This window comes from Zalophus californianus, chromosome 9 (assembly GCF_009762305.2).
Source record: "Zalophus californianus isolate mZalCal1 chromosome 9, mZalCal1.pri.v2, whole genome shotgun sequence".
NCBI lineage: Eukaryota > Metazoa > Chordata > Mammalia > Carnivora > Otariidae > Zalophus > Zalophus californianus.
The window spans coordinates 61,131,609-61,200,808 of record NC_045603.1 but is presented as its reverse complement, the minus strand read 5'-3'; the positions used below and the strand labels follow the sequence as shown (position 1 = coordinate 61,200,808).

Here is a 69,200-nt window from a genome sequence, read left to right as displayed (position 1 = left end):
TAACACCCAGTGCTCCATGCAGTACGTGCCCTCCTTAATACCCATCACCCAGCTAACCGATCCCCCTTCCCCCCTCCCCTCTAAAACCCTGTTTGTTTCTCAGAGTCCATAGTCTCTCATGGTTCATCTCTCCCTCCGATTCCCCCCCTTCATTTTTCCCTTCCTTCTCCTGATGTCCTCCATGCCATTCCTCATGTTCCACAAATAAGTGAAACCATGTGATAATTGACTTTCTCTGCTTGACTTATTTCACTTAGCATAGCTCCTCCAGTCCCATCCATGTTGATGTAAAAGTTGGGTATTCAACCTTTCTGATAGCTGAGTAATATTCCATTGTATATATGGACCACATCTTCTTTATCCATTCATCTGTTAAAGGGCATCTCAGCTCTTTCCTCAGTTTGGCTATTGAGGACCACATGAGTATCATTTCTAATGGTCATAAAAACGCCACAAGGTCAGAATTTTCACTCACATTTCATAGATAAGGACACAAGCTTCGTGAGGTTAATTAACTTGCCCCAAATCAATTAGATGACTGACCTAGGGTTTGTTTGTGTTTTTTTAAGATTTTATTTATTTATTTGTCAGAGAGAGAGAGCACAAGCAGGGGGAGCGGCAGGCAGAGGGAGAAGCAGACTCCCCGCTAAGCAAGGAGCCTGACGCGGGACTCAATCCCAGAATCATAACCTGAGCCGAAGGCAGACGCTTAACCAACGGAGCTACCCACATGTCCCTGACCTAGGATTTTAATTAGGCTATCCAAAGCCTGTCACGAATTCATGTGGGCTTCAGCAAGTCAAATCACACCACCCAGAGTGAAAAGTCCACTTGGACATTTAAAGAACCCATCCACAGAAAGTGATGGACAGACGTGCCTGGAAGCATCCACTTGTATGAATGAAAATAGATTTAAACCTTGTGAATTCCTCTTTGGCATCAAAAAGAAACACCCATCATTATCAAGGTTATTTCCTCCGGTTGATCTCTGGCTTCTCTACTGGAGATCGGAACTCTCTAGAGTTGAAAGTGGACCTGCCCCCCTCAGTGGGCCTCGGAATCCTGAAAATAAACCCCTCCTGCTCACATAAGAACTTCAGGTTTGGTTTGGAACCAAACCAGGTTTGGAGCTTCTGGCTCCTCAAGACTCCGGAGAGTTGTTAACCACAGTACAAGGAGCTAGTACAAGAGAGGGCATCCCGGAGGGGGCAAAGTCAGGCTGACTCCGCTCGGCCGCAGAGCCCAGTGGTTGCAAGTGTAGGCTTTGGACTGGAGGCCCAGGTCTGCCACTTCGTTGCTGATGCCAGGCGTGTTCCTCTGCCTCTCTCAGCCCCAGGTTCCTCATCTAGAAAATGAGGATAATTACCACCTGCCTCCTATGGTGAGGATTAAATGAAATGACACGTGCATACATACGACTTCCACCAGTAAGTACTGAACAACAATGAGCTGTTTAATCGTGTTGTTTTTGTGAAATATGTCAGGACAGCATTGCATTGAAAAGCCTACCCTATCCTTTTCCAGCACAGCATTAGCTCGGTAAAATTCAGTGTCCCATAAGAGACACTGTGAACACTGGGAGGCACAAAGACAAAGAAGGCGCATCCATCACTTCAAGTTCTTTCCATGCTAGTGTGAAGAACAGATATGAAATAAGTCCTTTTAATATAAAAGGGCAAGTGAGGTAAGGGTGTTAACAGGTCCAGTGGGAGCGCAGGCAGACCTCAGAGCCATGTGGCAGTCCAGGAAAGCCTGCATGAGGCAGCGCCTGAGTGATCGTCAATGATAAGCAAAAGCCAGTCAAGTAACTGAAAATGGAATGAGTATTCCTGGCAAAGGTAACAGATTGTCCAAGGCACAGAGGCGTAGAACAGCCAGGTTTATTCCAGAACTGCAAGATTTCACAGTTCATTGGCACAGGTCTTGCAAATACCCACATATGGCCACACTGCTTGCCTGGCTTCTCTCCTGTGCCTTTGTCCAGAGTAGAAGGGCATTTCTGTTTTAAAACCAACTCCTAAAAATATCTACTTCCCTCAAAGGCAATGGTCTCTATTCAGCTCAGCTATAACCAAGATCAGTGTAACCAAGGATCCTTTCCTAAGGAGAGAGGTGAATGAGACGACTCCTTGCTTGGGTGCAGAGTTTCTCAACAGCAGCCCTGTTGACACTTTCAGCTGGATAATTCTTTGTCAGGGGTCTGTCCCGTGCATTGTAGGATGTTAAGTAGCAACCAGTCCTCTACCCTCTAGGTGCCCGTGGCACTCCTCCTGTTGCAACAACCAAAAACGTCACCTGATATTGCCATATGTTCTCTGGCGGGAGAGGGAAGATTGCCCCCAATGAAAATCTCTGCTTTACTGTCATCTAGAGCCATCTTTCCTGCCCCCATCTTCTCCAGAAGTTGATGTCACCATGGATTCTAAGGATAGCAGATTGCTCCCACAATAACCCCATCAGTGTTTTCCTCGGAACCAACTAGGCTTCAGCCTGGGTTGGAAGTATTGGGGTGATTAGCTTGATTTTAGGCACAACAGAGATGTGCCTTGTACAGTTTGCATCCCAGAAGGACCTGTGAGAGATATATATAAAATATGTGAAGAAGTGTTTTCAGAACTCAGTGTTCCAAAGATTGTTGCAGGGTGTCTACATTTCCGGCCTCGGAAGTAGAGGGAGAACGCACAGAGGTCAAGCTGCTCAGAAGACAGAGAAGAGGCAGCCCAAATCCCAAGAGATGAGATTTCTGATGGTTGCCTAACAAGCCCCACCCCGCTCCTGACAAAACAGGGAAGAGTCACACGGAGAGCTTCCTGCAAATTACCCAGAACTTTCTATGCAAATCCTGACCATCAGCAGTCTGGATTATCGAGAGGCAGATTCTTATGGGGGAAACAATCCCCTGGTTCCCTTAACTGAGCTTTGTGTGACTGTGTCACCATCACTGTTCATACATTGCTCTGGCCCATAGCCCACATCCGGGAAGGAAAAAGCACGAAATAACCTGAAATCTAAAAATTCATCTTGGTTTCCTTGACATCCAGGAATGTGTGAACCAGTGAGTCAACAAGCTTTTAGAATAGGAAGGAACGGTTTGGAGCATTCTTCCCCGGTGGGGTGTAGTGGGGAGGGAGTAGGCAGAGAGGAATGGATGGGGATGGGAGCGGGGTGAGGGATAACAGTTGGGTCCCCGTGTCATCACAGGAGGATGTACCACTCCACACCCAAGGAGTAAACAAAACGGAGTGAAACAAAGCAGAGAGAGCAAAAGAAATATTTGACAATTGACCTATGGCCCCAAATCCCAGTTTAGGGCAAACAAGTCACCATTATTCGATCTTGGAGTGTTCCCCTGTGGGCAAACAAACATGCCTCAGAGGATAGAAAAAGAACAGACAACACAGCACCAATTGGCTCCTTACTTAAAAAATAAAAAATAAATAAAAAGTCTAGTCAAGTGCTAGAAAGCAAACCCAAGCCCAGAGACTTAAGAGCACCTGAAAAATCACCATACCAGCTAACAGGTAGTCTTTGCTACAAAGCTACAAAGCTACAAAGCTGAAGCAAAGAAAGAAGAGGAGGAGTGCTCAGAATCAGGCCAAGTTCCCTGGAAGTGTTTTCAGCCTGGATCAGAAATGATCAAGGCTGGGTAGAGAATATCCAGCCAAGCATGGAGTTAATTCCTTCAGTCTCAGGTCTTAGCACCAAGTTCACCTGCCTGGTCATTCCTCTGGGACAGTGACACCTCCAAGAAATAGCCCTCTCCATGGTGCCATTCCTCCTGAGCCAGCCTACCCCTGGCTACTCTCCCCTTTAAGAAGCTTCATGGATTCCCCCCTGCCACCTGCAGGCGATTAGGTAGTGGGGATCTCCTGTAAACCCCCACAGGGACCAGTGGGCATAGACTAGAGTCCAGGGAGAACAGCAAAGGAAAGAGGCCATTGGCTGAATGTGAACTTTGAAACCAGGGGACAGTGTCCAAAAAAGGTTAGCCCTGTTCTGGGCTTCCCTTGGAGCCCATTTAGAAACCCCTCAACTTCTCAGGGGTAGGCATTCTGGAAAACCTGGCCCAGGCGCTACTGCCTGGCTGACTGTTCTCTTCTCCTTGGCTCTGGTTGCTGGAACTCAGCCTGGGCCCTCTTCTCTTCCCTCCACCTGGGAGAGCTCATCGGTTGCCATGGCTCTAGAAACTACCCTAACCATCCTTATGCAGATGATATTCAAATGTGAGTCTCCAGTGCTGACAGGTGTCCCTTCTGAAACCACATTCCAGCTCCAACCGTAGGACAGATGTCTATCTCGTGAGCAGCTTACCGATGTATCTCCAACATTTAGCCCAGTGCCCGAGAGTTAACTTGATGAATATTGGTTGAAGGAAGGCCTTCATTAACAATGACTTCATCTAGGGGGAACAGCTGTCCCGTCACTGGCCTGGCACCTTCCCATGCAGCCAGCCCTCTGAGCTGGGGCAGGCACTGAGTCTCACCCGCCTAGCCCCATCCACAAAGGGATGCCAGCCAGGAAGGGCACCTTCCCGCCCAAAGATGAAGCAATAGCTACCAAATCCCACATCCTGCAAAGAGTCTTCCTGGGACATCAGATAGAACTGGCCCTGGATTGCTCTGCTAAGTGAGAACCTGGGATGTCCATATGAATCTCAAGCCCCAGTTTCTGGTTTTCTTTGTTTAATTGTCGTTTCCCTTCTCTGAAAGAAATTCAGCTTTGGCCTAAGATGGAAATAATGTTTCTACTCCATTGCCTACGTGTTCTCTGGGTACGCAGGCAGCTGGCCATGCCAGGAGGACAACAACCATAGCCTCAGAGACAGTGTGGAGCAGGGGCAGGAGCTCCAGACTCAGGATGTTTGGGCGCACTCCCAGCTCAGACCCTCAGATGCTCTAGGACCCTAAGCAAACCTCCCCACCTCTCTAAGCCTCGGTCTCCTTCTTTGCAAATAAAGCTCTTGGACTCCTTGAGCCTGAGTTTCTTCCAGCCATGACCTTCCGGACAGCACTGCCATGGCCAACTAATACTTTATCAGGGCTTCCTGTTCTGGAACCTTCCATGGTTGGCCCACAACCTGAAGACCCAGAGTTGTGGGCCTTCCCACAGAGTGCACGCAGACAGGTATAGGACATTTTCCGAGGGATGTCAATAGTTGTTTACCCAAAAGGGAGGCCTCTGTAGGAAATGCTGGGTTAAAGACAGCTAACAGGTAGTCTTTGCTACAAAACTTCTCGGAACCTCTAATATGTGCTCCAAGGAGGAATGATTTAAAGGACACAAAACGCTTTCTGCAGAGCTCCCCCAACAGACTGGGGTTTGTGGGTCAGCCTTTGAGATAGGTAGCTCTCAGGAAATCCCTGCAGCCCTGGGGTTCTAGCAGCTCACACTTGCCCAGGTGCACCTTGATGTGGGGAAAACTTTCAGGATGTCAGCTGGAGTAGAGACCCACCGGCGCCAAGGAAAGAAATCCTCCATCCCCAAGCCCTTCAACAACTGAAGGCCCTCTTATTTTCCCCCAAATGAGAGAAGGCAAGGGGGAGATGGACGTCCGCAAGGTCCCACCTTCTCCTCTAAGAACTGTGAGGTAACGCGACCTCCTGGATTGTGCCCCCGCCAGCCCCTCCCCCCCCCCCCCACCCCGTGCTCAAACAATACATGAACCACCAGATCTTGCCCATTTCGATCCCATACAATGGACAGTAGCCAGTGACTGCTTTAGAGGCAGAGGATCAGCACTCCTGCTGTTCTGGGAACAGACAGCACAGCCCACTGGGAGAGGGTGACAGGAGTCAGTCCAGTGGGGAGAAAGGTGACCAGGGAGGACCCAGAGGCCTGATGTGAAATACAATGCACTTTATTGGCGACAGAACGGTTGGCAGAGGGGTCCGTGTGGTATATACATCAGAACTGGTGACCATTTCCCCCAGGGAGGGGACCCCAAGGGGGCAGGAGAAGGTGGTGGCTGAGGCCACACCTGGACCATCAGGCACAGACGGGAGCCCGAGAGAGCGCCTGAAGTTCTCGAGACTGCGCTCGGCCAGGGGTCCGGATGCAGGAGCCAGAGGCCCGGGTGTTCTAGCCCCAAAGAGCGGCCCGGGAGGGGGCGGTGCGGGGTGGGCGTGGGGGGGCCGGGGGGGGGGGCGCTGACGGAGGAGGGGAGGCGCGGCCGGGGGCGCGAGGCGCGGGGGCGGCTGCGGGGCCCCGGCGCCGCGTTTATCTGGAGCAGCGCTGCGAGGACTGGGAGAACTTGATGCTGCCGCCCCGGCGGCTGCCCGAGCTGAAGCCTCCGCCACTGACCCCGCAGCGAGCCCCGGAGCCGAAGCCGCTGCCGCTGCCGCCGCCGAAGCCGCCGCCGAAGCCGCTGCCGCCTGCCCGGCCGAAGCCGCTGCCTGCACCCCCTCCCGCGCCGAAGCCGCCGCCGTAGCCGCCGCCGAATCCACCTGCAGAGGCCGACGTCGCGCCGCCGCTGCTGACCACCGCTGCAGGGGAGAGGGCAGAACAGCGATTAGCGTCCGGCGTCCACCTCCCTGTATCATAACTAATGACCCACTGGGCCCGGGAAGATGGGCAGGAGACCGAGGCAGCTTTGCTCCTGGTGATCATTGTGATCCATTCTAATGGCGTAAGGTGCTCGCCCCATAGTGCTAAGTCATTATGAATTTTCCAGTGGTTCCTTCTACCTATGGCCAATTCTTGATGACTCCATTGGAGATGATCCAGAATTTCTCCTCCCCTTAACAGGCTCCCAACTGGGTATTCCCCATCCCATATAGATCTATTAATAGTGCCCTGAACCCAAGACAATGACAAAAGCAGATCTGCTGCTCTTTCTACCCACAGAAAACCTCTCCAACTTCCATAGAAATATTTTTTAAATAAGGTGCTATTGCCCTGTGTTAGTGTAGATATTTCAGAATCAGTTCTTACTGTCATGGTTATTTTGGCTACTTACAGATGCTGACAGCACTCTGGCACTCTCCAGACATCCTGTAGGAGAAAGCAAGAGAAAGATAGCTCTGTTACAAAGCAAATTTCCAGCAATCTTTCATGGATGAAGGTGTTGAACAGCAACCAGAACTGAATTCAGAAGCCAGGCAGATCAGTACCCTTTCTGCACCTTTCTATGGGCCATAACAGAGCCCCCAGGCGCACTGGTTGTGCGTGCACTTGAACTACCTATGGAAGAGAATGGGCTGGTGAAAGCAAGTGCTTCCCTGCAAGGCCTATGGAAGGTGGGGGCCTCTCTACACAGCTGGCCTCCGTTCTCATTTACTTGGTCACTTATCGGGCCTTCGGTCAGGGAAAGTGGGGAGAAGGAATTAGAGGCCCACCTGCACTCCTCCCCCTCCAGCAGCTTCCTGTAGGTGGCGATCTCCACGTCCAGGGCCAGCTTCACGTTCATGAGCTCCTGGTACTCCTTCAGCAGCCGGGCCAGGTCATCCTTGGCCTGCTGTAAGGCAGCCTGCAGCTCTTGGAGCTTGGCATTGGCGTCCTTGAGGGCCAGCTCCCCGCGCTGCTCAGCCTCAGCGACGGCTGCCTGCAGGTTGGCATTCTAGGGCAGGGAGAGGCAGGGGCAGAGATGAGCCTAGAAGGAGGGTCCCAGACTCTGAGTCTTACAATAGCTTATCCCATAGCAAACATCTTCAAGCCAGGCAACATCACTCCCCAACACCTCTATCTTGTCTTCATCTACCAAGATATTTTCCCTATGGATTACCAGCCCTCTAGACTGGCTTGGTCTTTGAACTCCCTGGAGGCCAGTACTGCCTGAGATGACCCCAGAAATCCCTTCCAGACTAGGAGTTCTGCGATCCTAGCCCCCAGCCTGCACCAGTTCATCTAGGCACCAGGATCCATTGCCATCCCACCTGCTTCTTAAGATTCTCGATCTCGGCCCGCAGCCTCTGGATCATCCTGTTGAGCTCCATGATCTCACTTTTGGTGCTCTTCAGGTCTTCCCCATGTCTGCCAGCCATAGTCTGCAGCTCTCCCAACTGAAGAACAGAAGGGAAGATGGGGTATTGATGCAGCTTTGCCTGACTTGTTTCTCCATCCCTAACATCACCCACCCAACCTTAAGGTGCTTAGTAAACATTTGTTCAAATGACATTGATTATGTTTCAGCAGGGACACTTCAGAGGCTGCAGGGAAGAGAACATCTGATTTGCCATGATAGCAGTTCTCCCACCCTACGGTCCCTGAGCAAACTAGAATCCGTCACACGTGGCCTGGCAGGGGACAGTGGAACAACCTTCCACAAGGGGCAGCACTTTCTGCAACCGAACAACTATTAAAAGACATCTCCAGAGAGTAGAACCAAGAGGAGTCCACCCAGTGACAACGAGGGACTCACCACCAGCACTCCCACGGGCCACAGCCTCCCTGACACCTCCCAGAGGTGCCTAGCTCCCACCTTGGTCTGGTACAGTGCCTCAGCCTCCGCCTTGCTCTTCTGGGCAATGTCCTCATACTGAGCCTTGACCTCAGCGATGATGCTGTCCAGGTCCAGGCTGCGGTTGTTGTCCATGGACAGCACCACGGACGTGTCACTGACATGGCTCTGCATCTGGGACAGCTCCTGCCAACACAGAGGGGCCTGTTAATTCTCGGGGCCTCTGCAACAAGCACACAGAGGCCCGGAAACAACAGACCCATTCTCTGACTCAGCTCTGAGCGTACACTTGCCCCACCCTGCCCGCCAGCCCCTCGGAGAACCCCATGTCTGCAGGCCATCCTGTGGAACCCCAACAAGGGGCCCCATCTCTTCCTGGGCTCTAGATACCAAAGTGTCCCAGCCTCTGAGAATATCTCACCTTCCCTTGCTCCCCTCTTAGGAGGTAACATCCTCACCATATCATAGAGGGTCGTCAGGAAGTTGATTTCATCCATTAAGGCATCCACCTTGGCCTGAAGCTCCACCTTGTTCATGTAGGCAGCGTCCACGTCCTGAGAAAGACAGAAGCATAAGGCCTCGTTCCCCCCAAGGGACAAACAACAAACTGCACCTGCAGCAGGAAAGAGTCAGGACAGGCTGGTGATTGAATGGTCCTTCTCCAAGGCTGGTGTGCACATGAAGGAATGACTCACGTCCCATTGGGATGGTTCAAAATGAAAAACAAACGAACTGACTCTTTTAGGGATCTTTCCAGACTACGATGCACCCGGCTTCTGCTTTTTGCTCTAACCGCCTGAACTTGGCAGCTCCATGGCGGTGGAGCAAGAAAATACCCCAGCTCCGCTGGAAACCTGTGCCCACGAGCCCCAGGAACCTCACACACAGCCCTTACCTTCTTCAGGGTCACAAATTCATTCTCAGTAGCTGTACGTTTATTGATTTCATCCTCATACCTGTAAGGATTAAAAAGAAATAGCTAAGTTCGGGTTTTAAGGTAGCCAAACACCAGCTTTGTCTGAAACTGAAAGTTCATCTCTCCATCCCTGTCCCTTGGCCGCCCCTCTCAGCTGAACACATCCTCCTGACCATCCCCCTATTGGTTAGGGGGACCGGCCATTCCAGTTTGTCCCAGCACACTGGCCTGGTTCTAACACTGGAAGTCCCAAGTCCTGGGAAGCCCCTCAGTCCCAGGGAACCTGGGATGGTTTGTCACCACACCATGAGTTGTCCCAGCATCCTTCAGATCCTAGAACCAGAATCTTCACCAACGTGGACCATGAGGAAGTGCTTCCTCAACCCTAAACTCATCCCACTTGCCATAACTTCACTTGTCCTTGGGGAAGGAGGGCGAGGGGGAGCCCAATGAACCAAGCTCCCTCCATGAAGGTAAGGAGAGGAAGACAGGCTAGGTGACAGCACCGCCGGCGGCAGGAGGAGTGCAGAAAGAGCTGGAACTCCTAGACTGGGTTGCTGGTGGCAACTTCCTGCTCATGCGTCTGTCACTCACTTCTTCTTGAAGTCCTCCACCAGGTCCTGCATGTTCCTCAGCTCCAAGTCCAGGCGGCTCCTCTCCCCTAGGATGCTGTCCAGGTAATTCCGCTGGTTGCTGATGTAGGTCTCAAAAAGGGGCTCCAGGTTGTTGGTGCCTCTCATGGAATTCATGCCCTGCTGCTGGAGCAGGTTCCACTTGGTCTCCAGGACCTTGTTCTGCTGCTCCAGGAACCGCACCTGCCGTGCATCAGGGGAAGCCGCATCAGGCAACGCTAGTAACAGGGGCACAGCGCGGGCCTTGGCTCAGGTAGGACTGAGCATCTGAGTCTCCCCAGCCCCCAGCACAAAGGCCTAGAAAGGATGTGAAGGTAGGTCCCTACTGTAGCTGGAGAGGCTACGGGCAGGTGACCGCTTCAGTCGGGCAGCTAAAGATGCAGCACGGTTTGGAAAGTTCCAGGAGGAGGAGAGACAGGTGGAGCAACTGGAAGTAGCCCCTGTCTGGAAGCAGAGTTGTAAAGATGACCGCTCGGTGTCCCCCGGGGACTTCGGGACTCTAGCCCAACCTCCAAAAATACAGTACGCTCTGCAGAAATGTACTTGAACCTCAGCAGTATAGCTTCAGACCTAAAGCCCTGCTGACAGTCAGCCCTTCGGAGGTTGTGAATCCCTGAGAACTGAGACTGATTGAAATGCCATAATCAGCATGACAGGAGGGAGCCCGTCGGTGTAAGCTACTCTGGTCTGGAGGGCACCCGGCACCCTTCTCTTCCTGACCAGGTTGATTTAGGGGTGCAGACTCGTTGCCAACTTCTTCTCCGCAGACCTGTTGGGACTAAGGTTCCAAGGGGGCCTCTTTAATCCCTTCTCTAGGGCATCCACCTCCTTTGCCTGGCACAGGGGCAAGGAAGGAGCCGGCCTCCCAGAAAGCCTCAAAGGGCAGCTTATGTCTGAAAAACACCCAGTCCTGGGTCAGACCCATTCCTGCCAGTAGTCATGGCTCTTGCTGTGTGTTGCCAGGCCAGGGCTGCTAGCCTAGGCCTAGACAAGGCAACAGTCAGGAGACTTGAGCAGGAAGCCAGACAAGCAGGACTTGTGGATGTCCACGTCCAAAGGGGGCCCATTGTCTTCCCTAAGCAAGTGACCGTGTAGGCAAATTCATCAGCCCTGAACATCTTCCCAGACCCTAGAGCTCTGCCTAACCATCCCGGTCCAGCCTGGCTCATCCAAGATTGATCTTAAACACTGTGTCTAAATGTCAAACTCAAAGTCCCAGGCTAGAAATGGGGGCCCAGTCAAAGCTTCATCACCTTGTCAATGAAGGAGGCGAACTTGTTGTTGAGGGTCTTGATCTGCTCCCGCTCCTGGGTCTTTACTTGCCCAATCTGGGGGTCGATCTCCACATTGAGGGGCTGCAGGAGGCTCTGGTTGACAGTCACTTCCTGGATTCCCCCGGGGAAGCCACCAGGCCCAAAGCCACCAGGCCCACCAAAGCCACCAGCTCCACCAAAGCCACCAGCCCCTCCAAAGCCACCAGCTCCTCCAAAGCCACCAGCCCCTCCAAAGCCACCTCCCATTCCTCTGCCACCACCAAAGCCACCTCCATAGCCACCCCCAAAGCCACTGCCACAGCTGCCACGCCATCCCCCAAAGCCACCAGCCCGGGAGCCACCAGCCACGCTGATGGAGATGCTCTTGTTGCCACCCAGGCTGTAGAGGCTGCGACTGCCAAAGCCGCCTGCTCCACCCCGGAACCCACAGGCCCCTCCGCCGGCTCCCCCGGAGCGGGCCACACAGCTCATCCTGCTGCTGCCGGAGACCACGGCGGAGCGGCCCGAGAAGCCCTGGCTGCCGCCACCAGCTGTCTTGCAGACTTGTCTGTTCATGGTGAGAGAGCTTGATGAAGGAGAAGCACAAGAGTTAAGCAGGACACTGAGAGTCAGAGGAAGAGGGAAGGGAACTGAAGACCTATGCAGAATAAATCCCTTTATATACCTCAAGGAGGTGGCTGGGCTCAAACGAAGGAGAGATAATTAGTCCCAAATAGTCATGGGTGGGGTTTGCCTCCAAGGCAATAAGTTTGTTCCAGGCTACTAAACACACCTTGAAAATAATCTGAAATGGTAAAACTGCTAAGGTGGCAGGCTTACCTGGCAGGGGGTGGCGCCTGCCATGCCCCATGCTTGGGCATGGCCACCTCCTAGCTTTGTCTGACAGGACCCAGGAGGCACACTCATCCCCGCCATGTGCTCAGTGGCCATCTATCTGCCCTCAGCTGTGGAAAGAACAGACTGGAAGGTGGGTTGGGGAGGTTTTGGTTGTCTGAGTAGTGGAAACAGTGAAGCCCACCCAAAGACTCGGCACAAGGATCTCAACAGAAGGGGTGATTCAGTTCACTCCACAGTCAACACGTGGTCATTGAGTGCTCACTGTGTGCCAGCTCTGGGCTAGGCTTGGGAATGAAATGATAACCTCTCTTCCTCCCTTCCTGGAAAGAGCTCAGAGCCTTGACAAATCTGCCTCCCGGGCTCCCACCATCCCAAGCTGCAATTCAGGAGGCAATGGCATTGGGGTTCATGACAGTCCTCTGAGAAGAAGGGCAGTTAGCACTATGCGCTTTGATGAAACATTAGCAAAACTCAACGTGAGAAATGTTTGTTTGCTTGCTTGCTTGCTTGCTTGCTTGTTTTGAAAACTTCCTAGAGACACTGTACATTATTCCACATCTTGATGCATCTCTAAAGCTTCCTTTCTTGCTCCCCACATTTTTGCCACTTCTCTGGTTTCAGCACAAGTCCCAGAGGACTGGAAATTCAAACAACAATTCTACCACCTACTCACCAAATATTTACCTATTGTCTAACTCGTGCCAGGCACTGTGCAACGTACAGAGACTCCGTGGTGAACAGGACACACGGGGACCATTCTCAGGTTGAGGGGCTGTGCTCCCAGGAATCTGTGGCCTCAGTATCCAGACCCCACCCCCAGACTCAGGAAGCCAGACCTGGCAAAGCCACAGCACTGCTCTACATGCCTGACTCTGAAAGCCTGAGAACCTGCCAGCCTGGTGTTTTTCAGAGGCTTAGGGACTGGGCTTGGCTCGTCCAAGAAGAAAGACTTCCTGCCAAATTAACCGCTTATCTCTCCAGGACAGGTCTTTTTTCGTTTTCTCCACTGCACTTTAGGCCCTGCTAAGGGTAGGGCCTGTGCGGGGTCGGCAGGAGCCAGCTCAGTGGGAAGAAAGGAGGAAAGGACAGGGGCTTGTTCAGTGCTGGGTGGGGCCGGGAATGGCCCCAAGTGCAGAGGAAATGAAATTTTCTTCTGTGACCTGGTTCTCCCTTTCTGTCTTCTCTGCCATTTGTTACCCCAGGCTACCCATCATCTTGGCCCCTTCCCCAGAATAAAGCCATAAGCTTTCCAGGAGTTTACAGTCTTGTTAATGTACTGGATCCCTTGGTTCTTAGCACAGTGCTTTGCCAATAACAGATGCTCATAAAAGTTGTTTGGTTGAATGGATCAATCAATTAATCAACTGATGAATTCATGAATAAATTAAGCCTTTACTGGATTACAACCAAATAAAACCAGTCAAAAGCGGGTTCACATCCCATGACATGAGATAGCCTAAGCTAACTGAGATCATCTTAGCATGAGGAATCCAGACCTCTCAAATTTGGTGTGCAGTTTATCAAAATATACATGCAAAATGAGTGTCTCCTCCTTTCCAGTGGAAAAAATGTTGTAGAATCACAGTTCAAGAACCAACCAATCAAGAATCACTCTATCAGAGGGGTGGGGGGATGGGCAAAATAGATGAGGGGATTAAGAGGTACAAACTTCCAGTTATAAAATAAATAAGTCTCAGGATGTAAAGTACAGCATAGGGAATATAGTCAGTAATATTGTAGTAACTTTGTATGGTGACAGACGGTAATTCCACTTATCCTGGTGAGCATTTTGTAATGTATGTAATTTTGGAATCACTATTTGCACTCCTGAAACTAATGTAATATTGTTGTACGTCGATTATATTTTAATTTAAAAAGAATCAATCAAGGGCACCTGGGTGGCTCAGTCGGTTAAGTGTCTGCCTTCCGCTCAGGTCATGATCCCAGGGTCCTGGGATCGAGTCCCGCATTGGGATCCCTGCTAGGCGGGGACCCTGCTTCTCCCTCTCCCTCTGCCCGCCCCCACTCGTGCTCTCTCTCTCTCTCTCTCTCTAGCTCACTTGCTTGTTCTCTCTCAAATAAATAAATAAAATCTTTAAAAATAAATAAATAAATAAAAAGAATCAATCAATCCCAGAATCAGCTTGGAGTTGACTGGGCATTTGAGGTCCTACAATCTGCCCTTTGCCCAGTACTGGGATCTCCTCCCTAGCAGGTCTAAACTAGATCCCTGACCTTCCCCATGTGAAATTAGCCCAAGGCCCAGAGGGTGGCCACACATAGACACCCTCCTCACTTTGCTCCCTCAGAAGAACCAGACTTTAAAGAATGAACCAAACCCAGAGCTGGGCTAGCCCCACCCCATGACTAAACATGACCAAAGCTGTTTAGATCCTCTGGGTTTCAACATCATTAACCATTGAAGATGGTCAATCACCTCTGCCTTTCTGGATCTCACAGGAGCTGAATGAATGGGATCTGTCAAGTGTTTCAAAAAATGTATTGCTGGGGCACATATGTGGCTCAGTCGGTTAAGCGTCCAATTCTTGATTTCAGCTCAGGTCATGATCTCAGGTCATGACCTCAGGGTCGTGAGATGGAGCCCCATGTTGGGGTCGGCACAGCGTCGAGTCTGCCTGAGATTCTCTTGTCTCCCTCTCCCTTTGGCCCTCCCCCCAGTCACACGCTCTCTCTCTCTCTCTCTCTTTCTCTAAAATAAATAAATAAATAAATCTTTTAAAAATGTATTGCAAAAATTAGGCAAAATTATTTTTCTTAATATTAAAAAGTATGCACTTTGAAGCCAAACAGACCCAGTTTTTAAATATTTTTTGATGGAGGTCTAACTGACATAACAACATAGTGTTAGTTCAGGTGTACACAGACCCAGTTTTTAAATCTCTGCATTGTCACCGCATGTCCCTGAGCATCCTCTCTGGGCCTCAGTTTCCTTGTCTATAAGATTCAGTTATTAATGATACCTCTCTCATAAGGTCATTGTCATGCCTGGAAAGTACCTAGCACACCTCACCATGTTCACCATCATTGTGAACTATTTTTGTCTGCACCCCACACAGAGAATTTCAGCTTTCATGCCTATCAAAAGAATCAATCCCATAAAATGATGATTCCACTTGCACTTATCCACGGAGGCCCCACAGGGAATGGGAGCACAGCTGGGGGGGGGGGCGGTGGCTGGATAGATAGAAATCATATCCAACTCCATGACTTGGGATGAGGGGAAGCGGGGCCTCAGCTGCCAGCCTAACACAGAGAAGCCAGTGAACAGATAGGAGGAGTGTTTACTGAGCCTTGATTCTCTCAGTCGCCATGTGATAGAATAGTTTTCAAAGAGCTCACAGTCTAGACAAGCCAAACCAAGCAAGACTATAAAACTGTGTGCTCTATAGTGGGGGGTGCTGTGAGGGCATGGAGAGTCAGAAAACAGGGAGTCACACAGTAAGGCTTCATGAAGAGACGTGGGCCAAAACTTTCGAGGAAGGCAGGATTAGACAGAAGGGAAGGCATTTCAACCCAGGAAGTCATGAGCCAAGTCTCAGTGTTGAAAACAAGCATTGTTGGATTCAGAAAGTGGTGACCATGGCAGACTTTTGTCATTTGGGGCTACACAACATCTGTGAACACCATTCCTACATCTTGGTCATTTCCCACATTGTAATCCCTACCTTCCTCGGGCACAATCCAGAAAACACATTCCCAGACTCCTTTGCGGCTGGAGGCCAGGACTGTGGCCTAGAGTCTTCCAGTGAGGTAGACCCTCGTGAGACTCAGATTCTGATGTAAGCGATGTAAGGAGATAGCCGTGGACGGACAGAGCAATGGAGCTTCCCGGCGAGCGCAATGACAGACACATCTGGGCCTCCATGGGCAGAGGCGGGAGGCTGTCATTTTGCCCCAAGCATCACAGGCACGGCAGCAATGGCCACGTGGTTGTCACCCGAGCAGTCCCCAGGTGTGACTGAGCATGGCTCCAGGCCACCCAGCTCCCAGAGAGGCCGTGAGTAACAATGTCCTTTAATACACTATTTTCTATTTACATTTGACAGAATGGATGTTCATATTTGCAGGTATGAGTCCTCATTTACAGTGATGAGTTAGGCCTGGCTAGAGCAGAAAGGGATTGGAGGGTGGAACGGGATGGAGGGCCTGCCTGACAGAATGAGGTTGCTGTGTGGCCAGCTGTGGGCCCTGAAGTCCGGGGAATGGATCCCTAGAATTCTTAAACCCACAGTGAGTCAAGGCACCCAACTGCCCCCCAACCAGGGCAGATTCCAGCCATGGCCAGAGCCCACTGATTCTGAGCCATACTTGCCATTCCTCTAGAGGGAATTAGCTTGGAGAAGAATCTTTGAGAAGCACAGTCACAACCCACCATTGTCATCACCTAGTTCTAGAGCTGGGACCTCCCCAGTCAGTGGCAAAAGGAGTAGGAGGAAGGGCTTAATCTACTCTTGTTCTGCAGCCGGGATTTCAGACCAGACATTGCCCGTGAGGGAACAGGAAGGTGATGACCCAAACACCCGTTTTCTTCATCAATCCTTTTGTTTAAAGATTTTATTTGTTTATTTATTTGAGTGAGGGAAAGAGCATGAGTGGGGGGAGGGGCAGGGGGAGAGAGAATCCTCAAGAAGACTCCCTACTGAGCACGGAGCTCCACTTGGGACTTGATCCCAGGACCCTGAGATCCTGGACTGAGCCACCCAGGCCCCGCTCTTCATCATATTCTTGACTTAATGTCCTTCTTCTTCCATAGATGCAAAATATCAGCCCTGCTCAGCCTTCCCAGGCTCTCTGTATTCATGAAATGAAGATTTATTGAGCACTTACTATTTACCAAGTACTGTTCTAGGCACCAGGAATGCAATAGTGGATAAAACAGATGACATCCCTACTCTTCTAGAGTCCACATGCCAGTAGGAGACAGACAATAAAGAAATAAATACATGTTTGTCAGGCTGTGAAAGGCACTACCAAATAAATGCAGCAGGAGAGGGGAGTAGACATGACCAGGGACGCTGTCTCAGAGGGTGGTCTAAGGGGACCTGAGCTGAGAATCTGAATGGGGTGAAGGAACAGAGCATGCAAACATGTGAGTAAGGGGCATCCTGGGCAGAGGGAACCACAAGTGTGAAGTCCCTGAGGCAGGAGTGTGAGGAGCGTGTGAGGATGGCATGGGGCCAGCACAGCTGAAGCAGAGTGAGGGAAGAAGAGCAACCTCAGAGGTGAGGTCTGAGGCAGCTGGAAGACAGATCAACGAGGCTTTGAGATACCGTGTAAGGCCAGCTTTTACTCTGAGAGGAGTAGCCACTGAAGCGTTTCAGCAAAGGCAAGACGTGAGCTGACTCTTAGAAGGATGAGTCTGGCTGCTGTGTAGAGAGTCGATTATGGGATCAAGGGAGAAGATGTTGAAGATGCTTCCTCTTCCTTACCTTCCAGGACAGAAACTTGCCTCCCAATTTTAAACAACTCACTTCCACATCCTGCTGTGAGAATGAACTGAAGGAATGGTGCACTTAACAGAGACTAGGACAAGAAAACTGAGAGGGAGGCTCGCCCTCAATAACCTTTTATCTATAATCTTCCTCCGGGCAATAGGAGCTCTCCACCGAGTGGGTGCTGAGTCGTGGTTGTCTGGTGTGCTCCTCAAACTGCAGGCTGTCAGTAGCAGAAATCCCATCTTGTCCTCACCAGGAGATTCCAAAAACCACTTGGGAAGTTATGAAATAAATTGCTTGGAACAAAAGCGAAAAGGGGAGGAGGGAAGAAATGTCAAGTGATCATTTAACCTGGGGAAGAGAAAATTAACAGGAAACTTAGATTCCACGCAACGATTTGAAAAGCAGGGCTCTCGCTGTCTCCACTGCAGACTTCCAAGGAATCAGGTGGACATAAAGCAGAGGGTGTGATCACAGTGGAAAATAAGGTGACCATGGGATACTACGTAAGTTTAGATGCAGCGATTGACAGCCCCCAGCATATGGATGGTACACAGCATACATTGAAGGAATGGATAGCATTAGGGGGAAGACACTTTCGTTGGGAGACAACAGAGTGATGACAAACCTCTTGGGCCCTGGAATGCTTCCTCATAGTAAACAAAAGCGGGGAAGGAGGCAGAGCAGTGGCAAGGCTTAGCATTACAGTTGCGTGAAGTTCCCGACATGACTCCAAAGCACATCCTGGGCCTAAAAGGCCACACCCTGAAAGCAGGTGGCCCAGAGTTCCCGCTTCATCTCATCCAGAGCTTGTTCTCTCGGACATGCCTCAGTCTGAGCTTGTCTAGTCTTAGAGCACAAAGCCCAAGCCCCAAACAAACTGGACAGTGGGTCAAGCCATGGTCCTCCACGGCCTGGCCTCGACCTACCTCCCCAGCTTCCACTCCCACCACTCTTGCCCTTAAGAGTGGAATGCTAAGGATGCTAAGCTGTTGAAGGATGCTAAGCTGTTTGGGGCTTACACCCCTACTTAGCTGTGCCACACTTCCCTTCTTTTGCTCTGATATTCTAGCTACCTAGAGCACCCTTCTCCCCTGTGCCCCTCACCCCAGCTCCAGAACCATACCTTTTCACCTGGCTGACTCCTACTGTTGCTCTTAACAGTCTCCTGAAAGTATGGAAAATCTGTATCTAATATGTCTGCCTCCCCGACAGTCCCCATACGCACGTGCATGCACGCACACACACATATGCACACACTCATAATAAACTATGTCCTCCTTAAGAGTGATGGCCCCCCTATAATGCTCGTCAAGCTGAAGATCTTAGACAGTGGATTTGCAGGCAGACAAGTGCCCAGTCTGATGAGGGCAGTGCTGCAGCCCCTTGGGACACCACACAGGGAAGGGAGTGTGATCAGAATGAGGCCTGAGGAAGCCTAAGGGAGCCAGAGGAACAGGGTGAGCCAACAGGGGGGAGCCGCTTGGGCGACTTCCTGGAAAAAAGGATTTCCTCTTAGAGGAGATTAGAATCCTGCCCTCTATCAGATCCATTCTCCCCACCCCCATCTCTAACACCCAGGCCTACCTGTCCTTCCAGACCCAACTTAAATGCCACCTCCTCCATGAAGCCTCCTGTGATTGCCAACCCCCTCACCCAAGACTGAAAGTAATTTCACCCTTTTCTGGACCCCCATAGCCCTTGTTTGCAATTCCCAAGTGCATGTCTATTTGGTTACCAGGTTATATATGTTCATGTTTTTATCTAGTCATTATTATCCCAATTGAAAACTCCTTGAAAGAATAGTCTAATTCTTATTAAAACACTGCCTAGGACATTTGTTCATTCATTAAACCAACATTTGTTAAACATCTACTACATGACAAACACACTGGCCTTGAAATATCAAAATGAATAAATCATGGTCCCTGCCTTACGGAATTCAAAGGCTAATGAATGGGTGGATGGACAGGCGGATAGACGGATGGATGGATGGATGGATGGATAGATGGGTGGATGCTAGATTGATGGACAGTGGATGACGGATAGGTGAATGGCAAATGGCAATCCAAACCATTTCTGCCAGAAACCTCTTCCTAGCTCATCTAGCTTCTCCTTTAAATTTTTGAGGACCAAATCCACAACGCTTCAAGTAAAAAACCTACAGATGCAGAACAATTTTACATTGACCCCAAGTCATCCAGGAAACCATGGGCAAAAACGACCCTGAGTCTTGGGGCTCCCACCGAGACCCTGCATGGACACAGCCCTACACTCCCGGGCTTCTCCTCATGGGATGCAAAGATAACTATTCAGTCTCTACCTTCAACATAGCAAAAAGATGGAGCAGATGCTAAAATGGCTTCTTCTCTCAGCTTGCTCCTTCCCTTTGTCTTGGGATGTCCACTCTTCCCTTGCCCTAGGGGGTAATAAAGGGGGACACAACTCCTTTAGTTATTTCCCTGGATAGCTGTCTCACTAAACCTTGACCATCACCCAAAACATAGTAGTGGACCTGCCTTATTTTGGGGTCCTCTGGTGTTAGAATCCAAAACCTGGGTCCCAACAGTGGGCCAAATCAAAATCCCACAATGGGGCAACACTAAATAAATCCCTCTTTGCTGTATCCTTCAGTTTCACTAGTGACAAAGGAGAGAGACTTCAGAAGTGTTGGCAAGAATTTTCTGAAACAGGGAAGGCTGGACCCAGAGCAGAAGGTCTTGGTAAAGGGAGAGGGACCTATGCAAATGAGGTCATTGCTTGGGAGCCAGGAGCCTGAGCCAAACCACCTGTGAGGTTGTAGCCAAGGCTAGAAGTCAAGAGCTTGGAGAGTGGGGGTGAGAGCACATGAATCAAATAAACTGAGTTTAAGATCTGCCAACCCACATTTGGGCCATTACAATGTGAAAAGTGATTTTAGTAGGGCTCAAGGTAAAGCATTTCGGAGGGGGTGGAGAGTGCGGGGCCTTCCAAGGGACAGGTAATGCAACCTGTGTCTCCATAGTTCCCTTGAACACAAAGAGCTGGCCAGATCCAAGTCAAAGGGTCTAAGAGAAGAGTGGTGCCTATTATCTCAGAAGTGGATTTTCCCCTTCCAATAATCCCCTTTGTATAGCCAACCAGCTCCAAACCTATGGATCACGGCCAGGATCCACTCCTCTGAACTGTTTCGGTAATAGAGACCAACGAGAATATTTTTCCTCTTTTATGTAAACCAGGAGTCTTCTTTATAGAAATAAGACACAAACATACCCACATAGCCGCTTGCCTACAAAAACACATTTATTCTAAGATACACACGCACTTGATCTGAGTTTCCTATGTAAAGCATTATATTCAACCCCACTGGGGCTGGCTACTTCCACACTTTGCTTGCTCAGAGGGCATGAGAAATTCGTTAACCTGCCCCCAACTTCTCAATGTGGCCCATTCCAACCTGCACCTTCCTGGTAGGTGAACTTGAGAAGTCTTTCCCCTACTACCAAACTTTGACTCCTCCTCCCCCTCCAGAGACTTAGGAAAAAGCCAATTCAGCATTTTCCCAGGGGAGGGAGGCAGTGGTGGGAAAAAGTCAAAGACTTCCCGCTCTGACACAAGGGGGTGAGTCCCAAGACAATGGGGAGATTAGGGCGGGGCTTATGAAGGGCCATTCTTCCAGCCCAGGGAGCACAAGCCCCTGAGATTAACCTTTTGTTCCTCTGTCCCTGCTGCCCTGAGCTTGCCTCCAGGTCTGTCTGAAGGCCAGATGGGCAGGGACTGGCCTTGGGCAAACTGTGTGCCCTTCTGTCTGCACACAGTAAAGGCCCCATGGGCACTGTGCTGGAGGGATTGGAGTCTGAATGAATTGCCTGGCAGTCCAGGGTGGGAAGCACCAACTGGGTGGCCAAGGGAATGAGTGTATTCTGCAACTGCAGTAGGAGGGATTTAGGTCAGACCACAAGGGGAGCTCTGGAGGAAAATGATGCTCCTCTAGGTATCTTGGAATTGGTCCAGTATGGAAACACGGTGTCCACAAATGCTATAACCAGATCCCCACCTCTGACTGTCCTCACCCCATTCTCCATTTCATCAATCATAATCTCCAGGACTGACCCCAAACAGGCAGCTTCACCTTCTACCACTCTAGCAGACCTGCCTCCCCTCCCCCATACCCCCACCACTCAGGGACAACAGTATAGACATAACCCCAGACATAACCACCTGAGATGGGAAAGTGAGCACAGCACAAAACCTCTGTGAGAACGACATGCTTCCACTCCTCCATCCAGCAGTTGGGACCTTGTTGATTCTTGGAACAAGTTCCTGAAAGTTTTGCTGGTCCAGTGGGATTGAGTCCTCTGCATAGGGTCTCATGAAAATAGGGAGGCCTTGCTAGACACTGAGTGTGAACTCTCCGTAAGCTCCCTAACCCCTCATTCCATATTCAGTGGCCACCCCCTGACTGCCTCTCCTCCAACCCTTCCCTCCAGGTTCACTGCAGGCTCAGCACGGAGATGGTCCTGCTCTGATTGCCTATCACTTTTATGTAATTGTTGGTTGTTTGGAGTCTGTGCCCCTGTTCTGAAGGTAGCCTTCAGGCTCCACACACTGCACTTCTCCCTCAAATTAGGTGATGACCTTGATCTGTGCAGACAGATCCTTCAGGCCCCAGCCTCCTCTACTCCCACTTGAATTCTAGAGACTTCTCCCCCAGGGAACAAGGACAATGGCTCAGAGTGAATGATAAAAGCGTTTTATTAAGGATTCACCCAAAGATGGATAGAGGGAAGGAGAAGGGGTGGATGAGACACTGAGTGATTCCCGTCCTGACCTTGCAGGGCCAGTTGCTGCCAAGTGACAGAGGAGTTTGGACCTGATGTAGAGGGATATGGAGATCCTGGGCTGGGAGGGGACATACATGACCCTGATGATTCTGTAGATGAAGCTCCTGTTTGTGCTCTCCTCTGCCCATGGGAGGCAAAGAGTCAGTTGACACCCCTCCCATTCCAGGGGGGTCACCAGGCCCAAATCGAGAAGAAGCTACCAAACTCCAAGAGGGCAGAGTCCACACTGGGGTGACACTGGTAAGATGAATCCCAGAGAGGGAGGCAGAGGTGAAGGAAGCACAGAAGACACCAGGGCTGGGCCCAGCTGGGCTCCGGGGCGGCAGGGACCTCGTCTCCTCTATCGGTGGGATCTCTTGGTCATGGTGGTGGTAGAGATGATCTTGCTGCCAGAACTGCCGCAAACACCGCCACCAAACCCAAAGCCACTTCCGGAGGCAGAGCCAAAACCACTGCCCAGGCCAAACCCAGAGCAGCTTCCTAATCCTCTGCCGATGCCCCCGGCACCCGCACCTCCACCAAGCACAGCTGCAGGAGAAAGGGAAAGGATATGGTTATTCCAACAATACTGGCAATCGGGGGGTCTCCACCCAAACCAGGGTGGACAAATAGCCATAGCAGGGGCAGAAGGTACTTACAGATGCTCATGGCACTCTGGCATTCTCCGGACATTCTATGGGGGAAACAAAGAACAGTGAGTCACAGTAGACCCCTGAGCCATGCTTGGTTCAATAAGCAGGTCTCAAGCACCAATCCCATCCTTATGCACCCAAATTAAAGGACTGGATGTGAACCTGTTTGTCTACACTGCCCTGGATCATGATGCACCCATGCCATACTGAAGCAGGTGGCCCAGCAGAGGTGCAAGCTCCTGGTGCCGGGGTCTCTCCCTCCCTCACATTCCTGTCCTGCCTTCCCTATCCCACCTGCACTCCTCGCCCTCCAGCAGCTTGCGGTAGGTGGCGATCTCCACATCCAGGGCCAGCTTCACACTCAGGAGCTCCTGGTACTCGCGCAGCATCCGGGCCAGCTCCTCCTTGGCCTTCTGCAGGGCAGCCTCCAGCTCTGTGCACTTGCTGTAGGCATCTTTGAGGGCCAGCTCCCCACGCTGCTCTGCGTCAGCTACAGATGCTTGCAGAATCTGGCACTGTAGACAATGGCATTGAACGGGCAATCATCAGTGTCCTGCTGTCAAGGCCTCGTCACCTGTCCCCTGTCCTGTACCAGCTTTTCTTGGGTTAAGATGTCAGGATTCTGTCTGTCCTTCTCCCCACCTACTCTACTCTTATGCATTTCATTTACTCCAGCCAGGGCCCACCAATATCCTCACCAGACTGATTAGCTGAAGATGAGCAAAAAACAATGAAGAAGAGCAGAGAAACCTTATTTACCAGGGTGTCATGTCAGGTTAAGTCAGGTATTGCTGAAAAGACTTGGGCATGGCTTATATCAGGAGTCACAAATCCCCTGCATGCAAGCTCCGGATCTTCTGGCCTGATGCCTGAACTTCTTGTCTACTATGGAGACACCTGTCTTAGGCTCCTGGCCTTGTACCATGGCCAGAAAACGGTGACACTTACCTGCTTCTTGACATTCTCAATCTCAGCCCGCAGCCTCTGGATCAACCTGTTGAGCTCTGAGATCTCACTCTTGGTATTCTTCAGGTTGTCACCATGTTGGTCAACCGAGATCTGGAGCTGCTGCACCTAATATCCAGGAAAACACAGGGAACGAGGGGTCAGGCGTGTTTAGGTAGGGTTTGTTTTCAAGTGAACTCAGCAGGAACAGGCACAGGTGACAGGGATAATACAAAATGTCATGTAATCTCAAATCAGACCAGGATCAGAGATTCCTGGGTGATCAGTTCATCTCTGACTTCTCTTGGGCTTGAGCTGATGATCACCTGCTCACAGAAATCAAAAGCAGAGCCCCCAGAAACCACTCCCATCTCCTGAGAGATCCCTGACACCCACCTTGGTTTGGTACAGGGCCTCAGCCTCAGCCTTGCTCTTCTGGGCAATCTCCTCATACTGGGCACGGACCTCAGCAATGATGCTATCCAGGTCCAGGTCCCGGTTGTTGTCCATGGACAGGACCACGGATGTGTCTGAGACATGCGTCTGCATCTGGGACAGCTCCTGCAGGGAAAATATCTCGTGTCAGGCCCCCCAGAGAGGCTTTCCTAATCTCTGACACCAGAAATTCACTGTGGTCATGGAGATGGCCGTGCCACAGACTTAGATGGAAGCAGAGCTGGCTGGCATCCCAGTGTGTAGGGAGGGAGAAGAATGGTAAATTTCTATGTAGAAATCAAGTGATTGGTGACAATTCAAGACAGAAAAGTAATGCTTCTAGTCTTCACTGCTCTCTGGGATCCATAAGCCATCCCATGTCAGTAGGTGTTCAGTACGTTGAATAGAAGGGAAGGGAATGGATTCATTTCACCAGGGAAATGCTAGACGGCAAGAAATTCTATCCCATGCAATCTTGAGATCTAATCACCCCTTCTAAGACAACATCTGGTTTCAAAAACCTCCCAGTTGAGTCTCTCACTTCAACTCTCTCTACCTATGAGCTTGCTGAGAGCACCCTCGGCAAGTAAGGGAGCTGGAGTCCTACTGTGAATTCCCACAACAGCCTCACAGATTCGGGATTCCCTTCTTCAAATGCAGGGGGATGAAGTCCTCACCGCAGCAAAGAGGACCCTCAAGAAGTTGATCTCATCGTTCAGAGCATCCACCTTGGCCTCCAACTCCACCTTGTTCATGTAGGCGACGTCCACATCCTGCAGAGGAGGCAGGGGGGAAAGAGACAAGATACAGAAATTCCAATAGGGACAAGGGGGTGTTAAGTGACACACAAAGGTGTTCTCAGCAGCCTTTAGGAAAGGCGTCTCAGCACCAGGTAAAGTGGCAAGGGACTAATCATTTGACATCCTCTGCCCTAATGACAATGGCAGAAATGGAAGTTAATGATCCAAATGGGCTTTTTCCCCCCAACTTCAATTCCTTAGGGTCTGGTTCAGTTACCCACTCCTTTGACCACACAGATTTGGATAGTACCAAGTGGGGTAAAGGTGAGGCCAAGATGGACCAAACCCATGATTCAAGCCAAAGACCACTCCCAAGGGAAGGGGTACTTCACAGCCTCTCCAGCCCCTCCTTCATCTTTTACCTTCTTGAGGACCACAAAGTCATTCTCTGCAGCTGCGCGCTTGTTGATCTCATCTTCATACCTGGGGGTAAGGATGAGAAGGAGAAGACAGAAGCCTCACAATGAGCTTGTGTTTCTCAGATCTCTGCTGCTGGGTTTCCAACACCTAACTATTTGGAAATATCCAGGTAATTGTCTACATTTTCTCATTTTCATACAAATATTCATTCAACCTACATTTATTAGTTCCATGTGTGAGATACCAGTCTAGACCTTGGTTTATTCAGATAAGTGAAAATCAAACTTAATAAAGATTGTTTTCAAGAGATTAAGTGTGAGGAGGACAACCAACCACAATCTGGTTGGTTTTATTTCTGTAGAAGGGCTGTTCATTTGGTGGATTAAATTATCAGGAATGCTGCCAACAACAGTTCTCTTTCTTTGGTGTGAGAGTGAATAGAGAGAGGGGGTTGGGATTTTCTCAGCTCCATCCCATAGTGAGTATAATAAGACCTACTATGTATTAAATGCTCATTATATGTCCAGTGCTATGCTACCTGCTTTCTCAATCTCATTTAATTCCATTTAATTCTCAAAGATTCGGGTTATTATCCCCCTTTTAAAGATGAAGAAAAACAAGGCTCAGAGCAGTTAAGCAAGTTACCCAAGAGCGCATAACTTGTAAGTGGAGGACTCAGTATTCAAACAAGGACTATCTGTCTCTACAACCTGTATTCTTCTGACCATGCTCATCTGTATGGTTTCTGACCTTGCTTGTATATGGCAAGCCCAACTCCCTGAATGTATCACTCATTTTCTGTTTGGGGCAACTCAGGGTTACTAGGCCGCACCCCATTAGAAAGGGCCCACATAGATGCAGGGGCACAAACTAGGGAACCTTCTTGACCCTTTTGGGATATCTTCAGAGCTGGAATTCTAAATGACTGGACAGGAGCCCAGGAGCCTGAGGCATGGCTGGGCAGACTTTCTCAGGTGGCATCCCTCTATCCTCCACACATACTTGGTCTTGAAGTCCTCCACACTGTCCTGTGTGGTCTTCAGCTCAGACTGCAGGCGTCCTTTGTCATTGACCAAGGTATCCAACTGCTTTCTCAGGGCACTGATGTAGGCCTCAAAGAGAGGCTCAAGGTTTTTGCTGGATGTGTTGGTCGTCTGCTGCTGGAGGAGGTTCCACTTGGTCTCCAAGACCTTATTCTGTTGCTCCAAGAACCGCACCTGTGTTTTAAAAAGGCACCAACCAACCGATGAGGACCTGAAGCTTTGGCAGGAGGACTGGCCAAGGCCACCCAGGTGACCCAAGAGCCATGCAAGTCGGGCCACCATGTTGCAACTCCAGGCACCATCCACTGGTATCAACATGGTGGCCCTGCTCCATGGCAGCAAATGAGCCACATGTGTTGTAGAGAACAGAGCACAGCCAGAGAGCCACAGGGCCTGACTACGCCACAAGTACAACTTCTTGACCCCAGGGATCCAGAGGCCCTGGGGGGAGGTGCCGAGAAGAACACTGAACTTCTAGGAAATAATAAAATAAACAAAACTAGGAGATACAACCACAGTCTGGGGACTCCTGCACTCAAAGTGATCCTGACCCAAGGCAAAGGATGATAAATTCACTGACAATTTTTAAAATAAATGGACCTGGTGTGTCTCTTTAAACCTGTGTACAATTGAGTCTGAATAATTAAAGATCAAGGCCCTAGACACATTCTGAGTCTCAGCCAGGCTCACCCTGCAAGGGGACTTCCCAGAACTCTCCCTCTCTCTAGAAAGACATCTAACCAGATAAACCAGGGTAGCAGCTTAGCATGATATTCCCACTATGTTCTTCAGAGTTGAAAGAAAAGCAGGTGAGGGGAACTGATCACAGTCTGAACCCAAAAGGTGAGATGAGGGGAGATGAGACAAGAAATCATCAAACCCTGGGTCTTGCTTTTATATCTGTATGTCCTGGAGTCACCATAAAGCCTCTTTAAGCTAGTGATGGTTTATTCAACTAGTAAAAAGAGCAAGCACTTCCACTCAGTCTACTTCAAGATGGTTCAGTCTTGCCCCATTCATCTAAGAGGACTAAGACCGATGCACAGAGAACCAGGGCATCCTTAACTGAGTGGCTATACTCATCCACTCTCATTAATCTCTGGGTGACTCAGCAATCTGGGCTAATCCGCTTGCTGTCATCCATCATACATGGCTGCAATTGAGCTTAAAAGACTTGAATCTCTAGACTTGCGTGGAAAAGGAAGTTGGATTACAAAAAGAAAAGGAGAGATCCCTTCTCTCTTCAAACAGATCCAGAAATAAGCAATTTTGCTCAGGGTCGGGAGGATGAAGGAGATGACCCCCAAGGTCCTATTGGGACCCAGAGTCTGTCATTGGCATCAGTCCCTTTTTCATTTGGGAAACCAGCCTGGTTTTCTTCCGCTCCTACAACAGAAGTGCCCATAGTTAAATTATTATGTTAACTATAATTTTAGTTAACTTTTAAATTATTAACCATGTTATTTCTGAAACCAAAATCTGAGGAAAAGCTGGGATGCCTGGATTGAGAAAAGTTGAGCGATTTGCCCAGTATACACAGCACTTCTAGGAAGACTCCAAATATTATTTTGGTCTGAGCAGCCTGTGCATTGGTCCCACCAGCCATGCACAAAAGAGGAAGACACAAAAGGGCAAGGATTCCCCTTAAATAGCTGGAACATGGAGGCCCAGAGGAGTTCAGTGGTTTGCAACGCTGCGGCAGGCTCAGGTCTGAGATCCCAGGACTCTGGAACCCTGGTTTCTACCACCTTGTCTGGCCAAGGGGACAGCTCACCTTGTCAATGAAGGAGGCAAACTTGTTGTTGAGGGTCTTGATCTGCTCCCGCTCCTCAGTCCGGACCTTCTGGATCTCAGGGTCGATCTCCACGTGGAGTGGGGTCAGCAGGCTCTGGTTGATGGTGACCTCCTGAATCCCGCCAGCAGGGCAGGCGGGGAAGGCAGGACCACCCTGTCCACTGAAGGAACCCCCAAATCCACTACCAAAGTTGCCAGCGCCAAAACCAACACCAAAGCTGCCGGCACCAAAACCTCCAGCAGCCCCAAAGCCAGCGCCTTGTCGGGACCCGGCCATGCTGATGGCGATGCTCTTTCTCCCCCCAAGGTTGTAGAGGCTCCTGCTGCCGAAGCCTCCAGAGGAGCAGCGGCCCGTGCCCCCAGACATGGACACTGAGCTGAATGCAGCCCTCTTGCCCCCACCGACTACAGCTGAGCCACAGCTAAAGCCCCGGGACCCGCCTCGGACACACTGCTGTCTGGCGATCATGGCTGGAGAGAGGAGAGTGAGCTTGGGGTTGTCAGAGAATGCAAGGGGCCAGGCCTGTGAATGTTGCAGCCCTAGCCTGGGTCTCTTATATGTGCTAGAGCAGCAGGGCTTGGTTGCAGGGGCATAAAGGGAAAAATCTGAAACATCTCTGGGCTTGGCCTTTGGCACAGGCCCATCCTTCTCGTACCTGCTGAGTATGTCACTAAACACACCTACAGATGTCATTCGGAGGGCACAGTTTACAGAATCCCAACACACTCCCCTCTAGGAGAACTTGAACCGGTGCTCCAGGGCCTCCTGAATCACAGGCCCCTGCCCAGGCCCAGCCCTTCGGGCCCGCCACTCACTGCACTTTCATCTCGACAGCCTCCCCAGGGCCCCTGGTTCCCCACAAGATGGCCCATTGCCCATTCTCTCACTCCGCAGAGTTTGGAAACTGAGGGTCTGGATTCAAGAGCACAGCCCGCTCTTACCTGCTCTGCAAACCTGGAGCAGGTCACCAGCTGGGGCTCAGTTGCTTCATCCAGAAACTGGAAATAATACAAATATTTACCTTCACCTCGTCTCAAGATTCGGGGGGATGATCATCATTGTAAACTGTCAGAAGCTGCACCTATATTTATTACCATCATTATTATTCTTCCATCTGCACTCAGCCCCACAGGCACCTACAAAAGAAGAAATCCATAGTCCAGCCTTAGAACCTTCCAAACCTAGATCAAGATTCACCTCAACTTGACACAGTTGTTGAGGACCTACTATGTACCCATTGCAGAGCTGGGGACTGAAGAGAGCTAACTGCCTCAGGCCCTCAAGAATCCCATTCTTTCTCCAGCCTCTGTTTGCGTCTGTGTAGGATTCTAGATCAGCGTTCTCCAGTCTGGGTCCCTGTTGGGTGAGCCCCAGTACTCCGTTTGCTGCCCACATGTTTGCTTGGCCACACCAAGACAGAGCATGTTCTGTTTTCCCATAATGATCCCAGCATTCGGGGCAGGAGTTTGTAATCCTTTTGGTGCTGAGGACCCCTTTGGCAGAATAGCGACACCCATGAGCCCTTTCTCAGGGCAATGTTTTTAAATGCAAAATCCTAGCTGTTAAGCTCTAACTTAAATTCTTCCTTACTGAGTGACATGGACCTGTGTTCAAATCCCACCTGTTGCCACTAACAAGCTGAACACATTCAACCCATCCTCTCATCTCTAAAGGGACCCCGCAGCACTTGGCACATAGTAGGTCAGTGGACATTCATTCTTACCCTGCCCAGACTTTGCCATTGCCACTTAGGATGAGAAATTAGACAGATCTGCAGCTCTACCCCTCTTCTAAAGCCCTGATAAGACTGCCATTCTAAATCCAGGGAACAGCAGTGATCAGGGCCTGGGTAATTCCCACAGGCCCAAGCTGACCCTGACTGAAAGCTGGCAGAAAGGACCAGCTGCTCCCTCACTGCAAAGAGAAAGGGCAGGGCCCATGGGGTGCAAAGAAAGAGGTCAGTGGATCCAGTTCTCGGGGATGGGGCTGCAGGGAAGACTAGACTGCCTGGGAGCTCCCTCCTCTCCCCACCCTCACCCTCACCCCCTCTCCCTGCCCCCCTCTTACCTCTACCTCTGGTCTGCACCCCTCCCTCAGCACCCCCCACCTCAGCCTTTGCTCAGCTCCACCTGTTCCAGCCCAGGAGACCTCTAAATAGATGGAGGGTGGGTGCAGAAGCCATGGCAGCAGGCCAGGAGGCCCCCAGGCTCCATCGAAGGTCCACAGCAGAAAGCCCAATGGGTAGTCAGTCCATCCACCTGCAGTAAGTGAGCATCCTAGAGCCAGGACCACCTCCTACAAGGGATGCAGCGGAACCTTCACTCCTTCTTTCAATGAGTATTTATCGAGCGCCAGCTTTGTGCCAGCCCTGTGCCGAGTGCTTTATACCCATGGCACCGTTCTACCTTCCTAAAAGGTCTCCGAGGGGTCACACAGTCGCACGTGGTGGAGCCAGGACTTGAACTCACACCAGTCTGGTCCCAAAGGCTCTGCACCCCCAGCCTCTCACTGTATCACCCTGCCGGGTATGAAGTCAGTTGTCTAATTTCTATAGCAGCCAATCCAGAATCGGGCACCTGAACAAACCTGACCGAACTGACCGTTCAGGTCAAGGGAGCTCTGAGGGCACTGGTATCCCAGGGTCTACTGACTTCCACCCTGACCCCAGGTGTGGGCAGGGCTGGGAAGGAAGGTGGAGCTACTCCAGGTATCTGGGGCTGCTGCTATGGGAGCAGAAGAGATCTGGCAGCACCCCCCTCCCCTTGGGAAGCTGAAGTCTGATTCTCAGCTGTCCTGCCCGGAGAGGAGATGAGAAGGCCACCAGGATTGCAGCCTGAGTGAGGGCCTGGAGCTCAGACCCTCTGCACCTCCCACTCACCGCTCCATTCTCTTGCCCCTGGAGGGTTGATGAGAACTTTCATGGGCTAGGACGTCCTACCTTATTGGATACTTGCAAGGGCAGGGCCACCTAGACCGAGCAACCAATCATGTGACAAAAGCAAGGACAGAAGGAGTAGAGCTAAGCAATCCAATTGCTTAGGTTCCACGCCCAGCTCTGCTACTTACTGGCTGTGTGACCTTAGACAAGTTACTTAGCCACTCTGTGCCTCAATGTCCTCTTCTGCAAGATGTACTTCTATCAGAGGCTGTTGTGAAGAGTAAGTCAGTTAGAGGGTTAACAGCAGTGCCAGCCCACAGCAAGCACTCCGTGAACATTGGCTATCATTCCTAGAAGGTGTCGGACATGGGGCGTGGTCTACATTCCAACCCCTAGAAGAGAAGCACTGCTCTGTAAGTGTGACTGTCTCCTAAGCTAGAGACCACTCAGGTTGGTAAGGTGGAGCTGGTTTTGCTAAGCGCTAAGACTTTGTGTTCCTAAGCTGTGGTTTAGGGTTTGGCTCAAAATCCCTCTGCCGGCCTTCCCGTAACCCTGGAGGAAGTTTTCACAGGGCATGTCTGGACTCTTCCAAGGAGGACGGGGTGACCAGGCTCAGAATGCTGGCAATATCAAGAAGGATTCATTCCAACAAGAGTTCTAAGGTTGCCTAGGGAGGGGTGAGTACAACGAGAGCCTCGACTCAGGCACACTGATTTCACAGCAGGGTTTTGGGGTTGTGGAGGGCATAGACCAGTTGGGTGTGGAATGAGGAGTGGGGTCCACGCTCAGAGTAGGGAGCTGTGAAGATGGAGAGGAAAAGCGGTGACTCAGAGAGACATGATAGGGAAAGGACCAATAAGATTTGGAGAGAAAGGGACGCAGGGGTGGGACAGAGGTAGCCTCATGGGGAAAGGGCACAGGGCTTGAAATCAGCAGCCCTCGACACCACTAACCAGCTATATGGCTGCTGGTGTAAGAGTTAACTTCTGTGTGCCTTAATTGCCTCACCTGTAAAATGGGCTATCACATTCCCCCCTACTGAATTCTGCGACTGCTTGAAGGTCACGGGCAAAGTAATATATTTGTGAGCCATAAAGTCCAATTAAAACATGGATTTTTTCCAGTTTTTATTAAGATATAATTGACACACAACACTGTAGAAGTTTAAGGTGTAGAGCAGAATGACTTGGCATATGTGTCTATTGCAAAGTGACTATCAAAATAAGATTAATTAATATCTATCACCTACATGGTTACAAAAAAACTTTTTCCTTCCGATGAGAACTTTCAGGACTTAACCTCATAGCAACTTTCCATACAGCATTGTTAACTATAGTTATTAGGTTGTACATTACATACCCAGAATATATTTCTCTTATAACTGGAAGTTTGCACCCTCTGACCACCTTCATTCAGTTCCCCCTTCCCCCAACCCTCACTTCTCGTAATCACACATCTGATCTCTTTATGAGACATTTATTTTTAGATTCCACAAATAAACAAGAGCATACAGTATTTGTCTTTCTCTGTCTGACTTATTTCGCTTAGCATAATGTCCCCAAGGTCCATCCATGTTGTCTCAAATGTTAGGATTGCCTTCTTTTTTATGGCTGAATAGTATTCTGTTGTATTATATACCACATGTTCTTTAGCCACTCATCCACTGATAAACACTTAGGTTGTTTGCATGTGTTGGCCATTGTAAATGATGCTGCCACGAACATGGGGATACAAAGATCTCCAGCATCGTGATTTTGTTTCCTTCAGATATATGCCCAGAAGTAGAATTCTAGATCATATGGTAGTTCTATTTTTAACTTTTTTTATTTTATTATGTTATGTTAATCACCATACATTACATCATTAGTTTTTGATGTAGTGTTCCATGCTTCATTGTTTGCGTATAACACCCAGTGCTCCACGCAGAATGTCCCCTCCTTAATACCCATCACCGGGCTAACCCATCCCCGCACCCCCTCCCCTCTAGAACTCTTTGTTTCTCAGAGTCCATAGTCTCTCATGGTTCGTCTCCCCCTCCGATTCCCCCACCCCTTCATTTTTCCCTTCCTGCTATCTTTTTTTTTAACATAAAATGTATTATTTGTTTCAGAGGTATAGGTCTGTGATTCATCAGTCTCACACAATTCACAGCGCTCACCGTAGTACATACCCTCCCCGATGTCCAACACCCAGCCACCCCATCCCTCCCACCCCCCTCCACTCCAGCAAACCTCAGTTTATTTCCTGAGATTAAGAATTCCTCATATCAGTGAGATCATATGACACATGTCTTTCTCTGATTGACTTATTTCACTCAGCATATTACCCTCCAGTTCCATCCGCATTGTTGCAAATGGCAAGATTTCATTCCTTTTGATGGCTGCATAATATTCCGTTGTGTGTGTGTGTGTGTGTGTGTGTGTGTGTGTGTGTGTGTGTGTGTGTGTGTGTGTGTGTATACACCACATCTTCTTTAGACATTCATCTGTCGATGGACATCTTGGCTCTTTCTATAGTTTGGCTATTGTGTATTTAACCCCAAAGATACAAACGTAGGGATATGAAGGGGTACATGCACCCAGATGTTTATAGCAGTGTTTTTAACTTTTTGAGGCCCCTGCACACTGTTTTCCATAGTGGCTCCCCCAGTTTGTGTTCCCACCAGCAGTGCACAGTGTTCCCTTAATCTCCACATTGACACTAGCATTTGCTCCCTCTTGTCTTTCTGATGAGAGCCATCCGAACAGGCATGGGGTGCTATCTCATTGTGGTTTTGATTTGTATTTCCCTGATGATGAGTGACATTGAACACCTTTTCATGTACCTGTTGGCTATTTGAATATCTTCTTTGGGAAAATGTCTGTTCAGGTCCTCTGCCCATTTTTTCATGGGATTATTTGGATTTTTTGCTTTTGAGTTGTATATTTATATATTTTGGATATGAACCCCTTATCAGATATATGATTTGCAAATATTTTTTCCCAATCTATGGGTGGCCTTTTCATTTTGTTGATTATTTCTTTTGCTATATGGAAGCTTTTTACTTTGATGTAGTCCCACTTATTTTTTATTTTGTAGTTTACGCTTTAGGTGTCATTCCTAAAAAGACCATTGCCAAGACCCCTGCCAAGAAACTTTCCCCCTATGTTTTCTTCTAGGAGCTTAATGGTTTTAGGTCTTACCTTTAAGTCTTTAATCCACTAAAAAGTTAATTTTTGTGAGTAGTATAAAATAGTTTTGTTCTTTTACGTGTGAATATCCAATTTTCCCAGCATCATTTGTTTGAATAGACTGTCTTTTCTCCACTGAGTATTCTTGGCTCCTTGGTCAAATATTAGTTGACTATATATGCATGAACGGATTATTTCTGGACTCTTGATTCTGTTCTATTGGTCTCTGTGTCTGTTTTTATGTTGGTACCATACTGTTTTGATTAGTATAGCTTTATAATATAGTTTGAAATCAGGAAGTGTGATGCCTCCAGCTTTGTTCTTCTTTCTCAGGATTGCTTTGACTATTGTTTTATGGTTCCACAGAAAATTTACTATTGTTTTTTCTATTTCCGTAAAAAAAAGAGCTATTGGAATCTTGATAGGGATTGCATTGAATCTACAGATGGCTTTGGGTAGTATGGCCAGTTTAACAATATTAATTCTTCCAATCCATGCACACAGATATCTTTCCATGTGTTTATATCTTCTCCAATTTCTTTCATCAATGTCTTACAGTTTCCAGTGTACAGATCTTTCTCTTCCTTAGTTAAACTTATTCCCAAATATTTTGTTGGTTTTGATGCTATTGTAAATGGGATCATTTTCATAATTTCCCTTTCAGATAATTCATTGTTAGTGTATAGGAGCACTACTGATTTTCTTATATTGATTTTGTGTCCTGCAATTTTACTGAATTCATTGATTAGATCTAAGGTTATTTGGTAGAGTCTTTAAGATTTTCTATATATAAAGTCATATCATCTACAAAGAGAGACAATCTTACATCTTCCTTTTCCAATTGGCTTCAGTTTTTTTTTCTTGACTGATTTCTCAGGTGAGGATTGCCAGTACTTTGTTAAATAGGAGCCAAAAGAGTGGGCACCCTTGTCTTAATCCTGGTCTTAGAGGAAAAGTTTTTAACCTTTCACCACTGAGTATGATGTTAGCTGTGGGCTTGTTATACATAGCCTTGCTTGTTGATAGTTTTTATCATGAATGGGTGTTGAGTTTTTTCAAAAGCTTTTTCTGCATTTATTGAGATGATCATATGATTTCTATCTTTCATTATGTTAATGTGATACATAACATTTATTGATTTGCGTATGTTGAACCAACTTTGTATGCCAGGGATGAGTCCCACTTGATCATGGTGTATGGTCTTTTTAATGTGCTGCTGAATTCAGCTTGCTAGTATTTTCCTTTTGTTTTTGTTTTTTATTTTTTTAATAGTTTCAGAGGTAGAATTTAATGATTCATCAATGGCATATTAATTACACCCAGCGGTCATTAATCAAGTGCCCTCCTTAATGCCCATCACCCAGTTATCCTTCCCTCCCACCCACCTCCCCTCTAGCAAGCTTCAGTTTGTTTCCTAGAGTTCATGGTCTCTTATGATTTGCTTCCCTCTCAATTTTCATCTTCTTTTATTTTTCCTTTTCTTCCCCTATGTTCATCTTTAAATTCCACGTATGAGTGAAATCATATGGTATTTGTTTTTCTCCGACTGACTTATTTCACTCTAGTTCCATCCATGTCATTGCAAATGGCAAGATTTCATTCTTTTTGATGACTGAGTAATATTCCATTGTATATATATACACACCACATCTTCTTTATCCCTTCATCTGTCAATGGACATCTGGGTTCTTTCCATATTTGGCTATTGTGGACATTGCTGCTATAAACATTGGGGTACATGTGTCCCTTCAAATCACTATGTTTGTATCCTTTGGACAAATACCTAGTAGTGCAGTTGCTGGGTCTCTACTTTTAACTTTCTGAGGAACCTCCATACTGTTTTCCAGAGTAGCTGCACCAGCTTGCATTCCCACCAACAGTGTAGGAGGGTTCCCCTTTCTCCACATCCTCATCAACATCTGTTGTTTCCTGACTTGTTAGTTTTAGCGTTTCTGACTGGTGTGAAGTGGTATCTCATTGTGGTTTTTATTTGTATTTCCCTGATGCCAAGTGATGTTGAGCATTTTTTCACGTGTCTGTTGGCCATTTGTATGTCTTGTTTGGAGAAATGTCTATTCATGTCTACTGCCCATTTCTTGACTGGATTCTTTGTTTTCTGGGTGTTAAGTTTGATAAGTTCTTTACAGATTTTGGACACTAGCCCTTTATCTGATAAGACACTTGCAAATCTCTTATCCCATTCCGTAGCTTGCCTTTTGGTTTTGTCGACTGTTTCCTTTGCTGTGCAAAAGCTTTTTATCTTGATGAAGTCCCAATAGTTCATTTTTGCTTTTGTTTCTCTTTTCTTTGGAGATGTGTCTAGCAAGAAGTTGTTGCTAGTATTTTCTTGAGAATTTTCGCATCTATATTCCTTGATGGCCTGGTAAAATGAGTTTGGGAGTGACCCCTTCCCTTCTATTTTTAAGAAGAGTTTGAAAAGGATTGGATTCACCCTTCCTTAAATGTTCAGTGAAATCCACAAGTGAAGCCATCTGGTCCTGGTCTTCTCTTTGTTAGGAGATTTTTGATGACTAATTCAATCTCCCGACAAGTAATTGGTCTACTCAGATTTTCTATTTCTTTTTGATTCAATCTTAGTAGGTTGTATGTTTCTAGGAGTGTAGCCATTTCTTGTAGGATGTCCAGATTGTTGTCATGTAGATTTCAGAGGAGCCTCTTATGATCCTTTGCATTTCTACATTATCAGTGATTGCACCTATTTTTTCATTTATAATTTTGTTAATTTGGGTCTTCTCTCTCTTTTCCTTGGTGAGTCTAGCTAAGCGTTTGTCTATTTTGTCTATCTCTTCAAAAAAGCAACTCTTAGTTTGGTTAATCTTTCCTATTCCTTATTTCATTTATTTCTGCTCTAATCTATCATTTCCTTCTTTCTGCTAAATTTGAGCTTAGTTTGTTGTCCATCTTCTAGTTCCTTGAAGTGTCAAGTTAAGTGGTTTATTTGAGGTCTTTCTGGTTTCTTGCTGTACGGGTTTATAGCCATAAAATTCCCTCTGAGAACTGCTTGTATGGCATCCCATAAGGTTTAGTTTGTTATTTTTCCATTTCTGTTTGTCTCAAGATACTTTCTTATTTCTCTTTTAATTTCTTTTTTGATCCATTGGTTGTTGAGGAAAATGTTGTTTAATTTCCACGTGTTCATGAATTTCTCACTTTCCTCCTATTATTGACTTCTAGTTTCATACCACCGGGGCCAGAGAAGATACTTGGTATGATTTCAGTCTTCCTGGATTTGCTAAGACTGGTTTTGTGGCCTGACATATGATCTATCTTAGAAAACGTTCCATGTGTGCTTGAGAAAAACATGTATTCTGTTATTGTTGGGAAAATGTGGATTCTTATTGATGACCAGGTATGAAGGCTGAGAGAGAAGCCATCGGACTGCTCAGTGATAAGTTAGGTGGGAAACCAGGAGCCAGGGGGAAGGGAAGCAAAGGAACTTGTCCTATTAAGACCCTCATTAGCCAGGGGCTTTACACGTATTCTCATCACACCTTGCTTTTACAAAGGAGGAAAGTGGGGCTCAAAGAATTTAAGTGACTTGCCCAAGGTTACACAGTAACTGGCAGAACTGGGATTTAAACCCAAGTCTGCTCAGAGTTCTGAAGCCCGAGATCTCTCCACTGAACAATCATGCTGCCTGCCCCATAGAGTTAGCAGAGGACTCAGTGGCATCAGGGGTTGGGCTGGTAATAGGCATCTGCTCAGTGGCCGAGTCTTGCCTTGAACAACTTATATATTCCTTCAAGCCTTCTCCTGTGAACTCCACAAAGGAGAGAGTAAGAGCCAAGGCCTACAGTGGTAATGGTACCAGCTGGTGTGCTTCTAGCATGGTGAGTAGCATGGGGCATAGTGAGCATGTGGTTGACAATTTCAGTTCCCCAGGCAGGACAGACTGGAGCCACAGACAGCTAGCAGCAGTTACCGTTTATTGAGATACATCACAGGCACAGACAGGAGAGCCAGACGTGGACTGATTCAGAGAGGGGTTGAGTCTGGTGGAGATTGGGAGGTTGAAAGGCCTTTGGGGACCACTCCCAACTTCCCTCCTTCCTCCCCCAGCCTGCCCTGAATGCAGAGCAGAAGAATAGAGGAATTGAGAGAAATCCAACCTCCTCTCAGTGGTCAAAAGGTCACCCCCAAATCACTCAAACACATCACTCAAAGTGGTGGCCTTAACCTCCCCTCCCATCACATTGCAGAAACAAGGAGAAAACGTGGGTAGATTTGAACCTTCCCAAAATGCAGGTCACAGGCAGAGTCTGGCATGCAAATACACTGGACCTGTGGTCCTGGGGCTGTTCCCGCTCCTATGGAGGTGGGTGGGGAGGGCAGCAGAGGTGGGGTGAGTAGAGCAAAGAGGAAACTGCAGGGGCCCCAGCTTGCACTGCTGGCCAGCTAATACCTCCGGCTTGACGTCTTGACCGTGGTGGTCTTCCGTAGGATGGAGGTGCCCCCAGAGACGGGCCCTCCCTTGACGGTGCCGTAGCCCACACTGGTGCTGAATCCGCCCTTGCCAGCACCCCCTCCCCCGCCCAGGGACATGCCACCCCCGAAGCCGGCCGCACCGCCTCCGCACACCGTGGTGGAGTTGCCAGTCACCGCTGCAAGGCAAAGGGTCTGGGTGAGGCAGAGCAGCCACGCTGGAAGAGGGAGGAGGACTTGCAGAAACCAGTGAGGGACAGGGACACAAGAAGGCAGTGGAGCCGTGGGAAACTGATGGAGCAGGTGGGGCAGGAAGCTCATTCTTTGGGAACCCCCGAACTTGTCTCCAGGGGCTCAGGTGGAGGGCAATGTGCTTCTGGCCAAGGACAGTTTGAGTGGATGAAGCAGAGGACCGGGGCTGGGCGTGGGGCAGGGCAAGGCGGCAAAATACTCACAAATGCTGACTGCACTGGGACATTCTCCAGACATCCTGCAGAAACAGAAAGACCAGGAGAAGTGTCAGTGGTCCCTGGAGCCCAAGTGAAAACCCTCCCCTGCCTTCCCGCCTCCCACTCTCTGCCTTCACGGTGGATCAACTCAGTGGGTCAACTCTTGAGCCAGGGCCCGCAAGACAAGACCAGAAGACATGAGAAACACTTGCACGTGGCTGTGCTCAGCCTCGCGGCCCTTCCAGCAGGTGCGACAGAGAAAGCAGAGCCACAGCAGGCGGTGCGGCCCCTCCTCCCCTGTCCTTGCCCTGCCTTCCCTCTGCATGCTCGTCACGGACAGCAAACAAAGCTCGTGCCAAAACAAAGCTTCCTGATTTCTGGTTCAAGTGACTTTCTTTAAATCTCATGCCTTCCCAAGGACAGAGATGATTAATTTTTTTTTTCAAAACTTCAAAGGTGGTAGAGTCTGGTATTGGAAGAAGCCTCACTTCTGCAGGGCTGCCGACCACCATAAGGATTACTGATTGTCGTGCCAACCGAGGAGAGGCGGCAGCAGAGGCCATGAACACAAATGGAGAGTCTCCCGTGGGTGATGAGTTAGGAGCCCAGCTCCCTGGTTCCTCCCTTCTTTCCCTACCGCCAGCACAGAGCCGACAACGACATGGGCTCTCCCACAGGCAGGGCTGGAAAGCCCTCTGAATCAGGGCAGGAGGGGGCCCCCACCTGCTCTCCTCGCTCTCCAGCAGCTTGCGGTAGGTGGCGATCTCCACATCCAGGGCCAGCTTGACGTTCATGAGAGCCTGGTAGTCACGCAGCAGCCGGGCCAGGTCCTCCTTGGCCTGGTGCAGGGCCATGTCCAGGTCCCCAAGCTTCTTCTGAGCATCCTTCAATGCCATATCCCCACACTGCTCCGCTTCTGCGATGGCCGTCTGCAGTTGCTGGCACTGCCCAAGGGATGAAAGGTGTTGGGAACACCCTCCAGGTTCATCACATCCATCTCTCTGCCCTCAAACCAGATATCACCATTCCCCATCCGTGCCCCCCTCAACCCCAACTGAGAAAGAAGGAAAGGAGAAATATTCATCTCAGAGAAGTGATACTATTACACAAGCAGGGTCATGCAGCACCACTGGGAAAGTCCTTACTGAAGTCTAATCTTAGTCCCTCCTGCTGCAACTCAGCCCAGTGCTTCAAAGAGATAGAATAAAGAATATAACCTCACCATTAACCAGATACTTCACTCTGATCTGGGGAAAAACTCAAGCTTTTTAGCCATATCTTAGAGGGAATCAGCACCTATGACCTGGACACTTGAACTGTCAGCCTCCTGCTCCGACCTCCTGGAGATAGGCTCAATCTCCAATCTCCCTGGAGGAGATCACCCCACCTGCTCCACCACTAATATGCAGCGTGACCCTGGACAAGTTCTTATCCTTCTCCAGGCCTCAGTTTCCTATCCTGTAAAAGGAGTGTGTTGCTCTTAATGGTCCAGCGTTTGAGTGTGTCCCATCCATCAGGAAAAGAGCAGTTCTCACCCCTCAGCATGACAATGAGAAGGTCCGCACCTCTGCCAACCCAGGCCTGATCCCCAGGCTCCCAACCAAAGGCTCACCTGCTTCTTAACCGCATCCACCTCACCCTGCAGCCTCTGGACAATGCGGGTGAGCTCAGCAATCTCATTCTTAGTGTCCCGCAGGTTGTCCCCATGCTTCCCAGCTGTCACCTGCAGCTCTTCATACTGGAGACCAAAAACGTGTCAGTGAGCTGTCAATTCCAGGCCCTCCTGGGTAACTAGTGGCCCCAGGCCCACCCTCACGGCGAAAGCCCCACACCCCCACCCCCACCCCATGTAGGCTCGGTGTGTCTGGCCCCAGGCCTCTCACAATGGCGGAAGTTCTGTCTGTCCCGGCCCACACACCTGACCAGCCATTCTTCTCACCTTGGTCTGGTACCAAGCCTCAGCCTCAGCCCTGCTCCTCTGGGCAATCAGCTCATACTGGGCCTTGACCTCAGCAATGATGCTGTCCAGGTCAAGTCTGCGATTGTTGTCCATGGAAAGGACCACATTGGTGTCAGACACGTGGGTCTGCACTTGGCTCAGCTCCTGCAGAAAGAGATAGCTGCCACCAGCATCCCTGCTCCGGGCTCCCAGGAGACAGCCGAGGGATGAAGGACGGGGTCCCCAGGTGGCATCGGGAGGCCTGTGCTCTGCCCCAGGCTTCAGCCTAGAAGGAAAGGCCTCATTCTCTCCAGCTGGGAAATGGGGCTTTCATTTTTATAAATATCTTTCCTTTTTATGGATTTACAGGTTTCCCAGAGATTAAAGGGGAAAGAATGTGTACATACTGCACCCAAACCCAGTGCCAGTCCCTTTCATCCTCAGAACACCCTGGGAGGCAAGCCAGGCCACTTTTGTCAACTTGGGAAAAGCCTCCCCTCTGAGCAGGGGCAGACAGTGGGACCCGGGGAGCTGAGCATGGGCCTGATTCAAACCCCACTCTCCACTCAGCCAGCTAACAACCTGCACCACCATTCACAGTGGTCCTGACAGGAAAGAGGCTTGGGAAAGAGAAGTGACACATCCAAGGTCACCAGATCCAAGGTCATCCCGTCCAGTCCTGGGGCCCGGACTGGAATCAATCAGTTGAGCAACAAATCCCAAGTGGTTTCCTCTAGACTATACTGACATTCATAGACCATGGTGATGTTCTTGGACCCTCCCTGGGTTTCTAGGACCATCAACTTTGACATATAAACAGGCATTTAAAGATGCCATGAACAGCAAGTTCAGTTTCTGTGTTGTGTCTTTGAGTTCAGCTCTATCACTAGGTCATCTGCATGGTCTCCTAGCTGAGCTCTGTCTCCATCTCACCCATGGTCCTTTCTGCCCTGGGCTGCTGACAAACTGCCCCGACTCCAGCTCCAATCAAATCCCTCATCCCTCAGTGCTCCTCAGTGGCTCCCAAACGGCAGAGAACCTTCCCTCTCAAAGTCAACACGTTGTGTGCTCTGGTCTTGTCTCCAGCTTTCCTGCAGCCAGTGGGATTATAACAGATAGAGCTGGAATATAATAGCTGCTCTTCACTGACTGAGCATTTCCTGTGCGCAGGTGCTGTGTTAAGCACTTGACAGGCACCAACTCATTACAAGCCCTTTTCCAATAGCACAAAGAGTAACCTGCCCCAAATCACAAACTGATAAGCGGGAAGCCCAGTCTCAACCCTAGCTCCTCTGACACCAGAACCTGAGGCGACACAGACTAAAAGAGAGATAGGCAGAAATCGAGAAAGAAATCTGCCAAAGCCAGAACTGCCGTCCATACCGACATCGATTTAGATTACTAAGTTACGCTGTCTTTTGAAAGGTGGGATGGGTGAAGAGGAAGGGGCGAACACCAATCAGTGAAATGTTTGCGGTTTAGTGAAAAGACATGAGCTCTGGAGACAGGGAAAGCAAAGTTCAAGTCCCCGGCCTGCAATTCATTAGCTGTGTGACCGGGGTGGTCATGAAGCCTCATGATGCTTCTGCCGCCTCTTCTGTAAACCGCCCGTGATAACACCTTCCTCGTGCGGTGGATGTAAGGATTCAGATCCATCTGTGGCCCATGGTGGGTGCTCAATAAAATGCATTATGTGCCCACACCTCTCTGAAGGTCAGTCAAGACATCCATGAGGCTTATTTGCTACAGATCACGTCATTTTGCCACAGCAGTGACCACTCTGCCAGTGTCATCTTACAGCATCACCCCTTCGCCCTCGCCAGCTCAGCGTCCCTTGGCAGTCCCATGCCAGAGCTTGGTCCTGAGGAAAATCAACTTGGAATTTTTTAGACAAGAAGATCCACCAGGTACCACCTAGAGTGATAGAATAAGGGTTAAAAGGGTTAGGCTTTCCAAAGAGACAGAGCTGTCTCTACAAGTGGAGAAGGAAGAGTTCTGTAGATTAAAGGTATGTGTCTCCTCAGACACCAGGGACCGTGAGAGGAAGAGCAGGTGGAGAGCCTCTGGGCAAGGAGGAAATGAGCCAGAGAGGCCAAAGTGTTGACACCGGAGCAGGAGCTGAATCCCACAGGGATCATCCAGGCCAGAGGGAGGGCACGAGGCTGCTTTTCCGCCGTGTAAGACATGCCAAGGTTTGGTGGGTGGCCCTCCGGATTTCCCTGAGATCTGGCTCGACCAAAACCGGAGCCTGAAATCAACTAGCAAGTGCTGATTCGTGCAGGAGGCAGCAAGGGGACAGCTGCTCTGGCCTTCGTTCTCAGCCCCAAAGAGGCACAGGGAGGCAACGAGGAACTCTGACACGGAGGAACCCTGGCTTGGCCCCTAGCCCACCTCCCTGTGCACCCAGCCCTCACCTGATTCTCCCAGACCCTCTCTGCCCGGCCCGCCCGCTGTTCCCCAGATACGTGTGCTCTATGCTGCGTCTGTGTCACTGTGCAGGCTGGGCCCCGGCTGGCAGGCTCTTCCTGCTCCTCCTTTAGAATTCCTGCCCTTCCTTCAAAATTCAACTCAAACCCCATCTCCTCTGAGGCTCCCCCAGCCCTCCCAGGAAGGGTCAGGCACAGCCTGCACCAGGTACCTTGTTCCTGTCCCAACACAGCCTCACCACCACGTGCTGAGACTGCAGGGCCCCCAAAGCCAGGGCCATGTGGAAACTACTCAGTAATCTGTGGTGTTAAATGATAAGGAACAGCGAAGGAAAGGAACACTGGGCATTCCAGGCATGTGCTTTAGACAGTAGGAAAGCCAATTCCTACCCATTTAGAGAAAAGGGAGCGGGCACTGTTGACCCGGCCCCAAAGAGAAAAGAACCTAAGAGAAGAGAAGGAGGAATCCCCAAGCAGCAAACCACCATCAGTGGTCCCAATAAGGAAGAAAGTGGGGAGGCACCTAAGAAATCAGCGTGATGGCACAGAACATTCCCCAACAAGCTCCATTCTGACAGGGCAGGTAGAGATGTTAGAAGGAGAAAAACACAGCCAAGAATGAGCCTGGAGAAATGCTGAGGCCAGCTGACAAGGGCTATAGGGAAGCTCCAGGTGAGAAGAACAGAGAGGCAGCATTGGGCTAACCCGGAAAGAAAAAAAAAAAAAACCCAAAACCCAACAACTTAATGGCTACATCATTTACCTGTTTTCCATCAAGGAGAACAGTCACCAAACTAGAAAGGGCAGCATGCTGGAGAAGAATTGGAAAGCCAAGACAGACACAGAAAGTATGAGAGGGCTTGGCTTTGTTGGGGAATCTCAAGGGTCCAGGCCAAAGGAGCATACCCTAGGAGGCCATGGGATTGCCAAGGGGGTGAATACTCCTGGAGATCCATAAGAAATATGGAGAGTGGGAAAGATTCCAGAACCCCAGACGCAGTAAATGTCCTCATTTTCAAGGGGATGATATTTAGACTTCTTCAGCTTAAACCTGACGTCAACCTCCTATGAACCTCTAGAATCACAAAATGTAAGAGGCATAGAACCAGCAAGCCTTCCCCAAGGAAAGGCCAAGCCAAATAGATTTCATTTTCTCCTGTGGTTGTATTGCTAAAAATGCTAAAGGACCATCACAGACATTGCTTGACCAAGACTTCCACAGCATTCTTGAACACAAGACAGAAAGATGTGGGCCCGATGATGATATGGTCAACTAGATTTTAAAGTAGCTGAGGCACTTGAACCACAAATTAGTGATTAGTGGAGTGAGGTCAGCCTGGCAGAAAGGCACCACTTGAAGACCTAGTTCTTGCACCAGGACTCGGTTCTTGGCCCTGTTGGCTTTAATGTGCTCACCAGTCACGGACACTGAAATGAACACTCACACTGAACCGAAAGTTTACCAGGTCTGCAGAGAACCCCAAGCTGGGGTATCATGAATACATCTAATTACCCAGTTGGGTATCTCCAACATATGGATAGGGGACATCGAGTTTCAAAGTGCCCACAATTACCTAGGCGATGGGATGAAACCATAATCACATGTCACAGGGAAAACGGGACTCATTAACTCTTGCATTTGGTTTCAAAACTTCAACTGCCCAAATCTAGGAAGTTGGAAGCAAATGGATACATGCCTCACTTGAAAGCATTCATGTGGGGCGCCTGGGTGGCTCAGTTGGTTAAGCGACTGCCTTCGGCTCAGGTCATGATCCTGGAGTCCCGGGATGGAGTCCCGCATCGGGCTCCCTGCTCGGCAGGGAGTCTGCTTCTCCCTCTGACCCTCTCCCCTCTCATGTGCTCTCTCTCTCTCTCATTCTTTCTCTCAAATAAATAAATAAAAATCTTTAAAAAAAAAAAAAAAGAAAGAAAGCATTCATGTGGAAAAGTCCGGGGGTTTTTTAAGGAGCAAATGTTGTGAAATGGCTTCTAAAAATGACACATAAACTAGCACAACATTAGGTGCACGAATGCAAGTCTGTAAGCTCCCTCCCTATCCCACTCTTTACCAAAAGTCTGGACTAAGAACGCTGTTTCCTCAACTTCCTCATATGCCACAGATGTCAGTCCCTGAAGCATCCTGACTCTAAGGTGTTGCCCTGTGAAAGACAATATGCCACACAGAAGACAACTGGGTTTGTTGCCTGGAGGGCAGAATCAGGGCCAATCAAGAGCAGAAGTCATGGGAAGAAGATTAAAATCAGCCTTCTAATTTGGTCAACAATGAAAATGCCTGCCCTAAAAAATAGTGAGCTCCCTACCACCAGGAGGATTCAAGCCGAGGCTACATGACTCCTATCAGCGATGTTAGAGAAAGGGCCCCAGCGCGGAGGGCCGGTGGGCCCCGAGGCCCCTACCGAGTCCGGGTCTAGGCCCTGGATACCAGGATCAAGTCAGGTTAACTTCAGCCCTCTCGCCCTGGTCTTCAGAACCTCCTGGTTTCCCGGGACCCCTCCTGGATCCTGCAGTCTACCCACTAGCCACACCTCAACTCCTGCGCCAACCTCGAATCTCAGGCCCTTCTCTGCCCCCTCTCTGCTCCCCCAGCCCTTGCTCTGTTACAAACTGGTCCAGGAGGGAAACAGTCTAACACAGGAGCGCGAGTCAGACTCTGAAGTCCAAGAACCAGGTTTTAATTCCGGCACTGCCTCTAACTAGCTATGTGACCGTGGGCAAGCTACCCTGAGCCTCCATGTCACCTACTATATAATGGAGACAATAGTAGTACCTCTATTGTGGCTTTGTTGAGAGGATTATGTAAAACTTGGCCCGGTGTCTGGGCCCATCCTTAGCACTGAATACCTGGAAGCTTGTGTTAATGAAAGATCCAAGTTCTATCTTCTACCAGTTAAGTTGCACTGGTGAATTCAGAGCAGACCTCCAGGGGGAATCCCCAATGCTATACACAAACGTAATTGTCCCTGTCCATTGGCCATCTCACCATTTCATAGAGATGATTCAGGAAGTCAAGCTCCTCAGTCAAGGTGCCGACCTTGCCATGCAGATCCATTCGGCTCATGTATGCAGCATCCACATCCTGGAGGCAAGAGAGACAGCAGGCAGATGCCTCAGCCCCCAGGGCTCTCACCTCCCTCTGAGTCAGCCCAGCACCCTGACAAGCCCAAGAACCACCTCCCCCACTCCCTGCCACCTGTTTACCTTCTTGAGCAGCACAAACTCGTTCTCCGCTGCAGTGCGCTTATTGATTTCATCCTCGTACCTGTTACATAGGAAGACTCAGGCCAGGCTCAGCCTACTTCTGCCTTTTAAGACATTTAACCCACTTGGCTTTAAGCCCCCTTGGGTCCCACACTATCTAAGAACACCCTTGAGAAGCAGTTCTGTAATGCAGCCCACCAGTGAAGAAACTTGGAGTACAGTCGTTAAATATTCCTGCCCACCCACTTTGAGGGAACAGGCCCAGATTTTGCGCAATAATATGGCAATCAAGCCATCTCTTTGGATCAGAGCCCATAGGAGGCTTTATAGGAACAGGCAAAGATGTGTCAACGGCAGTTTTTTTTTTTTTTTTTGCGTTCACCTTTGACAGGCAGGAGGTCACTTAAAACAGCTTACTTCTCTCCAACTGCTTTTGCTGAGATTTTAAGGGTTAGAAATTGCCGGTATCAAGTAATTGGGGAAGTTATGAAAGATTATACCGTAAAATTATAGATATACATATCAACTCATCATAATATCTGACCTTTATTTGGATCTTGATTCAAACAAACTATTTTTAAAACTTATGACATTTATGGGAGTCAAAAATTCAGAAAGAATGGATAGTCGATGATACTGAGGAATTACTATTTTAAAGACTTGAGATGTTGTTATGGCATTATGTTTATGTTTGATTAAATCAAGCTATACTGATGAGCCATATGAATATATCCAGTAAATATCTGTGAATGAAATCACACGATGGCTGGGATTTGTCTCAAGACAATAAGGGAGGAGAAAAATCAAGTAGGTATATAGATGAAACAAGATGGTCTATGAGTTAATAATTATTAAACCTGAGTAATAAGAACATAGAGGTTCCTTACATATTCTCCCTACCTTAGAGTTTTTTAAATTATGAATAATACACAAATAAGTGGTACAATTCTCCAGGAGGCAATGGGCCCAGGGCCTAGACACCCAAGCGAAGCAGCTCTGTCTGTGCACTCCCCCAGGTGGGACCCAGGAGCCTGGGAATGGGGTGACCCTCTCTGGGGAGATTTCCCATGCCGTCCCCTCCCCACCCCCCCATGGGCCCAGCCTGTCCAGTCCTCCTCACTTGCTCTTGAAGTCCTCAAGGACATCCTGCACATTCCTCAGCTCTGAGTCCAGCCTCCCCCGATCGCTCTGGAGGTTGTCCAGCTGCCTCCGCAGGTTGCCCAAGTAGTTCTCAAAGAGGGGCTCCAAGTTGTTCCTGGTGACACCCGAGTTCTGGCCCTGCTCCTGCAGCAGGGCCCACTTGGTCTCCAGCACCTTATTCTGCTGCTCCAGGAAACGGACCTGAGCCAGAGCAAGAAGGGTGGTGGGCTGGTACCATCTCCTGGCTCCAGGAGGGACCCAGGACTGGGCCCATCGCCACCATCTGCCCCCAACCAGGACCTCACAGGGCCAGTGCACAGCCCATGCATTGCTGAGGGGAGGAGTTCCTAAGGGAATAGTCTTTGCTGGAAAAGACTGTCCAATCCAATGACAAATACTCTAAAGAGTTAATAAACTGCAAAAGCCCCAACTCAGTCATTTACTAGTTGACGACAGTCAAGTCACTTACCTCTGGGTCTCCCTTTCCCACTGGTCCTGGGTAAACCAGACTAGATCAGTGTTCCTGAACCCTAATTCTACACCAAAATCAACTGTTAAAAATGCAGATGCATATATAGGTGTATGTGTATGTATGTATATATGCAAATATGTACATATGTACATGTGTACACACACGGAAAGAGGAAGCAAATGTGACAAAATGTAAAATTGGTGAATCTAAAGTGAATTAAGTCAGTCAGAGAAAGACAAATACCGTAAGATTTCACTCATATGTGGAATTTAAGAAACAAAACAAGCACGCAAAGAAAGAGAGAGAGAGAAAGAGACAAACCAAGAAACAGACTCTTAACTCTAGAGAACACACTGCTGGTTACCGGAAGGGAGGTGGGCGGGGGGATGGGGGAAATAGGGAATGGGGGTGACGGCATGCACTTGTGATGAGCACCGGGTGATGTATGGGAGTGTTGAATCACTGTGGCATACACCTGAAACTAATATAACACTATATGTTAACTACACTGGAATTAAAGTTAAATTAAACTAAATTAAATTAAATTTTAAAATTTGGTGAATCTGGGTGAAAAAATACATAGGAATATATTGTACTGTTCTGGCAACTTTTCTATAAATTTGAACTTTTTTTAATTTTAAATATAGATGCCCAGCCCTATCTCTAAAGACTTAAAAGAGGGCTCGTGGCATGGGCTTCATAGGCCCCCTGGGGGGGTTCTCTGTCCAGCCAGAGACACTAAACAGGGTCAACCTCACAGACCCCCAGCTCCTAGAACACGATGCTGAGAGCCTGAGAGAGGTTTTTGCTTGTTTAACCTCTGGGACAGTCCCACAGGAGGACCAAAAGTCACTAGGGGGTAAGGTGAGGAGGTGGGCGGAACAGCTTGCTTCACCTGCCATCCGGTTTCTCCAGGTCCCACCTCCACAGCACCCCAGGCCCAAAGTCACATGGCCTGGGAACCATAAAGCAGGTGCATCTGCCACAAACATAGACAAGACCCCGCAATGCCAAGGACCATAGGGCCCATGAACCTGAGTTCCAGGCCTGCCTCTGCCTCCAAGTGCCTGTATGATCCTGGGCAAATCACTTGTCCTCTCTAGTCCTCTGTTTTCTCTTCTTCAGAATGGACACAATATCACTATGGGTGTCCCACAATGGGACACTGTGGGCTTCACGTGAGAAAGAGGACATGAATGTTCTTTGGGAACCCCCAGGTCACTGAACTAAGATAACAGTTATCCACCAGGATTCTCCCCATCATGGTCCCCTTGCCTGGGGACTTGGGGTAGAGGTAAGACAATGCAGCAAAGTAGACCTGGAAATGCCAGAGAGCAGGTACAAGAGCTACCCAGTCAGTCTGGAGGCCAGGGAAGGGGTCAGGATGCTCCCAATCTGGGACAGATCAAACTCTACCCCCAGGTCATGGTGCCCAGGCGACCACCCTCTTCACTGTCCCCCCCCAAACTGAGCCTGTTGACCAGAACAGCAAGGAGCAATAGGAGAAGCAAAATGGTAACTTCTCCTAGGACAACCCCCTCAATCGTGTCCTGATCACATCTTTGTCCTTAGGCCTTCTCCAACACTGAGAGAACAGGCAAGAGATGGGGCTCCTTGGATAACTTGTTGGACATTTGAGCACCCAGCTGTGAAATGACCAGAGGCACTAAGGACCACCCTGTTAAGAGGAGCCGTGAGGACAGTCTACTCCTTAATCGTGCAACAGGCTGCTGTGTGATCGTGTTCATGATGACCGTAGGAAAGGCAAAGCACAGTCAAGGTAGGCTCGGCAACAGGCCTCCTGAGTAGAATCAAGTTCACCTGAGCAAGGACAGGAAGACCCAGAAGACCGTCGCCAGGCCAGAGAGCTCCAAAGTCATCCCATCAACCTCCCCCGCAACAGTGTGCAGCCTCTGCCCAGCGCCCCCTCTCTTAGCGGCCCTGCTTCTACTCCAAGGGCCCCTCCCTGCCTCCTTCCACCCTGGCTCACCTTGTCGATGAAGGAGGCGAACTTGTTATTGAGGGTCTTGATCTGCTCGCGCTCCTGGGTGCGCACCCTCTGGATCTCGGGGTCGATCTCCACGTTGAGAGGGGTCAGCAGGCTCTGGTTGACAGTGACCTCCTGGATGCCTCCAGGGGGGCAGGCCGGCCCGAATGCCTGCCGGCCGGCCCCCAAACCCACATAGGCCCCACTGCCGAAGCCGAAGCCTCCCAGGGCCTGCCCTGAGGACGCCCCTCCAGCCACACTGACTGAGATGCTCTTGCTGCCCCCCAAGTTATAGAGGCTTCGGCTGCCAAAGCCACCCTTGCTGGGGCCACAGCGCGTTCCCCGACCACTGCTACTGCTCCGGGACACTGTCACTGAGCTGAAGCTGGTACGGCCCCGGGAGCCGCCTCCTCCACTTGCAGAGTTGGAGCTAAAGCCCCCTTTGGTGGAGTATGTCTGCCGAGACACAGAGGACCTCATGGCTGTCAGAGGGGCTGGAGTGCAGGCTGGGAGAGCGGAGAGCGAACGCGGTAAGCTGCTGTACCACCGATGGGCTTTTTATCTTTTCCCAGTTGGGCTGGCTCCTGGGCTTCACAGACACTCCTGCCCCATTGCCCCAGGAAGAGAGGGAGGGGCCCCGTGGGCCAGGGGAGTCCCCTCTCCCCCAACGGGAGGGAGGGGCTGCTCCCAGTTATCACCTGTGCTCCCAAGCTGGGGCTGAGCCGAGACTGTGTGGGGCAGGATGCCACCTTCTCCCCCCTGGGGCTCTCCTGACTTGGAACGGGATGATACAGGCTCCCACGGCCACCCCCACCACCCAGGGGCTGGCTTGCTCTCCTCCCACCCAGCCCTGATGGCCACCGTCAATGGGGCTCTGTTCTGTGGGATCTGGCCCAGGCCCCTGTCGCAAGCCAAGGCCCCAAAGCCCAGGGCTGTACAGGTGGCAAGGCAAGCGAGGGTTGGGCAACGGGCTGTGGAGAGGGTGCCCAGGCCTGCTCCAGTCCCACCCTCCCAGCCCACAGCCTCATCGCCTCCTGGCAGGTCCAGGGAGGGGGACACAGGTGACAGGGTGGGGGCAGGGGCGATCTGTTCTGTCATCGCTGGCAGATTGTCTGCTGGGCGGAGACCCCGTGCTGAGCAAAGTGGGTACAAGGACAGAAAGAGAGTCTCGGCCCAACCCTGGGGCCGGGGCACTTGAGGAGAAGGTGGAAGGCCCTGGGCTCCTCAGGCATTGCGCCGAGATCAGGGAGATGCATGGCGCAAAGCACACTCTGCTGGGGACTGAAGAGAAACAGAGCGCTTTGACTATAACCTGAGAGCCCTCCCCCCTAGCCCTCTGTCCCGCAGCAGAGCATCCCCAGAAGGGCCCAGCCACTTTGGAGGGGGCTGCAGGTAGGTGGAGGACACATCCCATTCTGATTAGACATAAGTACAGGTCTAAGAAGAATGTGTTCAACAAAGGCCCCAAGAACCCCAGGGAGCACCCCAACATTCCCATCTTCCCAGCCCCCAAGGAGCCTGATGCTTGATTCAGAAAGGCCAGGGGTTCCTTGATCACTTCACACAGTCCCCTCTGTGCCCCCCCCGCCCCCACCTCAGGCTCCTGGGACCAAGCACAGCCCCAAAGGAAGACTTGGAGATGTCAGATGTTAGTGAAATGTTAGGAGTGAGGGAGTGTTGCCAAGGTGACTTTGGAGATTGGCCCTCCTCGCCCACTTGAGCTTTCAGCTGGAAAACTGGAAAATGGACCCAGAGAGGTGAGAGAGACTCGCCCAAGGGAAGGAGCCGCAACAGCCCCTTGCCACACTCCTTCCACAGTGGAATTGGGACTCTGGCCCCTTGTCGCCCCAGGATCCCGAAGGAGAGGACAGTGGCCCATTCCCACAGCCTGAGGAAGGCAGGCAGAGAGCAAACCCACTCCAGACCCAGAGGAGGCTGTGGGACTCTTTCCCGGGGCCACTACTAAAGGCTGTAAGGGGCTCCCAGTTGCTACAGATGTCGAACCTAACGCTCATGAGGGATGGGGTGAGGGGCACTCACAGAACCAGTCCCTTAGCGCCCAGGAGGGGATCTTCCTTTCTGCTGGGAGCTAGGATACAAGGCATTTGGGCAAGCCAGGCCAGGAGGTGAATCCCCACTGAGCTGTGTGTCCTTGGGCTGCTCTCAACCCCTCTGGGCCTCCTTCACCTCTGCCTTTTTGAAAGGGGAAGCCCTATCCAAAAGTATTGGCCTGTGATCCCAGGACTGAGCCAGGACTGAGCCGTCACTTCCCACCGACCCTTGTCTCCTGTCCCTGAGGCTGTGCTCACTTTCTCAGCCTCCCTTATCGCTTCCCGCAGGTGCGTGGGAAGGGGAGACAGTTGGGAGTGGGACTTCTGGGGAAGGGAGTGATGTCAGCCCTCTGAGTCAGGGCGGCCGGGGAGGTGGGAGTAGAGTCGGCTGCACACACTCCACCCCTCCCCAGGAATGACAGCCACACGTGATGACCGGGCTCTCTCTGTCGGGCTTTGTGGGCAAGCTGGTGACAGATAGCCACACAGATAGCCAGGCTCACTCTGCCCGAGTTACTGCTTGGAGACAGACTCCCTCCCAGCCAGGCGGGGGCTCCGGGGTCCCAGCCCAGACAGAGTGGGGGAGCCACCCTGTCTCCTTAGGCCCTGACTCTGCTTTCAGGCAGAACACCCAAGTTCAGACCTTCTTTCTGGGGTTTAGGACGAACAGTTTCCTCCCCTCCGCTGCGTCTCCAACCAAGGGCTTCTGTGTCTGGAGACTTTCACCTGCCTGGCATCCCCCCGCCGCCCCCCCCCCGCCCCGTCGGTAGGACACAAGAGCCCAGGGGATGGCAGGCTGCTGCAGGAGGGACAAGGCAAGATGGCTTGGGTGGGGGCGGACAGATGGTGTCTGCGGAGCACCCAACAGCACCCAACCCAGGCCAGGCTGGCTACGGAGCCATAGCAAAGATACGGGGGGAGGACAACAGTCGCCGCCCTTGGGAGCCCTCCCACAGGGGTAGGACTTCCTCACCTAATCGTGATGATCATTACAGTCAGCATTTACTCAGCACTTACTATGGGGCCGACACTTCCAGTGCAATAGTGCATCTCATGTCCACGCTGGCTGGGCTCCATCCGCCTCCTTCCCACCCCAGATCAGTCACCCTCCTCCTAGACCCCTGTAGGCTGCTCCCTTGCTCCCTGGCTTCACAGGTCGGTCAAGGCTGGGGGGCATGGGCAGGAGATGTGGGAGGGTGGAAGGGAGGGCAGGTATTTCTGCCCGGCTTCCTCCCTGCTGTCCTCCATGGTTACAGCTTCTTCCATCTGTCACTCACTTCTTCCTCTTGTCTTTCAGCTCTACGCAGGCGACCCCCTCATCCTGGTTCTCCCTGTTTCCACTGAGAGGCCCACGTCCTGGAAAACCGCTCAGCCCTGGACAAACCAGAGGTTGGCCCCTCCAGCTCTGCTGGCCTCTGGCCCCTCCTTCCTTTCTGCCTTCCCTTAGTGACACCCACACCTCCATAGGTGCTTCTGGCATTGAAGTCCATTTAACTGAACGTTCTCGGGTGAATTTTGTCTCCTGCTGGGATCCTGAATGGCACCATCCCCACACAGCCCTGTGAGGTCAGCCTTAATATTAATCTCTACTCACAGATGAGGAAACTGGAGAGGTTACATAGCATGGTCAAAGTCACACCATTAGTAAGTGGCAGAGCTGGGATGCAAGCCCAGGAATCCTGGTTCCTGGGCCATGTGCTCCCCAGTTCATGTCTCCCTTACAGAAGGCCAAAAAGCCTCCTTCTCAGATACTTTTGATGGAGAGATCCTTGGGTCTGAGAAAAAGGCTGACTTCCCCTTAAAGCTGGGGCTGAATGGCATGACCTCCTGTGGCCTAGACCGTGGAGTTTGGGGTTGAGCCACATGGGAGGGAGAAGACAGGAGAAGCAGTGCAGGAGCCGATGGGCTGCTGGGGGGTGGGGCCCGGGGAGGAGAAGGTGGCCCTCCTCACCCACCTAGCAACTGGCCCCGATGCCCACGCTCCTGGCTTCCTGCAGGACTTCCTGCGGAAGAGGAAGGAGAAATGTCCAGCCTCATGGTCAGACAGGCCCAGTGATGGGGTGAGAGCCAAGAGGTAAGGGGATGGGCAGAGTTCCAGTCCCAAGTGCTCATCAGAGGCCCCCCTGCACAAGCTAAGCAGCTGATCCTCATCGTGGGTGCGGGAGAAGAAACTGCCCATTGGTCCCAGGCTAATAGGAAAGCTGGATCCCAGACCAGAACCAGAGAGGGACAGAGCCAAGGACAGCAACAGGTGTAGCCAGGCTGTGCCAGGGAAAGAAAGGGTCTGGCACGTTCAGACTTGGGGAATTAGGGAAGGTTTCCAGGAGGAGAAAAATCTGGTGCACACATGAGAAGAACAAGGAGCAGGGATGAGGGGCTCTCTTCGGTCTGGAGTACAGTTATGTTACCAGGGAACAAGCTAGAAGAGATACTGAAACATCAGTGGAGATGGAGGCGGGGGAGGACATCCCAGGGAGCAGAGCAGAGGGCTGGAAGGAGCCCCCTGATGAGCTGACTGGGATGAGGAGTGAGATGTCCTTTGGATATTCCTAAACAGCAATAGATATTCCACAAATTAGCCTTCTGGGAAGAGTGGCTGGGCAGTAGCACCACTTCTGTTTTGCTGGGTGAGATGCAAGCCTGGGACAGAGCTGAATTGCTGTAAGGAGTGGCAGAGAAGCTGCACAGTGCCACAGGGAAACTTCACATCTCTGCCCTTCAGCCTCCCTTCTAAATGCCCTTGAAACCTGCCTTTAAAGTTATTGCTTGGCATCAGTGCTGAATTATTAACCTGCTGGGGGCATCCCTGGAGAGGGGCCAGGTTAAAGCTCAAAGAGGTGGTGGGGTTGACATGACAAGACCCAGCTTGCTACCCTGGATGGAGCTGGAGCCAGGGCATCAGTGGGAGAGCACTGGAAGAAGGGATAGGACGCAAACAAGCCCCCCCTCCGGAAACCCCCATCTCCCAACACAGGCTGTCTGAATTAGCCACAGGAGACTGGCCTCTGGGCCTGGTAACCACAGGCTCCAGAAGGAAGATCTGGCTCTCGTGGGTGGGAGGGGTTATGCTGGAGAACCCAGAAACTGAAGGGGTGGGAGAGACCCTGAACCCAGGGGCACCTGGCTGGCTCGACCTATAGAGCATGCAACTCTTGATCTCAGGGTCATGAGTTTGAGCCCCACACTGGGCATAGAGCTTACTTTTTAAAAAAGACAGACACTGAGTCCATTAGGAGGGCAGGATGGGGTTGATCTTGCTTGCCAGTGTAGCCCAGTCCTGGCACAGTGCCTCGAGTATGGTTTGCACTCAATAAAATTTGTGGGAGGGAAAGAGTGGGAGAGGGGAGAGAGAAAGGGAGACCCCCTCAGGGAGAAATGGGTGCTGCTTCATTTCATAGGAGAGCTGGAGAGATGGAGGTCCACAGGCAGGTGAGGAGGACTAGGGTGGTGGCCCTTCGTTCCAGCCCCCAGGCTCTGGTCAGTGGGCCTCAGACCTCTCCCCTCCCCACAAAGGACAATACTTGGCTGGCCAAGCCCACCAGGGGTTTCCCAGCTCTGCCTGAGGGCTGCAGAGAGGAGAGGATGAGGCTGGTTGGCTGGAGGACAGGGCACGGTGGGCCTGGGGCGGACAGCAGGCAAATGAGACACAAACCCGTCTGCGGAGCAAGGCCAGTCGGGGCACACACTCAGAACAGCGGCAGGCATGAATTTTATTGACTTCTGCAGAGTCCCCGTGGGCTGGCTCAGGCTGAGGGCAAGGGACACGGAGCTGGCCGTGCAGGGACGTGGGTGGTGGAGCTGGGGCAGGGCTGAGAGGGCTCCAGAAGGCACGGGGAGCAAGTGGCTGCCAGGTCACTCAGTATGTGACGGACGTCTTCAGACTTGACTCCACCGTCTTTTTCAGGATGGTGTGGCAGCCAGAGCCGGAGCCGGACACAGAGCAGGAGCCCAAAACAGTGCCCTGCCCAGAGCCCAGGATGACGTTGGAGTCTCCGGTCACGACGCTGGAGCAGCTGGACCCAAAGCTGCCTTTCCCGCCTCCGAGTCCACAAGTGCTCCCCAGGCCACCGCTAACTCCTCCAGACACAACGGTGCTGCCTCCACCCACGGCTGCCAAGAAACGTAGCGGGGTCCCAGCAGAGTCCTCGGCTCCCCACCGGGACCACTCTCCCCCAGCCCCCTGATACTTACAGATAGTGACCTGGCTGGTGCACCCCCCAGACATCCTGGCAGAGAAAGGAGAAGAGGAAATGCTCAGAAAGGCTGCAAAGAATGCATCCTCAGGTATTTTAGCCTCTCAGCAGATCAAACCCACAGTCCCAATTTTAAATCCCTCCCAGCAGGATGGGTTGCCCTCCATGGCTCAGAGTGCTAGGAAGTCTCAGAATCCCCCTCAGCAAGGAGAGCAGCTCGGTGGCGGTCCATCCTGCTCTCACACCTCGCCCATGTTCCCAGGTCCCCACCTGCTTTCCTCGCCCTCCAGCAGCCTGCGGTAGGTGGCAATCTCCACGTCCAGGGCCAGCTTCATGCTCATCAGCTCCTGGTACTCGCGCAGCATCCGGGCCAGGTCCTGCTTGGCCGCTCTCAGGGCAGCCTCCAGCTCAACCAGTTTGGCCCAAGCATCCTTGAAGGCCAGCTCCCCACGCTGCTCGGCATCGGTGATGGTGGCCTGCAGGCTGGCATTCTGGAAGGGGTGTAGAAATGAGGGACAAAGTGGCTGCAAGTCCAGCACAGCCTCCCAAGGAACCTACGGTGGTTAGAGCTTAAAGTCCAGGGTAGACCACAATCTTAGGAGCTCAAAATTACCCATGGCCATCCTGCTCCCACCCCGTTCCTCTCATTCTAAGGGAGAGCATCTCCTTTTCTGCTCCCTTAACTCCCGGAGTGGGTTGACTAGTGTCCCCAAAAACATCATGTCCACCTAGAACTTCAGGCTGTGATCTTATTTGGAAATAGGGTCTTTGCAGATGTCATTCGTTAAGGATCTCAAGACGATATCATACTGTGTATAGAATGAGCCTTAAATCCCATGAGGGGTGTCCCTATAAAAGATGACAGAACACAGCAACAGATACACAAGGATGACGCCATGTGACGATGGAAGCACGGATGGAGTGATGCTGCCGTAAGATAAGGAATGCCAAGGCTTCTCGGGGCCACCAGAAGCTAGGGAAAGGCAAGGAGGGATTCCGAGGGAGCGCACCTGCCAACCCCCTATTCCGTACTTCCAGCCTCCAGAACCGAGAGAACACATGGGCTGGTGTTTCAGGCTCCAAGTTTGTGGTACTTTGTTATAGCAGCCACAGGAAACTCATCCCTTAGCGCCTCTTCCAATACTTTGTCCTCTTACTAAAGTATATCAAGGGCGCCTGGGTGGCTCAGATGGTTAAGCATCTGCCTTCGGCTCAGGTCATGATCCCAGGGTCCTGGGATCGAGCCCCGCATCGGGCTCCCTGCTCAGCAGGAAGCCTGCTTCTCCCTCTCCCACTCCCCCTGCTTGTGTTCCCTTTCTCGCTGTGTCTCTCTGTCAAATAAATAAATAAAATCTTTAAAAAAAAAAGTATATCAAACCACGGACCCCAATTTTTGGTTTGAGAAATACACTCTCTGTACTTATTTCTCTGATCGGACAGAAAACTCCCAGGAGAGCAACATCCCCCATCTAATTGGCCATCCAGCTGACTGATGCGCAGGATCAGGAAAGGCATTCCCTAAGGGCTCTCATTATTCTACCCCCATTCTAGCCTCATTATTCTATTCTGTTCTGTACACAAGCACCCTGTGGATGGGCAACATCATCTCCTGTCTACAGATGAAGAAAATGAGATTCAGAAAGGCGGTGAAGGGAGAGCTGGGTCCCTAACCCAGGACAGCTAGCTGCTAGCTGGTCCCCCTCTTTCAGCCCGCGGGGCTCTGCCGGGACCTGGCACAGGGGAGTTCGGTCCGTCATGTTTGTACAGGAAAAGGAGGAGTAAGTGGGGGGCTGTGTTCCCAAGAGGGATTCTCGCAGGAATAGCATGTGTGCCAGAGCTGTGGCTCCCAGCTGTGGGGACGTGGTAGCCCTCCTAAGTGCTGGCCACTGGGCTGAGACTGCACGCTCACAATCGCCTGGCTGAACGGAGCTCAGAAAATAGGCTTCTGGGCTCCACCCTGAGAGGCTGATTGCCTGAGTCTGACAGAGGCCCAGGAATCTGCATTTTAACTGCCACCGCAAGGAATTGAAATTTATGGGCAAAAACCCTGTGGCAGCACATTGGATAATAGGACCTGGTCACCTTCATCTCTGTCCCGCATCACATTCCAAAGGACAGCGGGCAGGGATGGGTGGAGACCAAAGTCCGGGCTTTGGAATGGAGCTCCGAGGGCTTTCCCAGGAGGGCCCCGGCTTGGGAGAGGACTGGCCACGGGCGCGCCCCGGGAGTCAAGCCGAAATGCTTGAGGAAACTGCCTGAGACTCTGTAGTCTCAGCTCTCAACCCTCTGCCGATCCCAAGACCAGTTCTATGGGTTTGGGGAACATGAGTGCAAAGAGACTCGAAAGCTGAAGAGTCTGCAATCCTTCACATCTAGAAGTGAGGGCTCCAGGACCAGCAAGGAACCACCCCCCTGCCCTTACCATCTTCTCCCTCCTCCTCTCCCCACTCCATCCCACGACAGGCCCCAACAGCATCACCTCCAGCCTGCGCAAAGACCTGCCTAAGGAAGGTTCACTCCCCCCCCATCTCACCTGTGCCCTGAGATCATGGCTCTCACCCTCCCCAACACAGGACGAAGAAAGTCAACACCTGGCCCTAGAGTCTCCGCTGGGCTGGAGGAGTAAGAGTAAGGAAAGACAAGAGTATAAGACAAGAAAGATGGATCAACCCTCTCCCCGAGGATCCAAAAGCAAGATGTACGCCTGGCCATGGAAGGCAGGTGAGCAGCGCCCCCTGGAGTTGTTCAGCACAGAACGCACACAGGCTTGAAGTCATAGGAGGGAGGCCAAATTCCTCCAAAACAGGGCTTGAAGTTCTCTCCACACAAAGTATCCAAAGCTCCAGCTAGTTATCAAACCTGCACACAAAGCCAGCAGTGACCCTGGCACAAAGGTAGTACAAAGGGGGACCTGGGGAGCTCTGGAAGCCTTACCTGCTTCTGGAGGTTTTCGATCTGACTCTGCAGCCTCTGACTCGCCTGCTGCAGCTGAGAGATCTGGACTTCGGTTTCCTTCATGCTGTCCCCACAAAGCCGGGCAGACGCCTGAAGCTCCTGGTACTGAGGGGGACGGAGGTGACACCATTGGTTAAGAGGACCCTCACCTCCGACCTCAAGACCATGAGAAACACCATGTCACCAGTTCTGTGCCTCCTCACGTCCTCACTTGGAATGCGAGTTAAACGCTGAAGCCAGGACACGGCGGGATGGGCTTGCAATAGTCCAGACTGGTCTCCCACGGTTTCCCTGCACTGTCCCCCTCCTGGAGAGGGGAAGTGGCCATGCCACCCAGCCTTGGAGCTCCGGGGAGGTTATCAGAACAGCCCCAAGGGGACCGAGGTGGATGACCCCTGTGGGGTGTGGGCGGGGAGACCCAGCCTTTTCCCACCCAGTGCTGCCCCCCAGCTCCGGCACCTTGGTCTGGTACAGCATCTCCACCTCTGCTTTGCTGCTCTGGGAGACCTCCTCGTACCGGGCGCGGACCTCCGCAATGATGTCGCTGAAGTCCAAGCCTCGGTTGTTGTCCATGGACAGCACCACGGACGCGTCACTGGCCTGGGTCTGGAGTTGGCCCAGCTCCTGCCAGGAAGACTGACTCAGTGTCTACCTGCCCCCTCTCCCTTTCCCCCTGGAGCCCCAGGCATGGGGGCAGGCTGCCTGACTTCCTGCCCGTGAACTCCAACAGGGGGCAGCCTTCCTTCCGCTGGGTGGTTGGGCATGCCCTGCTCCCTGCTGTCTCCTCATCTGAAAATGAGGGCTGTAGGAGGTGGTGTCTAATGCCCCTTGCAGCTTGGACATGAAAGGTAAATGTCCTGCAAGCTCGAAAGCACCGGGTCCCCATCACTCCTCTGACTGCTTGTCACACCCCCTTGCTCTCCTTCTCCTGCTCCGACCCCCATGGCCTCCTTACTTCCACAAAGATACCAGCACGCCACTGGGGGCCCTTCCCTCTGCCTGGAATCTCTGGTCCCAGCTGCTTGGGTAACTTCCTCACCTCCTTCCAATTTTTGCTTAAACTTTATCTTCTAAATAAGGCCACTCTGACCACCCTATTTGAAATTACCACCTGCCCTACCTCCCACCCACATTCCTAAGCCCCTTCTCCCTGTTTGCCATAGCATTTTTTCCTGTTTGCCATTGCACTGGTCACCTAACATATTATCCAATATACTTCTTTACTAGGTCTATTGTTGACTGTCTGCCTTCCAACAGACAGCGAGCGTCGTGATTTTTGTCTGGTTATTCCCTAGTGTATCTCCAGTACCCACCAATCCACACAGTACATTCTTGATGTTCGTTTGTCAAATGACTGAATGACTGGATCTAAGTCACCCTAACCAGGCGTCGCCTCCTGGCCACTCCCACTGTAGCCAGGGAGCCTGCTTGCCCTGTCCCCTCCCCTCACTCCTGCAGGCCCTCAGCAGACTGCCCTGCACTTGGCAGATCCTCACTTCTTCATAGAGTTGCCTCAAGAAGCAGATGTACTCTCGCAGATAATCCAGCTTGCCTTCCAGCTCCATCTTGCTCAGGAAAACCCCATCCACATCCTGGGGGCAGGAAGACAGAAACCATGTACTCCCACTTCTGTTTGTGGGTCCCACTCTGGCTCAGGAGTTCTGCTCACACACTACTCAATACTCACTCATGGCTATCCCCAGAGACCCATTCCTTCCTCCTCCAGCCCCCCCTCGTTCTGCTCTCCCTTTTGCCTGACACTGGCACACACCACCTTCAGGAAGACTTCCCTGATTACTCTCAAACAGTTCTGCATCTTCCACTCCCTCCCCACCCTCTCCCACAGTGACACCCAGAACTCATCACGTGGTCCTTCCATCAGATCTTGTTCTGGGGTCACTGTGTCTACGTAGGTGTCCCATTTCCCTGGGGGCCCCCTACAGGCAGTGTGGTATCATGTGCTGCATTAGGGTCTCCCACCTCCCACCGTCCCAGCCCAGGACTGGGCTTTGTGCATGGTGGGTGCTCAGGATCCCAGTGAAGCTGCTGACCCCCACCTTTTTTAGGACCACAAAGTCATTCTCAGCCGTGGCGTGCTTGTGGGCCTCCTCCTCATACCTGTGAAGTAAGTACAGAAGGACGCTGCCTGAGGTGGCGAGATCAGAGCCCATGCCCCTCCTCCGAGCACGACCTCCCTGAAAGGGTCCCCCCTTGCCGCCATTAGACGCTCCCAAGCAGGACACATAACCAGCCCACTCCTCGGCCTTTCCCATCAGGAAGTCATTGTCACATCCTGGCTACGTCCGTCTCCACGCCTTCAGCTCACGTCCACTTAACCACATGAGGCCACTCTCCACGTCTATAAGGCACGTTCCAACACCTTTTCTTACTCGCTGCTCACAATCATCATGCGAAGCAGGCATTCTGGCTTTTGTCAGAGAGAGTACATGGCTTGCCCAAGCCATCGATAATTAGGTGGCCCAAGCAGATCTAAAACCAGGTCTCCTGGGCTTTTTCCAGGACCCGCTCCACCTCCCATGCTGCTGAGGCTGGCAAAGGTAAAAAGGCCACACAGCTTCCCCTGGCTCGCAGTCACCAAACCCAAGCCTCCTGTTAGTCCACTGCTCTCTCCACACCACCAGGTGACCTAGGTGGGGAACCCAGAAACACAGCCCAGCTGTGAATCATGCCACACGCCTGGGGAGGGTCCCACTAAATGGATTCCCTTCCACCACCGGGACCAGAGAACATCTGAGTCACTTCAGCCCACAGCCTGCTCAACAGGAATTTATCGAGGAAAAACCCGCTGAGGCATTGTTTAAAGAAGCCCCTCCCAGCCCTGACCCGAAACATGGCCCTCAGAGCTGGGTCTGTTGGAACCGAGGCTCTCCAGACCTGGGCATCAGGGACTGTGGGGCCTCCTTACCTGCCACAGGTGGGGCACTCTGAGAATCAGAGGGAATGGGATGAAGAGGGGAGGCCAGTCCTGTGTCTCTGGGAGCTCAGCATGTGGGAGGCCTTCCAACTGCCAGCCCCGAACCAAACCCTACCAGACCCCACCCGGGGCCCATGGGGCACTGGGGTTTGCCTACTTGGCCTTATACTCCTCCTCCTGGTCCTGGCAGGACTTCAGCTCGGCATCCACAGCCCTCCGTTCGCTCTGGAGCTGCTCCAGTTGCCACCTGAGCTGGGCCAGGTAGCCCTCAAAGAAAGACTCCAGGTCCGGGGGGCTGTCACTCACCCCCTGCTGCTGCAGCAGCTCCCACTTGGTCTCCAGGACCTTGTTCTGCTGCTCCAGGAAGCGCACCTGCCACCCAAGCAGAGGCTCCCTGAGGCTCCCGTGGGGCTCCCTGGCCACAGGCTCTGGCGAGGAAAGCCTCAGGGGCCCTCCAGTCAGCCCACCTTTCCCCTACCTCCCAATCCAGCCTGGGCAGGGGCAGCCTCACGCCCTCCCAGGAGACTCTGAGCCCATCAAAATGATGGGGATGGCTAGCAGGGGAGGGTCTACTGCTGAACAGCCGTTCTCCGTTCCTGAGCCCCAACCATAGAACTGCGGGGCCTCAGCGTAATCAGAGAGCCTGCAGTTAGACCACAGGAAGGACTTTTTTGCTGCAGAAGTGATGAGAAAAGTGGTAGCAGAGCAGACTTCCCCATTCCCAAATCCATGGAGAACAGTTCCTCCGAGGGAGGCCGAGAGAGGGGCTTAGCCGAGTGGACCCTCACCTTGTCAATGAAGGAAGCAAACTGGTTGTTGAGGGTTCTGATCTCTTGGGTCTCCTGAGTCCTCACCACCTGGAACTGGGGGTCGATCTCAATCCTCAATGGGGTCAGCAGACTATTGTTGATGGTCACTTCCCGGATGCCCCCCGGAGGGCACAGGGAAAGCCCCGGCCCACCACGGCCCTCCCCAAACTGCACCCATGGTCCTCCCCCTGATCCCCAAGCCCTCCCACGAGAGGCTCCTCTGCACCCCCTGAAGGAACTGAAGCTCCTGCTGCTGAAGCTGCCCCTGCCGCCGCCGCCACGGCCCCCCAGGCGAGCAGAACAGGCTGAGCGAGCACTGAAGCCCCTCCGGGCCTGGCATGACGAGGGAGACATGGTAGAGACGGAAGGTCACACGGCTGCAGAGAGAGGATAATCGAGGTGTGCGAGTTCCTGCCCTGAGGCCCCAGCATAAGACTTTTATCCCCTCCCGTGCCTGGGCTGGGCCTCGGGGAGCAAGATGCTCTTTGCCTGACTGTGTCTGTCACTGGCTCCAGCTGACCTACTCTGACATGCCTGGAGGATAGGGGCCCAATACGTGCGGAGCCCAAGGGAGAGAAGGCCCAGATCCTGCCCTCGGAGCTCCCAGGCCAGCAGAAGAGCTGGGCACGTCCCAAAGACAAGGAAGCAGCCAGAGACCTGGACTCCAGTGCTGGCGGTGGGGAGCGATGGCCCTGAGCCGTCACTGAGAGTCATTCAAGGAGGGCTTCCCAGAGAAGGAGATGGGATGGGGAAGAAGAGAGGGGGTTCTGTGGAGCATCTGAGTGCCCTGGCCATGCTGGACAGAGGAGTGTGAAGCTTCTCAAGGGAGAATCTATCTACAGTAATTGGAGAAGGAAGGCACTTGGCAGCACTAGGAGAAGCTACGGGGTTAATAAAGATGTTATTGTCGTCGTTGGCTAAAAGACACTCCAGGATTTGGAAATGAAACAGAAAAACAGGGTGTCCAAGTCCCTTCTCTTGCTCAACCCAGCAATCATCCACAAGGCTCCACCCCACTCAAACCAGGCATCTCCAACCTGTATCTGGGCAAGTGGCGCATTTCCAAGCCCAGCCTATGCCCCTGCTCCTGCCCCAGACTCGCAGTGCCAGGCGCATCCGCTCCGGTCATGCACTGCCTGTGTCAGGTTACAAATCAGAGGCACCTAGGCTCTGAAGTAAAATATGTAGTTAGAAAAATACTCCCTTGGGATGCTGAGAGCAGACACAGGAACTTCGGGGATTCCCCCCCCCCAGGATAGACTCTGCCTCTGCCCTCTGGTATTCCGTGAGCCCCCCACCCAGTACAGGCCCCTTCGGAGGAGGCATCCAGCCGCCACCACTGAAACCCCTCCCCTACTGGCAAGCAGGGTGGGGCGGCTCTGGTTTTTAGAAATTTCTAAAATTCCTTCTTACATGGTGGAAGGGTTATTTCTCCCTGCCTCCCAGTCTGGTGGCCCCTAAAACTAGGAGACTGGGCTTTTGATATTGCAACTCAAAGCAAGAACAAACAGGGAGTCAGCATAATGAACACTCAAGAGACATGCTATGAGGAAGCTGGTCCTGGCAATGCAGCCCCAGGCCAGACAACAGTGAGCAAGTCTCCCTTCCCTGCAGAGGATTGAAGCCCTTCCCTCCTTCTAGCCCCAGTTGGCACAACCCTGAATGAAGCTGAATGACAGATAGCCTCACGGGGAAGAAGACGCTGGGCCTTCCATGGGGAGAACAAAAGAGATCAAGGGACTGAGGGGCCAGGTGAGGAAGAAGAGACAAAAGATTCAAACAGGAGATCCGAGTGCACCAACGAGAGAGAAGCATCATGGAGCAGTCCCAGTGTCTAGAAAGAAAATCTGGGAAATGGGTTGGATCCCACTGAGGACCCACCTCCAAACCCTACCCCTGGGGACCACTTTGCAGCAGCAAGGAAGGCCAGGTACCTTCCTTCCAGGCCCCATGCATGTGTTTAGAAACATCTCTGTGGGAGCGCCTGGGTGGCTCAGTTGGTTAAGCGACTGCCTTCGGCTCGGGTCATGATCCTGGAGTCCCGGGATCGAGTCCCACATCGGGCTCCCTGCTCAGCGGGGAGTCTGCTTCTCCCTCTGACCCTCTTCCCTCTCGTGCTCTCTATTTCTCATTCTCTCTCTCTCAAATAAATAAATAAAATCTTAAAAAAAAAAAAAAAGAAACATCTCTGTGGACTGGACTCTACTCTTCCCCCTCCCCCCCGGTATTAAGGGTGGAGGACAGAAATCACAAGTGGAATGGCACCAAATCCACCTCCCTGGAACTTCCTCATAGTTGTAGTGTTGCAGAACATTAAAGTAAGAACGAGCTTCAAGGTCATCTGTCCAATGCCCCTGTTTCACACTTAAGGACTCTGAGGCCCCATAGGGGGTAGGGCGGGGTGCAGAGACTGTGCACCCTTGGGTAACCTAAGAGATTGCACCAGATGACCTCTAAGCCTGTGATCCGGGTGACTTGCTCAAGGCCACCCACACAGCTCATCAGGCTGGAGACAGGACCACCACCCAGCTCAGACCACGGCCCCACGGAGCCGCCCACTAAACCTTTGGTTATAACTTGTCCACCGCTCTATCCGGCTCAGGGTCTGACATACACCAGGCATCAACAGGTATCGGTTTTCAAAAATGAATTCTTATCCACGACAGTCACACCCAGGGAACTTCTTAAACCACCAGGTTCTCAAATGCTGCTGTAACATGTTTCTTTCTATTTCAAAAAAAAAAATAAGTCAGGGGCACCTGGCTGGCTCGGTCAGTAGAGCAGGCGACTCTTGGTCTCAGGGTCGTGAGTTTGAGCCCCGTGCTGGGTGGAGAGCTTACTTACATACATACATACATACATACATACATAAAACGGTTCTGTGACATTATAAATAAATACGATGATTCTGTGGCCTTTTGAATAAATAAATAAATGAATCAAATAAATAATCATGAGGTGACAGGGAGAATGCTGAAACAGTTTGGGGATTTGAATGCTAGGCCCCCACTGGCAGACTGATTTGTCCCTGTGCACAGAGGTGCACAAAGAGATCTCAATTCGGGCAGGGGCTGAAGGGCCCCAGTGGCTCGCATCACGACTTCACATTAAACCCAGCAGTGTGAAGGCTCTGATGGGTTACGGCTGTCCTCAGCCTCCCCTGCTCCAGATTAACCATCCTCAGCCATACGTCATGCTCGGCAGCCCCTGGCCACCTGGGCCCACCTTCGGGAAAGCGCCAGGCTAGCACGGCTTCTCGTAGCTCCCCTGCAGCCGCTTCCCTCCCTGCCTCACCCCTTCCCTCCCTGCCTCACCCTAAGTCACAGCTATCATTCCCAACCTCTTTCACTCAAGCCTATCCTGTCTGCACAGCCTGTTTTTTGACCCAAATGCCATTTACTCACATTTATTCATTATTTTTTCAACAAAATGTGATCGAGCACCCACTGTGTGCCGGGGCCTGCACTGAGAGTTAAGAATTTAACAAAGGGCAAAGCCCAGCCCCTGCACCAGGAGCGCTCAGAGTCTTGTGGAGAAAGAGACACGGAACAGGTCATTGGACAAGTATTTCATTGCTATTACAACAAGGAGAGAAAAGTATAGGGCATGAGAGAGGCCTAATCTGGCTTATCCCCTAATTTATTCTCGAACGCGCCAGGAACACTCCCACCTCAGAGCCTTTGTGCTTGCTCTTCCCTCTTCCAGGAACGCTCCTCCCCAGCTACCCATGGGGCTAAAAGTCGCCTTAACCCAAAATTGCAACCCTGGGCCATCCCTCCTCTGACACTTTTTGTCTCTTTCTCTGTTTTCCTTCTTTCAACTTAGCACCAGCCACTGCTTAACACAGCACGTCCTTCACCTACTCATTTTGTTCGTCAGTCTCCCTGCAGGAGAATGTGAGCCCCATGAGGGCAGACATTTGGTCCCTTTGCTCCCTTGTGTATCCTCTGCACTTAGGTCAGTGCCTGGCACACAGGAGGTTGGCAAGAAGTATCTTTTGAATGAACGAATCCCCATCCAGGTTCATCTCATTGGTTTCCTTCCATCTTTCCACCTCTGGAGGTCCCTGTGACTCTAAATTCTCTTCTCTGAAGCATTAGTAAATCGCCATCCACCCACTTGAGGTGGGGAGCATGCATACATTTGAGACACATGGACGTGTGTGTGTGTGTGTGTGTGTGTGTGTGTGTGTGTGTGTGTGTGTGTGTTGAACTCCTACTGTGGGCTGAGCACTGAGCTAAATGATAACAGGACATACGAGATGGATAAGGCCCCATCCCCACTCTGAAGTATAGAGTCCCAGAGAGGATACCCATATGAATACAGAATGGGGGGTGGCCTGAGAGGGACTGCCTGGGTCGCAAGTTTGCATGTTGGTGGAATAGCGGGGGATTCCTCTTTTGGAGGAACATTGACCCAACGCCGTGGTCTTGGAGGAAAGCCAGGACAGACTCCTGTGCCCCGTCCCTGGAAACCCTCCCTCTGCAGATTTACATCTTCCCAGCCTAGGTCCTGTGGGGCCTATGCTCAGCTCTTTGGAAATCTATCCAGTTGTACTTTTATCCAGACCCCATTTTTTTTAATTCAGCATCCAATTCTTTTCACTGAAATAGAACCGACACACAATGTTACATTAGTTTCAGGTGTACGCATAGTGATTGGACAAGTCTATAGGTTGTACTGTGCTCCCGACAAGTGTAGCTGCCATCTGTCCCCATGCAACACTATGACCATACGGTTGACCTTATTCCCTATGCTGTGCCTTTCATTCATCCCGTAACTGGAAGCCTCTATCTGCCCCTCTCCTGCATCCATTGTACCCTGACCCCATGTTCCCATCTTGCTGCAAGAACATCGGAAAATGTATCAAATGTCTCACTGAATCCCAGATAAACTCTGTCTGACCTACAAAACTACCGAGATAATAGTGCCAGTGAATTATCTTACCCAACAATAAAGCAATCAATGGGACCTGCATGCCAAGCCCCATTTTAAGAATTTTATATATATCAAGCATTTAATCCTAACAACTCTGTGAAATGGGTACTATTAATATCACCATCTTACAGAAAGGGGAACCAAGGTGCCAAGAGAACAAAGAATTTGCGCCAGGCCACACAGCTGGTATGCTGCAAAGCCAGAACCCGAACACAGGTCATTGAGCCCTGGAGGCCCTGCACTTCCATCACCACACGGTGCTCCTCTCAGAGACCTGGGAATATCAGTACTGAAGGACACCTTAACCACCTACAGCCCAGAGAGGTAGAACAACTTGCCCAAACACAGCAGATCCAAAAGTGAAATTCATTCCTCAAACTGCATCCATTATCCATATTAAGGAAGCACTACCAGATGCTAGACACCATGTTAGCCCAGAGTAAACAAAGGATAATAGAAGTCCCTGGGGCGCCTGGGTGGCTCAGTCGTTAAGCGTCTGCCTTCAGCTCAGGTCATGATCCCAGGGTCCTGGGATCGAGCCCTGCATCAGGCTCCCTGCTCTGCAGGAAGCTTACTTCTCCCTCTCCCACTCCCCCTGTTTGTGTTCCCTCTCTTGCTGTCTCTCTCTGTCAAATAAATAAATAAAATCTTTAAAAAAAAAAAAAAAAGAAGAAGAAGAAGAAGTCCCTGCCCTAGCAGAACTTGCAATCTAGCAGGAAACCTATGTAAAAACCAGTTAAGTGCAATAAAAGTGTTGAAGGTGCCACGTACACGGTACTGTGGGGGCCTGGGGATCTTCTAGAAGCAGCAGCAGATGTTCTTATTCTTGGCATGCTCAGGAAGAAGGAAAATC

The 69,200-nt window shown here is 51.0% G+C and overlaps 4 protein-coding genes across 4 annotated transcripts; all 4 read right to left on the bottom strand.

Moving 5' to 3' along the window:
- Positions 1-6,216: 6,216 nt before the first annotated feature.
- Positions 6,217-11,772, bottom strand: KRT3 (keratin 3). The gene is made up of 9 exons (XM_027592377.1): positions 11,197-11,772; positions 9,906-10,126; positions 9,291-9,351; positions 8,854-8,949; positions 8,417-8,581; positions 7,872-7,997; positions 7,335-7,555; positions 6,956-6,990; positions 6,217-6,482 (listed from the first exon to the last, which is right to left on the bottom strand). The coding sequence occupies exons 1-9, from the start codon at positions 11,770-11,772 to the stop codon at positions 6,217-6,219; spliced, it is 1,767 nt and encodes a 588-aa protein (XP_027448178.1).
- A 10,454-nt stretch (positions 11,773-22,226) lies between these two features.
- On the bottom strand, positions 22,227-47,039 carry KRT4 (keratin 4). The gene is made up of 11 exons (XM_027592398.2): positions 47,035-47,039; positions 31,189-31,194; positions 28,323-28,832; positions 26,508-26,722; positions 25,508-25,568; positions 25,023-25,118; positions 24,307-24,471; positions 23,914-24,039; positions 23,260-23,480; positions 22,972-23,006; positions 22,227-22,861 (listed from the first exon to the last, which is right to left on the bottom strand). Exons 3-11 carry the CDS (start codon positions 28,809-28,811, stop codon positions 22,674-22,676), a joined length of 1,596 nt encoding a protein of 531 aa, XP_027448199.2. The 5' UTR covers positions 28,812-28,832; positions 31,189-31,194; positions 47,035-47,039; the 3' UTR covers positions 22,227-22,673.
- KRT79 (keratin 79) lies at positions 38,322-51,143 on the bottom strand. The gene is made up of 9 exons (XM_027592396.1): positions 50,470-51,143; positions 47,988-48,208; positions 46,868-46,928; positions 46,650-46,745; positions 41,223-41,387; positions 40,896-41,021; positions 40,007-40,227; positions 39,290-39,324; positions 38,322-39,013 (listed from the first exon to the last, which is right to left on the bottom strand). Exons 1-9 carry the CDS (start codon positions 50,944-50,946, stop codon positions 38,808-38,810), a joined length of 1,608 nt encoding a protein of 535 aa, XP_027448197.1. The 5' UTR covers positions 50,947-51,143; the 3' UTR covers positions 38,322-38,807.
- A 5,100-nt stretch (positions 51,144-56,243) lies between these two features.
- On the bottom strand, positions 56,244-63,763 carry KRT78 (keratin 78). Its single transcript, XM_027594169.1, has 9 exons — positions 63,389-63,763; positions 62,758-62,972; positions 61,723-61,783; positions 61,162-61,257; positions 60,125-60,289; positions 59,645-59,770; positions 56,981-57,201; positions 56,709-56,743; positions 56,244-56,627 (listed from the first exon to the last, which is right to left on the bottom strand). Exons 1-9 carry the CDS (start codon positions 63,761-63,763, stop codon positions 56,374-56,376), a joined length of 1,548 nt encoding a protein of 515 aa, XP_027449970.1. The 3' UTR covers positions 56,244-56,373.
- Positions 63,764-69,200: the final 5,437 nt, after the last annotated feature.

Excerpts from the sequence above, each read along its gene's own strand:
- KRT3 (XM_027592377.1), bottom strand. The coding sequence starts at position 11,772 with ATGAACAGACAAGTCTGCAAGACAGCTGGTGGCGGCAGCCAGGGCTTC. Across the intron at positions 10,127-11,196 it reads TCGCCTCCTTCATTGACAAG|GTGCGGTTCCTGGAGCAGCA; the intron begins GTGATGAAGCTT and ends GATGCACGGCAG. Across the intron at positions 7,998-8,416 it reads AGGCACTGTACCAGACCAAG|TTGGGAGAGCTGCAGACTAT; the intron begins GTGGGAGCTAGG and ends TCTGTTCTTCAG.
- KRT4 (XM_027592398.2), bottom strand. The coding sequence starts at position 28,811 with ATGATCGCCAGACAGCAGTGTGTCCGAGGCGGGTCCCGGGGCTTTAGC. Across the intron at positions 25,569-26,507 it reads GTGGAGGACTTCAAGACCAA|GTATGAAGATGAGATCAACA; the intron begins GTATGTGTGGAG and ends CCTTACCCCCAG. Across the intron at positions 23,007-23,259 it reads CTGGAGGGCGAGGAGTGCAG|AATGTCCGGAGAATGCCAGA; the intron begins GTGGGATAGGGA and ends TTTCCCCCATAG.
- KRT79 (XM_027592396.1), bottom strand. The coding sequence starts at position 50,946 with ATGAGGTCCTCTGTGTCTCGGCAGACATACTCCACCAAAGGGGGCTTT. Across the intron at positions 41,022-41,222 it reads AGGCTTGGTACCAGACCAAG|TATGAAGAGCTGCAGGTGAC; the intron begins GTGAGAAGAATG and ends TTTGGTCTCCAG. Across the intron at positions 40,228-40,895 it reads TGGATGCGGTTAAGAAGCAG|TGCCAGCAACTGCAGACGGC; the intron begins GTGAGCCTTTGG and ends TCCCTTGGGCAG.
- KRT78 (XM_027594169.1), bottom strand. The coding sequence starts at position 63,763 with ATGTCTCCCTCGTCATGCCAGGCCCGGAGGGGCTTCAGTGCTCGCTCA. Across the intron at positions 61,784-62,757 it reads GAGGAGGAGTATAAGGCCAA|GTATGAGGAGGAGGCCCACA; the intron begins GTAGGCAAACCC and ends CTTACTTCACAG. Across the intron at positions 57,202-59,644 it reads TCGAAAACCTCCAGAAGCAG|AATGCCAGCCTGCAGGCCAC; the intron begins GTAAGGCTTCCA and ends CACCCCTTCCAG.